Source organism: Physcomitrium patens, chromosome 25 (assembly GCF_059467195.1).
Source record: "Physcomitrium patens ecotype Gransden chromosome 25, ASM5946719v1, whole genome shotgun sequence".
Classification (NCBI taxonomy): domain Eukaryota; kingdom Viridiplantae; phylum Streptophyta; class Bryopsida; order Funariales; family Funariaceae; genus Physcomitrium; species Physcomitrium patens.
In genome coordinates this window covers 7,781,462-7,853,550 of record NC_143434.1, presented here as the reverse complement: position 1 = coordinate 7,853,550, position 72,089 = coordinate 7,781,462, and the positions used below count along the sequence as shown (strand labels likewise).

The 72,089-nt window shown below is 29.7% G+C and overlaps 1 protein-coding gene across 2 annotated transcripts; it reads left to right on the top strand.

Annotated features, from left to right (window-relative positions):
• The first annotated feature begins 55,018 nt into the window (after positions 1–55,018).
• Positions 55,019–57,017, top strand: LOC112277104 (small ribosomal subunit protein eS4x). Of its 2 annotated transcripts, none has more exons than XM_024509067.3 (6): positions 55,019–55,087; positions 55,308–55,385; positions 55,698–55,878; positions 56,069–56,166; positions 56,329–56,411; positions 56,568–57,017. In XM_024509067.3, exons 1-6 carry the CDS (start codon positions 55,085–55,087, stop codon positions 56,914–56,916), a joined length of 792 nt encoding a protein of 263 aa, XP_024364835.1. In that variant the 5' UTR covers positions 55,019–55,084; the 3' UTR covers positions 56,917–57,017. The 2 variants fall into 2 exon arrangements, with proteins under 2 accessions (XP_024364835.1, XP_024364836.1); XM_024509068.3 differs by having other exon boundaries at positions 55,019–55,201.
• The last annotated feature ends 15,072 nt before the right edge of the window (positions 57,018–72,089 follow it).

Sequence of the window (72,089 nt, the reverse complement as noted above, 5' to 3'; positions counted from 1 at the left end):
CCAACACGTGACTCCTCCGTTGGATATCGTTCGGGCTGTAAAACTGTTATCAACCTGATTTGATTGACGAATCCTCGAAACTTGGAACGTGTTCCATCAAACTTATTTGGAAGGCTAACTCGAGGCTCCTTATGTTGTAGAACTAGTGGTTCTTGTCGAACCTGAGGTAAAGTTGTTTCTCCAAGTGCCGAAATTTGAAGCTGGTGTAGTTTAGATTGTGCTATCCCAGATACTCCATCATTATGAAGCCTTGCCACCACTCCTTCAATCTCTGCAGTTCTTTGTGATAACGTAGCGAGGGCATTCATAATAGCATCTAACTTAGACTCCGAACTTTTTGTCATACTAATGTCTTGACCTCCGGCCATTCTAAAAGAAGGACAAAAATGATCCTATAAGAGGCAATATTGGTTTATAGGAGGATAATCCACAACCTATAAAACGCCTTAAGAATTTCAAGAAGAGAGGTAATCCACTCTCTCCAAGAAGAATAAGACTCCAATATTGTAACAGAAGAAGTATCAGTTTAGAAGAGGGTAATCGGCAACCTCTAAAAAATGCTAGTATACCTTCATATAGAGGGATAATCCACACTCTACTAAGAAAGAACTAGCTCTGATATCTCAAGTTAGTGTAGTCTCGACAAACTATCACGGACACAAAATACAAACTTGAAATCTAACAAGAAGTTCAAGAAGAAGTGGCAGAACTAGATTAAACAGATGAGTACAAGAACAACACCAGAAAGGTGAGCTAGAACTCCAAGAGATGTGTTGTCGAGACTGAAGAACTCTTCAGCCTCGATCCCTATATATACTCCTACTTAGGAAGCTTCTCGAGTTACTTCTATTAACTAGGAAGCTTCTAGAAGGTTCCAGAGGCTTCTTTTCTAGAAGGTTCTAGAAACTTCTCGAGCTACTTCTATTAACTAGGAAGCTTCTAGAAAGTTCCAGGGGATTCCTTTCTAGAAGCTTCTAGAAACTTCTCTTCTAGAAGGTTCCAGAGACTTCCTTTCTAGAAGCTTCTAGAAACTTCTCTCTAAAAGGTTCCAGAGGCTTCTCTTCTAGAAGATTCCAGAGGCTTGTTTTCTAGAAGATTCTAGAAACTTCTCTCTAGAAAGTTCTAAGGAATATGTCCCTAACACCAAGACAGATTTCATACTAAGTAAGAGGCCCGTAACATGACCTGGATTGGATGTCCCCGTAATTGGGTCAAATTGGCCTTTTGCATCAGTCTCACCCAAATGCTGAATTGGTCCTTTCTCCTTTTGCTGACTCATCGTAAGAACGGCTTGGACACATTCCACCTGATTTACTAGAGAATCTTAAGGACCTTGATTTATTTCCTCTATTTTTTCTTGGTTTTGGATTTGCTGATCTCAATTATTGAAATTGAATGGAACATTACATTGCTGATAAGTATGCCCCGACTACTTGTAATTTCCACAAACTAGTGCATAATCATCACTAGCTCTTGGATTGGCACATTTACTCACATAATGATCAATTTGTCTGTAACGGAAATAACAAAGTGGTCTTCTTGCACTCCCATCAGGCATATTGGGTGTCTCCATCGGTATATACCTACTAGGCTTGTTCCATGTAGGATTAGAAAATGTTCTTGGTTGTCTCCTTAGAATGGAGGGAACTTGATTTGATGTCGTTGGAGGAGCATATTGTTGATATCTCTGCTGCTCCTTCCCGTAGTACTGGAGGTTTGATGCAGACCCTTGATTAAAATTAGAACTTTGAAAGTTATTGAATGCTTGATTTTGTTGATCAAATCGATTTCCATTCCATTCAAACGTATTTTCTGATTAAACTTGATTAACATCCCAATGAGATGGTGGGATCATGGTCTGATTATTGAATTATTATTGCCTTTGTAAATTCCAACAATTAGTTGTTAAGTGCTTTTCTCTACAAAATGTACATTGATCCATCATTTGTGAGGATGAAGGGCATTCTGTTGCCAAATGACCGTGGCCCTTATAATTATTGCACTAAACATTGGTCCTAATATTGTTAGGCTTTTGCCTCTTCTCCTTATCCTTGGCCATATTGACGGCCATTTCCTCCTTTTTCTTTGTCAAGTTCAACAACAAGGCTTCATTGGAATCTTTTGAGGCTGGTATTATTGATAACTCTACCGTAGTTAACACTTGTTGTTGATACAAAAAATAGGGAGCATACGATGTTGTTACATTCGGTGGTATAGCTTGCAATGGCATGACATTAACTAGCCCGTGAATATTGGCACTGGAATTGACCCTTGTATCTAACATTCATGGATAAGCATCCATTGATCCGTTCCAAGTCGGATTTTGATAACTGCCTTGAATTGGAATCATCATAGCTCCTGTAATTAAAAAGTGATCATAATGGCATTCCTCCCAAACCTTGGCTCTATTAAGGGATGCAGAAATCGTAACAGGTTGAGCTTCCTTTACAAACATTTTTAACTCTAGTGGTTGTAAACCATTGATTAATATGGATAAGATAAATGCCTCCAGCATTTGTTGATTTAGCTATTTATTGAGTATATCAGCCACCTGGCCATAATACGATTCCATTGCCTCCTCTAGGATCATTTTGCGGTTCATTAACCTGTCTCGAAGACAATCCTCAAAACCTATTTGGTTCTTATTGGCAAGCAATTTATGCCATTCTATGGAACTTATTTTTACAGAATCGATAATTTTTACTATTGAAAAGGTATCCAACGAAGTACCCAATTCTTTTGTGTTTTCTCTACTTGCAGTTAACGAGCTCAAGAGATACGCTAAGCTGTTGACAAAATTTCTTGCGAGTGCTCTTGGTAATTTTTTGAATGGTATATATGTCTAAAATATTAGAAATCGATCAGCTTCTAGGTATGCTCGGATATGTCGACAGGTGTGCAACCATGGCTTAATCCAACTTTATTGATGTTTCTTTTTTAACTTACATTCTTACTTATTTTACAATAATTCTCTTGCTTGCACTCTCTCTTGTCTTTCTTTCGACTGAAATGTTCTTTACTGCAATGTTCTCATTTTTAATAACCATAATCTTTCATTATATATTGCTGAATTTGCTTTTTATTTCCCAGCTACTCATCTAGCAGTTAATTCCTAACACTCAATGCTATTATCAATCCCCAGCAGCGGTGCCAAAATGTAATTGTCATTTTACTTATTCTACAAATTCTTTTAAGAATAAACCTGTATAGGAGAATTTGAATACAAGAAAAGACTAAGCGCATGAACTTATTAGTTAGGGTCACACAATTAACTATAATCCGGACCACTAAAACACTAAGAAATACTACAATGCTTCCTTCTAGGAACAATACTCCTTCATCAATTGATAACAACAGTGTGCAACTTTGCACTCTTAAAAGACCGCTCAAAATTCATAAATTCCATCCAACACTAGGAATAACAAACTTCACTCCAAGCAATCTGGATTCACAGAATTTCTGTAATCACAGACTTCTTCTGTCCAAAATACACACAACTCTCAATAAATAACAATCATAAACTTTCAATCATAATCAATCTTCCAGTCATAATCAAACTTCCAATAACTTCTCATATAATTCAATCACATAATACTCCAATTACATAATCAATAACTCATAAATCAATCTTTGATTTATTCCACAGACTCACTTCTCAGTATTCAAAAACTATCCATTACTCTTCAACAACAAAGAAAACAAAGAAAACAAAGAAGTAGCACCAAGCCTAATCCCGACTCATGACTATTACAGTCTAGCACCTCAAGAAACTTCTACAACTTCTATATAATTGCTACTGATTTCGAGATCCTAATCGTAATCCTGTAATAAACCGCTTTTAATAACTGAATCAACCATCCGTACTCTTGAACTGACTATTCTATGGACTATTAATCTATTTTACCAATATCTTACAAAAATAAACTAATATCTATTCTACAGTATGTAATTGTGATTGTCGTTTTACTTATTCTTCAATTCTTTTTGGAATAAATCTATATAAGAGAATTTGAACATAGGAAAAGACTAAGTGCATGAGTTTTACTTATTAGGGTCACAAAATTAACCATATTTCGAACCACTAAAACATCAAGAAATATTACAATGCTTTCTCTTAGTAATAATACTCCTTTATCAATTGATAATAATATTATGTAATCTTGTACTCTCATAAGATCGCTCAAAATATATAATTTCCATCCAAAACTAGAATTAACAGACTTCACTCCAACCAATCTAGATTCACATAATTTCTGTAATTATAGACTGTTTGTCCAAAATACACACAGCTCTCAATAAACAACAATCATAATCTTCCAATAACTCCTCATATAATTCAATCATTCAGTACTCCAATTACATAATCAATAACTTATAAATCAATCTCTGATTTATTCCACAGACTCACTTCTCAGTATTCAGAAACTATCCATTACTCTTCAACAACAAAAAAAAACAAAGAGGTAGCACCAAGCTTAACCCTGGCTCATGACTATCACAGTCTGGCACTTAGACTAACTTCTACAACTCCTATATATTTACTCCCTATTCCCATATTCTAATTATAATCCTATAATTAACTACTTTTAATAACTAAGTTAACCATCTGTCTTCCTGAATTGACTATTCTATGGACTATTAGTTTATTTTATGAATATCTTACAGAAAAAAATTAATAACTATTCTACATCAATATACAATATCAAGATTACACTCTTACTGTATGCTTGTTCTATTTCAAGAAGCAAATTTATATATCCAAAAATACTAAACTCCAAATACACTTACTTTAGGAGGGACATGACATCCCAATATATAGACATTTGAGATGAAAAAAGATCTTAGAATAGATCTTAAGGATATAGTTTTTGGGAAGTTTGGATCTTCATATAAGAAACACTCTTTTTAGTAGCCTTATTCATACATAAACCTCAATTACCTTGTTACTTTCATATTTAAGCAATTTAGATTTTTCTTATAAGCCTCAATCCTAATCAATGAGCTTTGACATGTTGTAACTTCTAATTTGATTGTCTAATTGATGTAAAATTTTGTATGCAATTATCAATGTAAGTTTTCTATATGCTCAAGAATTTTCAGCCCAATCCAACTTACAGATTGTGAAAAAACCTCTAAAAACTATACTAATGTCACTTGGCTACCAACTTGAAAGGTAAAGCAAAAATTCTAGTAGTGATTTTTCCTTCTCCAACTATTAAATTTTACTCAAAATTCGTTTGCAACTTGATCTTTAAGTCTTATAATACCATGCCAAATTTTACCTTGATCTAACTTGTAAATTTGTAGATATCATAGAAATCCAACCCAATCCCAAACTGCCAACTTCCAATATGTACTTGTATCAAAACCCAAATATCTGCCAATTGCATCATTGGATTACCATAAAATTTTACATACACTTAAAAAACCTAATTATCCAAGCACTACCAAAATTTGAACTATAGATGTAACACCAATTTTATAAACTAGCTGAGAATGCTAGCCTTAATTTCATTGCATAAATCCCAAGTTGCCTATACAAACCTTAACTTCCAATAATAATTTTTGACTTTCTCCAAATCCTACCAAAATCAATCTTATGTCTTTGAAACAAGCTTTAACCTAGCTCTCAAACTCTAATCTTTGATCTTTGAATAAAACTAAATTTTATCCTAGGCAATTGTTTTAGTGGCTAGAGGTTTGATTTCGACCTTGTCTCACAAATAGTCGACCTCCAAGTATCAATCTAACCTATCCTAAGGATTTTTTAATCAAATCTTATCTTAAACTTAATTTTAGTATCAACTATACTAATTATTTACTTCTTTTAATCCAATTTTATTAATTTATGGTCTTTCTAAGGAAGTAAAAGAATTTATATATCCTAAAAGATAAAAACATTAATTAACTTTTATCTACTTGCTATTAAGACAAGAGAATAGGCTAAGATGCTTTCATAAAAGTCTTATTAAAATATGTTGAATTTTTATTGAACTAATATAATAGAATATTAATTAAAAAATTATTTATAGTCATATTTTCACCATATAATTGTATCACAATACGATAGCATCTCCTAGACTATTGCACCTAATTCCCCTATTTACGGTACATTAAAAGCATGTGACTATGGATCTCATCACATGATTGCCACAGATACCTCATAATTATATTGCGGTTGCCATCTTTGTAGATCAACAAAGCAACTTCACTTGGCTACAATTGACTTGGATATTGATACTCCAACGCTTAAAGAAGTCTTCTTTGATACTATCTTTTGTCTCTATGGATTACTTCGAGTCATCATTTCAAATTGGATTTTATACTTCATGAGAAGTTTTTGTCAAGCCTTGTTCAAACTACTAGGCACATGACTTGTCATATCTACAGCCTTCTATCTTCAAACAGATGACCACATAGAGTATGTAATTTGAATCTTGGAATAAATACTGTAGGCATTTGTAGCGGTTCATCATAATAATTATAATGAATACTTAACACCCTTGAAATTTGCTTATAATGATAGTATTCAAACGAGTACCGATCATTCATAATTTTTTCTTAATACCAATTAGTATCTAATTATGCCAATAACTTTCTATTCTCTAATCGACACCAACAACCTAATAACGAAGAAATTTATACATTGACTTACAATGACCTTACAAGAGACACGACACTACTTACTTACTGCATAGAATCGATAGAAGCAGTATATGGATGACCATTGACAATACAAGATCTTTTGAGAGGATAATCAGGTGTTACTCTCCAATGCCAACTTGCCACTTGTTACATCAATTCAAATCCGTAAACTAGTACCTTGGTAGCTTGGACCTTTCCGCATTTCTACACTGATATCTAATGTTGTATACTACCTTGAGCTTCCACAATATTTTTGGATCCATTAAGTCTTCTATATTTTGCAAGTGAAGGAATTTTATACTGAGCCAAAGCGCTTTTTGGGTTGACACTAACTACCACCACCAATTGTAGTTGATGACCAACAAGAATATGAAAAGAACAGTATTTTGGAGTATCCTTATCTTTGTCATGGCAGTGGACATCTACAACTTCAGTACAAAGTTCTTTAGAGAGATTATTCTATTCATGATGCAACGTGAGAATTAACTCTAACATGATATAGATAAGATAATTATATAGATAATTAGAATCATGGAAGTTTTCTGAATTGAGATTAAGTTAGTAGATCAAATAAGATCCATCGTAAAACATTCTAGAAAGGATTTAGGGTTGTTAATTAGGTGGGGCCTATCATAGAACCTTCTAAAAAGGTATTTAAAGTAGTTATCCAGATGGAGTCTACCACCTACAAACATTCTAAAAAGTCTAGGGTAGTAGAAGAAGATATAAATAGGACTGCCTAAGGCCTTGTGGGGCATCTAGTCAAGTATGGCTTCGAACCCTTTCTCTTAATAAAGTTTGGTTTTGCATCTTTTTGTTTAGATCTTTTTTGTTTTGTTTCTTTTTGCTTGGTTTTGTCTTTTATGTCTTATTTTGTTTAGTTCTATTCAGTTTTGTTTTAGTCTATTTTATCATGTTTTGTAATGAGGCCTTATTTTATTATGGATTGAAAAGATCTTGGATTTTTGAGATAGTCTGGTTCTCTTTCAATAAGAGGGAATAGTTTTAATATTATAATGAAGTGATCATATCTTATCACCAATATTAAAATCAAGTTGTTTTTTGTAATAAGCATCCGAATTGTTCTTTTGTTGTTGTTAAACTTCTTTTAGTCATGCCTTTATTGTTGTATGTAGCTTAGATAAATGATTTGCTAAATCTTTCATTATAGGATTATCAAATTTTTAAAAGTCAAAAGTATCAAGTTGTGGATGATAATTATTATTAACAAAGAAAGGTGTTTGTTGCATAAAAAAATATATTATTTTATTATAAGAAAACTTTATCAATGACAAAAGAGTTATCCAATCATCTTGTTGGTAATTAATGGTATATCTTAAATAGTACTTCAAAACTTGATTTACATGCTTTAGTTGTCCATCAATTTGAGGATGAAAAGTCAAAGATAGTTTTATATCTATTTTTAGAATCTTAAAAATTATTCTCTAAAATCTTAATACAAACTGAGTTTTTTTATTTGATATAATATCCTTAAAATGTGTGATATTAATGAAACAATCTACTATTACAAATATAGATTCACAAGAACTTGAGATTAAAAGATCCAAAATAAAATCCATAGAAACAGAAGACTATGATTGTTTTGAAATGGTTAATGGTTGGAAAAGTCCATAGAATTGATGACGAGGAGTTTTTGACCTTGAATAAATATCATATGATTAAATAAAGTCTTTCATTGCCTTCTACATTTGTCGCTACTAAAAATCTTTAGATATAAGTTCTAAAGTTTTATTATATCCAAAATGTCTAGTTGTAAGAAAGTTATGATGTGCTTGAAGAACACATAAATATGTTATTCTTTTTAGAATATATAGGCATCTTTTAAAATAAAATAGGTTATTTTTGGATTCAAACTTAGAAGCATTATGAGATTTAAAAAAAAGGTTCTTGATATTATGAATAAAAAGATTAGATGACATACTTGAATGAATTTGTTTGACAAAGATTGAATCAACAATCAATGTTGATAATATTGCTCAAAAGATAAAAATACTCAGGCTTCAAAAAAATTATTCTTTGTTGATAAAAAGATATGTTTCTGCTTTTGATATAAGATAAGAATGTCTAAAAAAGACATCTGACAAACCTTGAAGTCTATTGGATCAATAAATGATCTTAAAATAAAATCTTTACAAAGATATGCTGAAATGGACTTGACAAAGATTCAAAATACGTGCTAACATAAAGTATTTATGATCATTGTAGTTGGTATAAATAGTAACTAGATTAGAAATACTTTCTTGATAATGGTACTATTCTTGAAACAAATCTACAATTGCAAGAAGTTCTTTGTCATGAAACTAGTAGTTGATCTTGGCTATTGAAAATTTTCTTGAATGAAAAGCTATAGGATGAAGTTTATCACCTGTTTCCATTTGTGATAATATTGCATCCAAAACAAAGTTTGATGTGTCTATTTTCATAAAAAATAGCTTAAAAAGTTGTCAAGATACAAGATTGGTATAAAAATAAAGGTTGTCTTCAAAGCTTCGAATATTCCTTCCACTCTTTGATTCTATTGAAGTTTGTCTTTATAAGTCAAATGTTTCAGTGAAACTATAATTTGAGAGAAGTTCTTGATGAAGATTGGATAGTAATTGACAAATTCCAAAAAGCATTGAATATCTTTTATCATTTTTGAGATCTTGTAATCTTTTATAGTTTGAACTTTCTTAGGATCCATTATATGTCCATCATTTAAAATGATGTATTCTAAGAAGTCGACTTGAGTAGTATGGAATACATACTTTTTTTTATCTTAGTATAGAGTCCCACATTTTTTAGTTTTTATAATATACAATGAATATGAAGTTCATATTTTTTTATATTTTTAAAATAGAATAAGATATTAACTATGTAACAGACAATGAAGTCATCTAAAAACTCTCAAAAAATATCATTCATTAGATATTGGAAAGCTGTTGGTGCATTTTTAAGTCTAAAAGATATGATGTTGTATTCAAAATATCCATACTTTATTCAAAGTATAGTCTTCTATTCATCTCTTTCTTTGATACATATCAAATTATATGCTCTTCATATATCTATTTTTGTATAGATCTTAGCTTCATTCAACTGATAAAGAAGTCCAGATATTAAAAGTAGTAGGTATGTATTGTTGATAGTGATTTTTTTGAGTCTTCAATAATCAAGATACATCTGTAATGATCCATCATTTTTCTTCATAAAAAAAATTAGAGCTCTTGTGGAAGATTTGAAATGGCATATCAAATTCTTCGTCAAATTTTCTTCAATATACTCCTTGAATTTAGCAAATTCATTTTATAATAAACTATAAATTGGTCCAAATGGCAATTGAGTTCTTTCTTCAAGGTTAATTGAGCAATCATAGAGACAATATTTTGATAGAGTATCTACATTCTTTATATCAAATATATCTTAAAAATTTTGATATTAGCTTGAAATGCCACTTGAAGTCTTTCTACCATTAGAAACAAATGCAGCATAAATGATATAAGGTAATCTTTCTTTTGTAGCATGCAAAAAAGTTCTTTCATTTACAAATTCAGGTTTAATTATACTAGACATATGTTTTTTTATTTAATCAATTATATTCTTAGTTGTACCTTCAAAAAAATTAAGACTACAAGATATTTAATTTATTTTTGGATTATTTTTTTCTAGCTATGTTAAACCTAAATTGATTGGATTAGAAGAAGATCTAATAATATTAAATATTTTAAAGCTACCATAACCATTAGTTGTTACTTCTATAAGAAGGATTTCATGAGTAATATTTTTTGAAGACAATGGATGACTATCTATGACTTCTATATGAATAGATTTAGTTTTCTTTATTAAAGGTATAGTATGTCTTTCAGCAAATTCTTCATCTAAGAAACATGTTAAGGCTCTTAAATGTAACAAAATAAAGGCTTTGAGATATTTAGGTCCTACAATAATATTTTTTATAAAATAAAAGAAGAGTTCTAAAGAGAGAATAAGACCTTTACTAGGTGTTGTAGAAGATTATAGCCACATAATCCCTATTATAGCTGGATAAATTTATTTTTTGACATACTATCTTCTTTGACGGCCATACTTTTTATTTTGTGGTTGTGTTGCTTCTTTGAATAATATTAAACAGTATATTAAAATTTTCTACAATACAAGCACAATCCTTCTTGATGATGATAAGACTTTTCTTGCTCAATGAGAGGTTCAAAACATACTCCATCAATTTGTATATCTTCTAATTTTGAAAGTATGTGTTGAAAAGAAATTAATTGAAATAGAACTGGTCTATCTCAAGTGTCCAAGTTCCTTCTTATTTACAGCAATATAAAATCTCATCACAAGGTAGAATGAATTGGATTTATATAAAACTCAACAGAATTAAATAGAATGGGATACAAAAGATAAAATTGAGCAATCAAAATTATAATAAAATAGAATAAAATAAGAAAATATAAAATCTAATTATATTAAGAAAAAAGATCTAAAGCTATACCTCATCAAATGATTCAAAAGGCCTTGACTAATCCTTTTTATACTTTATTCTATCACCTTGGACTTTCTAGAATGTTCATAGATGATGGACCTCGCTTAGATAACTGCCATAAACTCCTTTTAGAAGGTTTTATAGTGGGCCTCACTTAAATAATCATCTTAAATTCTTTCTAGCATGTTTCATGGTACATCCTATCTAGATAACCATCCTAAATTCTTTTTAGAATATTCTATGGTAGATCCTATCTAGTCCATTAATCCAACTTCAATTCTAAAAACTTCCATAATTTTTAAAGCATAGTTCTAACTATCGATCACTATGGATCAATAATATAAATATCTTATCTATATCTTTTTATAATTAATCTTCTTCTATTAATACAAAACGTCCTTATTTTATTCCTTATGGTACCTTCAAGTTATTTCTTGGCAATATGTGAGGTTTTGTATAAGTTCTCACGTTATATTATGGATGGAATAATCTTTTTAAAGAACTTTGTACTAAAGTTGTAGACGTCCATTGCCACAATAAAGGTAGGGATGCTCCAAAATATTGTCCACTTCATATTTTTGTTGATCATCAACTACAACTAGTGGTAGTGGTAGTTAGTATTGATTCATAAAACTCTTTGGCTTAGTATGAAATTGTTTCAGTTGTAAAATATGAAAGATTGGATAGATCCAAATATGTGGCCGAAGCTCGAGACAATATGCAACATTAGAAATCATTGTAAAAATGTAGAAATCTTTAAGCCATTGAAATATTAGTTTATGGATTTGGATTAATATAATAAGTAGCTAGATGGCATTGGAGAGTAACACCTCATGACTCTTTCAAAAGATCTTGTATTTCTAGTGGTTATCTGTATACTACTTCTATCAATTTTGTCCAATAAGAAGATAGTATCGTACCTCTGATAAGGTTATTGTAAGCTATTATATAAATTCTTGTATTATTGGATTGTTGGTGTTGATGGCACAATAGAAAGTTGCTAGCATAATTAGATGCTGATCGATATTAAGCAAAAATGGTGAATGGTCAGTACTTGCTTAAATACTATCATTGTAAGCAAATTCTTAAGATTTCAAGTATTCATCTCAATCGTTATGATAAACCATTACAAATATTTATAGTATATCTTCTAAGGTCTAATTTATACACTTTGTTTCTTCATTTGTTTGAAGATAAATGATTGTAGACATAGCAAGTCATGTGCCTAGTAGCTTGAATAAGGCTTGCCAAAAACTTCTTCTAAAATATGGATCTCGATTTAAAACAATGACACAAAATAATCTATGGTGATGAAAGATAATATCAAAGAAGATTTAAGCAAGCACAAGGGATCAATATTTAAGCATAGCATAGCCAAATAGAGTTGCTTTAAGAGTTGATCTACAAAGACAGTAATTGTAATATGATAATGAGGTATCTACGACAAACACATAATGAGATCCATAGTCATCTACTCTTAATGTGTCATAGGTAGTAGAATTGGCTGTAATAGTCTAAAAGATGTTGGATTGTATATTTTATTACATTGATATGACTCACAAGAGTGTACAAAAGCTCAAACATTATGATCCAAATCTACTCAAAATCATATCTTTAAGATCCATTTTAGAGTCTTCTCTTGCTCTAAATTTCCAAATATGGAGATATCATGTCCTTCTTGAAGTATATACATCCGGAGTATAGCATTGTCAAATACATAAATTTACTTCTTAAAATAGAGTAAGCCATCACTAAGATTGTAATCTTGATATTATATATTGATCACCTTTAGCTAATTGTAAATCATCTTAAAATAAGAATTTCAATGTATAGCTTCATTTCATTCTATCTCTTTAATTAGATTTAAAATGATATTATTAATGGTAGTAACTTTTACTTTATCTCCTAATTTTTCCTTTAAGTTTGGTTTTTATGATAAGCTATTAGTCAAAATATATTGTCACCCTTACTTGTACTCAAGCTAGATAATAAAAAGTTGCAACTTTTTTTTTTTTTAACAATGATGCCATAATTTAATGTTTTTTAGATGTAAATTATGTAGCAAGGATTGATGGTCAGTCCAAACAACCACTAGTTTCCTCAATTCATAGAGTCGCCACATCTTTATAGCATGTACAATCACTAATTATTGTCAATTACATACAAAGTAATTGTGCTCTATTCTTTTGAGCTTGTGTGATTCATACACCATAGCTTGAAGGTCCCTAAAAAAGTTTTATTGAAGGTCCACTCCAATAACAAAGCTAGAAGCATTAATGTCAAGCATACAAAGAAGGTTGGGATCATATAGTTGTAATATTGGAGCAGTAATGAATGCCTCTTTTGACCTATCAAAGGTACTTTGCTACTCCAATTTCCATTCAAATGGAATACCGTTCTCCAATAGGTTTCTCAATGAGGAGCAATCTGTGTAAATTACCAAACAAAACAATAATAATATCTAGTAAGGCCTAAAAATGAGCAAACTTTGAAAGCATCTTTGAAGGTTGGCCAATCCTCTACCACTTTCATCTTATCATATTCCATATGCATGCCTTTGGAAGACAACATATGTTCTAAAAAGGTAGCTTCTGACTTCTAAAGTTTATGTTTTGATTGCTTACAATAGAAGCAATTATCTTGTAGTTGGTACAACACTTTTCATAGGTGTTGTATATATTATTCATAGATTTTATTATATATGAGGATATCATTGATGAAGACAACTATATACTTTTTTAAAAGGTCCAAAAATAATTTTTTCATAAAATCCATGAAAGAGGTTGGATGTCATGGACAGATACATGTAAACTAATAATTACCTATATGATTAGATAAAAGTAGATAAAAATAGATTAATTCTATAATATCTTCTATAAAAGCTTTTTAGAAGCTTTATAGATGTTGCTTTGATTTTATAGGTATCTATAAATGATTTTTTAGGTTAAAAATATGATTAATAAGTTGGCAATGTACCACACTGTAGAATAAGTAGTTATTTTCAAAATGTAGATACCTAGTATATAGTGTAAACAGGGATAGATAACTGTTGAAAAGGTGGTTCAGTAGGTAGAATGGATGAATAGTTAGGAAAAGTAGTTATCATCTGTAGTATAGGAGTTGGTATTTCAGGGTAGTATAAGGAGGATGGGAGAGGGGAAGAAAATGCCAGACTGTGAGAGTTGTAAGCCGAGGGCCATCGCTGCGATAGTACTAAGTCGGAAATAAGCTTGGTGCTATCTCTTCTTCTTAGTTTTTTTGTTTCTTTTGTATTAGTATTGATTCTAGTGAAGAGAATTGATTTAATGAATTAATGTTTGATTTACAAAGTTGTTTATGGATCACTGTTTATCAATTGTTGTGAAAGATTGAGGATGTATAGAAGTTTCCAATCACTGTTTATCGCAAGGTTGTAAGTTTAGTGGAGAGGAATTGTAATTGAAGGAATTCTCTTGATTAGATTTTGTGGATTGGAAGTTATTCATTCTAGGGTTTGGAATATGCTTGTGTATTCGTGAATTACACAAGGTACTGAAATCGTTGTCGTGGATGTTATTGTATTGATATGAGAGAATGGACAGTAGGAGAAAAAATTAAGTATTCTTTGGTATGGTAAGCATTCAGCAGTAGCAATTAATTGCGTGACCCTAACAATTGGAACTCATATACATGGTCAATCCCCGTGTTCGAATCTCCCTATATGGATTTATGCTTGGAGGTTTCTTCCAGAATAAGTAAAACAAGCAATCACATTTTGGCACTGCTGTGGGAAAGTGATAATAGCTTTGAGTGTTAGGAATTAATTACCAAACGTGTGAAAAAATTGGCAATGGAAGACGATTTCAATAGTGTTTGAAGCAAGATTATGGTTAATAAGAACGAGAGCATTGCATCGAGAAAAATAAATCAGTTGAGAGAAAGACAGAGAAGAGCGCAAGGAAAGAACTTACTTAGAAGCAAGAATGCAATCTTAAAAGGAAGCATCGACAGAATTGGATTAAACCATGGTTGCAAGCTTGTCGGTGCATCCGAACATATCAAGAACTGGACAAACTGTTAATTCTGCAGTCGTATGTACCATTAGAAAAACTGCCAAGAACACTCACGAAATTTTTTTTTAACATTCCAGTGGAAATCTTGAGGCCGTTAACTGAAAGAAAAGGAGGCGTAGAAGAATTTGGTACTCTATTGGGTATTTTTTCAGTAAAAAGTACCGCTGAAATGAGCAATAGTGGCTCTTTAGATTGGCACAAATTGGTCACCAATAAAGATAATTATATTGTATTTCAAAATCCGACGTTTTCACGTACAATTCAACCAATAAAACTAATTGCAAAAAATAACAGTAAATCAAGGAGTATTGAGAGCTCGAAAATTAGAATAAAGAAAAGCAGAGATTATTTTAAAATGGAGTTTAGCGGAACAAGAAATTCAATGGCGTCAGGAGGACCAGTAATTTCGATTGCAGTACAAATTGGTGCAGTAGGCGATTGTATGACTAGTGTCGCGCTACTACCTACTTTTCGGAGATTTTGGGTGCGAATCCAGATCAACATTTGTTTCAATTCTTGATGGCCTGTGTAGACAATAATGGAAGAACAGAAGCCATTTGGCTGAGATGGCTGCCAGCGACATTGAAAGACACAGCATTTGAGTGGTATAACTGTCAACCTATGGGACAATTCATCAATTGGGAGGCATTGAAAAATACATTTTTAGCCCATTTTTGACCAATTGGTTTTGAAGAACGTCTTAGAGAAAAATTAATGAACAACAGAATGGTACCACGGGAAGCGGTACAGTCATATTATGGTCGTATAGCAGATATACTTCGAAAATGGCCAAATAACCAAATGTTGTAATCATTTGTGTTGTCCATGTTGGTTAATGGACTACACCCACTAAAATTGAAAATGTTTGTAAAAGAGGTCCAATCAGCCACCATTGCATCATCTCTTGAGCAAGCAAAAGTATGAAAGGAACGTCACTATGACCAAAACTTAACAGTTGGAGCCACGATGATTTCATCTCAAGGAGGTTATCAAATGAAAAATTGGAATGACGCATCCGAAAGTTATCTGGGAAGGAATTATTATGGTACAATTCCACAGGGAATAGTGGATGTCGTTCCATTGCAAGCTGTACCACTATCATCATCACATTCGTATGCGCCTTATTCCGCATATCAAAAATCAATACCTACAAAGGAATTGTCAAATACATTGGTAACAAGGGATCCCAATGAGTCATTGTTGTTAACATTGACAAAAAAAATGAATGAATTGGCTGTGAATCTGGCCAAAGATAAAGAAAAAAGGCATAAATCAAGCAATATGCATCCAAATGTCTACTGCAGTAATTGTAAGGGACAAGGTCATTTAGTAACAGAATATCTTTCACCACCCCAAATGACTATACAATGTACCTTTTGCAGGGGCAAGTATATTACCACCAACTATTGGAATTTACAGAAGCAACAACAACTCAGTAACCAGATAATGACCTAACCAACTTCGTGGGATGTCAATCAAGTATAGACGAATAATAAGTTTGGTTGGAATAGAAATCGAGCGAATAAGCAAAATAGGAATTATTCTAATTTCATCAACTCTGAATTTCACTAAAAAGGTATATCCAATACTCACGGATTGGCAATGAATCAACCAGGATACCATCAATATCTACCCATGATGAAGCCAATGCTAGACTCTACAGTAACAATGGGTCAACCAGGATCCTTTACTCATCCGACATGGAACAGACCTAGCCGTTATATACCAGTAGAGACACCCATTATCCCTGAAGGAGTTGGCAGGAGACCACTTTGTTGCTATCACTGCAGACAAATCAGACATTATGCGAGTGAATGTCCTAATCCAAGGGCTAGTAATGACTATGCTCCAATATGTGGAAATTGTAAGCAGTCTGGTCACACTTATCAGCAGTGCAATACGCCCTTTAATTATAATAACCGAGACCAGCAAATGCAAACAAGCCAACCGACGGAGGACAAAGGCCCTGTTCAACAAGACTCACCAATACATCGTATCGAGGTGGTAAATGCAATACTTACCAGAGGCCAACAAAAAGATAAGAATCTATTTCAGAACATGGATGAACCAATCACAAGAGAGCAAGTAGCACCGTCCATGAGACTAAACGAACCAATATCAGTATTGAGACGTATCCCAATATTGACACTTCAACAGATTGAGAAACCCAATTCGGTTCCACGGACCAATTTGCTGGGACCATCCAATCCAGGTCCTGTTATGGACTTTGTACCCAGTATGAGACCCGAATCGGTGGCACAACCCAATGAGGTCCCAATTATGGAGGCTTCAGTTCTGTTCCAAGTAGTTTCGATCTCTACGCAGTTCCAAGAAACGTCCTATCCATTGAAAGATCCTCTTGGGGGTGGGAATTTCAAGGAAGCCCCAGCTACTATTCTAATTTCGAGTCCAAAGTAGAAGAATATCTTACATCATGGTGTCGTATTACGTGCTTTCCTACTCGAGAACGCGTCGGGCGTCTAATTGTAGAAGGTAGTATGGAGATTCGCCAGTAGTCAAGCAATCTATCAGTTTTTGACTGTTAGAATATAAACGACTGCAAGAATACACCGTAAATCTATACGGATGTCCCTTCGACTGCTCACTGAAGTCCTTTTTGTCCCGGCCGGTAGGTCTCTAAACGTTACAGAGAACCCCAAACAACCCAAACTGTTAATCTTCGATACCACTTTGTACTCACGATCTTGTATCCACTGACTGTCTCGTTAGATTAACCCAACAAATTTCATTCACTCCACATACTCAATCCTATAGACACCCTTTTAATCCTTCAATCACAGACGTAACTCGATTTCACAAAACAGTCAAGAGTAATCAAATCCACTTCATTAAAAAATCCCGATTCACCATTACAACACAGACTTCAGCAACGATTGCCTCAGTCTTTTCAAAACTCTATGAAGAAGAAAAATCCAATTCTCCGTCTTTTCTTCCCCGACCCGAAGCATGAAGCTCCTCTCCAATCCCCTTGACCTTCAAAAAACCTCCAATGAAAACCGAACTAGTAACCTTGCAAAAAGCTTGAAGCTAGCTCTTCGATCCAAAAAACCCCCCCCCCCTCTCTTTCCCTAACCTTATCCTCTAAATTTCTTCAATCTTCCGTCTTGGATCCGAAATTGGCTCCCATCGTCAGAGCTTAGATCCGAAATTGGCTCCTACCGTCAGAGCTTCCTCCTCCATTTTTACCTTTAAGAGATCCATTTACCGAAAATAACATTCTCTGAAACGGCACAGAGAATAGGACAGCCTGAAACAGAATCGAAACCCCGTACTCGGATCTACATTGAGTCGCCCCACCAATCCAGGTCTCATATTGAGTAAGATGCCGGTAGTAACCTGGATGTTCCCGTAATTAGACTGCATTGGGTTGCCCGACCAATGCAGGTCTCATATTAGGTAAGATGCCCGTAGTAACCTGGATGTTCCCGTAATTAGTCTACATTGGGTTGCCCGACCAATTCAGGTCTCATATTGGGTAAGAGGACCCGGATTGGATTCTCGAAATTGGATCCAATTGGCTCTTCAAACCAGGCTCTTCCGTCGCATGAATTGGTCCTTTCCCTTCCTGCTGACTCCCGTTATTGGAAATGAACGCAGCATTTCAGTATGCCCTGGCTGACTGTAACGGGGTGACTGAACCTGGCCACTCAATATTTGCACTGGAGTTGGTCGTTGCTCCCAATATTCGAGGTAACTGACTATTAATAAAAGTCCCTTTTCTTTATATTTTCACAGTATACTCGTGTTACAACACGACAACGGAGTTAAACTCAAACCAATGAAAAGAAAGAGGGCATTGGAAATTACCCTAAATATGGAACCCTATGATATTTTGAAGGATTTGGACGCTATTCGGCCTTCTATTTCTATGAAGCAACTTCTAGCGGTCGCACCAGAGTACCGTTCTATATTGAATTCATCGTTAATACGACATAGGCACCGTAATAAAGAAGTTTGTGAAGTCAGTTTGAACCCTGACTCAGGTGCACCAACCATCGATGTTTTGATTGACAGTATTATGATCTTGGGTGTTCAAGTCGATGGTGGCTCCAGTGTGAATTTAATGAATACGGATACAATGGAGGACTTGGATCTAAAGCAATTGCTACCTATGACATTGGTCTTGCGAATGGCAGATCATAGTCGGGTAAAGCCAATGGAAATCTTATGCAATATTGCCTTTGTAATCGTGGGATTGATATACAAAATTGATTATAATGTATTCCAATTACAGAGTTCTATGTTATCATATCCCATTTTATTGGGTAGACCTTGGCTTTATCAAGCAAAAGCTAAGAACGATTGGGGCCGAGGCACATTGACAATTAAAAAAGGTCGGGACCAGATTATTTTACAGATGTACCCGATACAATATCATGGAGAATCTCAATTGTTAGAATCAAAATTTACATCGGACAATAAGAGTCAATCGATTGAGATAGGTGACGATACTATAGGTTCACCACAATTTGGGGTAGGACAAAATACTTCAAAAGGAAAGGCAGGAGTCTACCAATGTGGAAGTCCCAGCAAATATTTACTGCATCAGGAGGATGCGACTAACTCGGATCATGCTATTGCCGAATGGATGAACAATTTCGCAGTCAATAGAGTCAGCACATTGGAACCAGATTTGGGTGGTTCTCATATGTTCGATAATATAAGAAATTCAGATCAGGAGAAGACAATTAAATCAAAGGTTGTTAAAGACCCTGTGTGTCAATCTATTAACCTGGGCACCAACGAAATGCCACACCTAATTAAAATATATGCCGATATTATCAGTACAGAATTGGATGCTTAGAAATAGTTATTTGTCCATTACAAATCTGCCTTTGCATGGTCATATGTGGATTTGAAAGGGATTCCAGCCGACGTGTGTGAGCACCAGATTATTTTGGAAGAGGGTATTACGCCAATTCGTCAAAGACAACATCGCCTTAATCCTAAATATTCCCTCATGATGAAGGAGGAATTGGACAAGCTTCTTCCAGTTGGTTTTATTTATCCTATACCAAATAGTGAGTGGGTTTCTCCAATCGTGATGGTATCAAAGAAGAATGGAAAAATCAGTATATGTCAAGTTTTTTGAAAGTTAAATGCGGCCACTAAGAAAGATTACTTCTCATTACCTTTTACGGACAGTAGGGATAACATGTTGTCATTATCACCACTAAGTAAAAGAATAAGAATGGGGCACCAGTTGAAGTCATTCTGTGGTGTTGTTTTGGGTTGGTTGGAGTGCAATTTTCTTGTATTTCTTGTATTTTTGAGAGTAGTAGTTCCAGTTAAGAGTTAATAGTGAAGAGCCAGTCACAAGAAAGAGAGCGTATAGTAGAGATCCATAGGCAAGAACTATTCCGGGCTCGTAGTCATTCAATTTTGGAATTAGAAAAAGCGAAGGATCAGTTGGTAATGGAACGAGATAAGACCGAATTATTGACACAAGAAAAATTGGTATTGAGTGACCAATACAGATGTGAAACGGAGCAGTTAAGGGCTGAAATTGAAGCCTTGAACATCGAGGTGACAAGATTGGCAAAGGATTTAGTCAATATTGGTCAAGCACAAGTATCGACATTGCTAGTTTTCAAAATTCCAGAAGAAAGGAGTCACTTTTAGCGCCAGTTGGAATTGAGAGATGCCCAGATCCTGAAATTGGAAGCTCAAGTCCATGAACTGGGCAAGTACAATGAAGACCTTTTAGCTCAGTTGAAGCAGGAGCCAATGGAAGGATTGGAGGAGGACGAAGATTTGCAATTGGAACCGGAATTGGTGGAACTAATAACAGATACTGTGGCATTTGATTAAATAGATAGGCTAGAGGGATCGCAATTTTTGTAGAGTTTTCTTAGATAATTTTTAGATAGGTATCAATTGAGTGTTTGCGAGGAGGCTGCATAGTTAGGAGTGGAGTTATGTAGAATAAGTAGTTATTTTAAGAATGTAGATACCTAGTGTGTAGTATAAACAGGGATAGATAACTGCTGAAAAGGTGGTTCAGCAAGTAGAATGGATGAATAGTCAGGAAAAGTAGATATCATCTGTAGTATAGGAATTGGTATTTCAAGGTAGTATAAGGAGGATGGGAGAGGGGAAGAAAATACCAGACTGTGAGAGTTGTAAGCTGAGGGCCAGACTGTGAGAGTTGTAAGCCGAAGACCATCGCTACAATAGTACTGAGCCGGGGATAAGCTTGGTGCTATCTCTTCTTCTTAGTTTTTTTGTTTCTTTTGTGTTAGTATTGATTCTAGTAAAGAGAATCAATTTAATGAATTAATGTTTGATTTATGAAGTTGTTTATGGATCATTGTTTATCAATTGTTGTGAAAGATTGAGGATGTATAGAAGTTTCCAATCACTGTTTATCGCAAGGTTGTAAGTTTAGTGGAGAGGAATTGTAATTGAAAGAATTATCTTGATTAGATTCTATGGATTGGAAGTTGTTCATTCCAGGATTTGAGATATACTTGTGTGTTCGTGAATTACACAAGGTACTGAAATCATTGTCATGGATGTTATTGTATTGATATGAGAGAGTGGACAGTAGAAGAAAAAGTTAAGTGTTCTTTGGTATGGTAAGCATTCAGCAGTAGCGGTTAATTGCGTGACCTAACAATTGGAGCTCATATACATGGTTATTTTCCGTGTTCGAATCTCCCTATATGGATTTATGCTGAGAGGTTTCTTCCGGAATAAGTAAAATGAGCAATCACACATACATATTAGTAGCTTGAAGAATAAACTAATTATATGGCCTATACGTAAGAAATTTATCTTGTAAATTAAGGCATATGCCCTATAAAGTCAATACATATTAGAGGTCCTATAAAATATTACAGTGTAGCTTTTAGTTAGATAATATATATAGACATAAGAGTGAAGCTCTCTTCACTCTTATCAATTCTTATCTTACTTCTAGTCTAGATTTAAGAGTCTTTACTTTTCTTGTCTTTTGGCAATAGCCATTTTAGTTTTTCTTTTAATATACATGCTATTTTATTACTATTTTGTCACTTTTCTTTTAACATAGATTTTTCAAATTTATGCATCTCCTTTTAGTCCATATCTTTGACAGATTGACAAGAGTATACTTATAATATTAGAACTTTTTCTTCTCTTGGTTAAGATTGGATTACCTTTTTTCTCAATAATATATAAGCATATTAAAAATTATTGATTACCTTCTTTTAAATTAATATTATTTTTAATATCTTCTTTGTTCTCAAGTCTCTTTTTTTGCTTATCTTGAGTAATATTAGATATTTATTTTTTAAATATTATTATAATAGAGCTTGTTGAAATAAAGAATACAATGGTGTAAATACCAGAGCAATTGAGAGAATTAATACTTGCAATACATCAACTCAGTTTACCACCAAAAAGAGCAACAAGAATGGTAAGAAGTGAAGATATAGATATGATTAAAGCTGCTTCAATATTTGTACCAAATCACGTTCTTTTTCCTATGGTGGAACATCCTTCCAGTATTAAAAAATAAAGAATAATCTTAATTTAGAAGTTTGATGGCACAAGATCCAAGTTTCAAGGATTTAGCAGCCAAAAAAAACTTTTGATTGAACTTCAATGCCAAAGCTATCTAGCTCTAGGATCACAAGTTAGATTCATTGATACACTTCTTTTACGTTTAGTAATATCATGATTTTCATCTTTTTTTTAAAATGAGATTCAATATTTGATAATTTGGAGGCTTTTTTAGTAGATTTTTAATTCATGTATAAAAAACATGATGTAACTTATTTTACAACCAAAAAGATCTATATTTTACAACAAGGCAATTGATCTGTAACCTTATATGCTTTACAATTTTGATAACTTGCAACTGATATCAAGTGGAATGATGCTATATTTATTAGCCAATTTTTTTATAGATTATAATATAAGATAAAGAAATTGATGCTCAACTTATCTAATCCTCAAATATTGAATCAAACATTTGATTTTGCTATGAAGTGAGACAATCAATTTTTTGAATTTTAATTTGAGAATCAAACAAATGGGCCTTAACATTATTATAATTCAATGGCAATACCAATGCCTCTTCAACACATACGTTCAAAAGTAGAGGATATGCAAATTGATGCGGTATGTTTCAAATTTCTTATTGAATAAGAAAAGACTTGTTGCCATCAGGAAGGATTAAGCTTATATTATAGAGAACCTAAGTACATTGCTCAACATTATCCAAAGAATCAACACAATTATAAAATGAAGAGTATGAATGTCAAAGAAGATAATATATTGGAAAATGAGTTTATTCAGCTACAATAAAGTCTATGCAGCTAAAACCTTGTACAATACCTAATGAAGGTCCTATTCTTTCTTCAAAACCTTCTCTTTGTTTTATATTAAATATTATTTTAGGATCTATATATTACAAAGCCTCTATATTATTAGATTTAAGAGCCTCAGTATGTCTCTTTCATGAAGAATTTCTTAAAAGACTTATCATATCTTTAGTAAGAAAAACTAAACATGTTCATATAGAAGTCAAAGATAGTCATCCATTGTTTTTTAGAGATGTCACTCACAAAATCCTTCCTAACGAAGTAATAATTAATGGTCATAATAGCTTTGTAGTATTTAATATCATTAAATCTCCTTATAATCTAATTGTTTTAGATTTATCATGCTTAGAAAAATATAATTCTTAAGTAGATTGGATTTCTTGTATTCTTAATTTTTTTAAAAATATAACTAAGAGTGTAATTAATGAAGTAGAAAATCACAAGTCTAGTACAATTAAATCTATATTTGTAGGTTCAAGAGCTTTTTGTATGCTGCAAGAAAAAAAGATTGTCTTATGCGATTTATACCACATCTGCTTTTAATAATGTAAAGACTTCAAGTAGCATTCTAAGCCAATATCAAGAATTTTAAGATATATTTGAGAAATAGAATGTAGATATTTTTTCAGAACATCGTCCTTATGATTGCTCAATTGACCTTCAAAAAAGATCACCTGCCATTTGGATCAATCTATAATTTATGATAAAATAAATTGGCTAAATTTAAGGAGTATATTGAAGAGAATCTAGCTAAGAACTTCATACGCCATTCCAAATCTTGAGCAAGAGCCTCAATTTTATTTGTAAAGAAAAAAAATGGATCATTGTAGATGTATGTTGATTATCGAAGACTCAACAAGTTCACCATCAAGAATAGGTACTCACTATCTTAAATATCTAGACTTCTTAATTAGAAGAATCAAGCTAAAATCTATACAAAAATAGATCTATAAGGAGCATATAATCTGATATGCATCAAAGAAGGAGATGAATAAAAGACTAGATTTCAAATTAAGTATGGATATTTTGAATATAATATCATGCCTTTTGGACTTACAAATGCACCAACAGCTTTTTAACATATTATAAATGATGTTTTTTGAGATTTTTTGAATAATTTTTTTATTTTTTATCTAGATGATATCTTGATCTATTCTAAGAATATAAAAAAAATATGAACTTCATATTTGTTGTGTGTTACAAAAATTAAGAGATGTGGGAATCTATGCTAAGATAGAAAAGTATATATTCCATAATACTTAAGTTGACTTCTTAGATTATATCATTTCAAACAATAGACTTATGATAGATCTTAAGAAAGTTCAAACTATTATGGATTAGAAGATTTCAAAAATGGTCTGAGATATTCAATACGTTTTGAGATTTGCTAATTACTATTAGATCTTTATCAAGGACTTCTCTCAAATTGCAACCTCATTAATATATTTTACTTACAAAGATAAACTTCAATGGAATTAAGAAATAGAAGCAATATTTGAAGCTTTAAAGATAGTCTTTGTTTCTGCAATAATTTTGTATTGCGTTGACTTCTCTAAGGCATACTTTAAAGAAACAGATGCATCAAACTTTGTTTTGAATGTTATATTATGACAAATAGGAATATATAATAAACTTCACCTAATAACATTTCATTTAAAGAAATTTTTAGTAATCGAGATTAACTATGAGATTCACAATAAAGAGCTTCTTGCAATTATGGATTCTTTTCAAGAATGGCATCATTATCTACAAGGTACTTCCAATCCAGATACTATATATACGAATCACAAAAACTTCAAGTATTCTATGTCAGCTTATATTTTGAATTGTCACCAAGCTTGTTGGAGCATGTCTTGCTGAAGAATTGAGTTCAAAATCTCTTATCAGCCAGAAAAACAATAAGGTTTGTTCAATGCCCTTTTTAGACGTTCTTATCTTACACCTAAAAGAAGAGATGCACCTTTTAATCAATAAAGGACAATTTTATTGAAGCCAAAATAATTTCATCTTTGAATAGTAAAATCAACATTGATTGTTGATTTAAGTCTTCTCAAACTAATTTAGTCAAGTATGTCTTCTAATCTTCTTGTTTATGTTATCAAGAATACTTCCTCTAATTCTTGTGATATCCTAAGTTTGAGTTTAAGAACAACCTACTTTATTTGTAAAGATGCCTATATGTACTAAAAAAAAAAATACGTTTAAGTATTCTTTAAGCACGTCATGATTTTTCAGTAGCAAGATATTTTAGATACAACAAGAATTTGAAGCTAATATCCAGAGATTTTAGGTGGCCGCAAATGTAAAAGGCTGTAAAAGACTTTGTTTAATTGTATTACATTTGTTCAAGATCAAAAACTCCTCAGCATCGATCTTATGGACTTCTTCAATCATTACTTGTTCCAAAACAACTATAGTCTTCTATTTCTATAGACTTTATTACAGCTCTTGTAATCTCAAGATCATGTGATTCTATATTTGTGATAATAGATCATTTTATCAAAATAAAATATTTTTTATTTTATAAAAAAACTATTTTTAAATAAAAAAATTACCAAGCTTTTCTTTGATAATTTCTATTAATATCATAAATTTTTAAAAAATATTATATCAAATAAGAGAATTCAATTTATATCAAGATTTTGAAGAACTCTTTTTAAGATTTTAAAGGTAGATATAAAGCTTTCTTTGGCATTTCATCCTCAAACTAATGAATAAATAAAGTACATAAATTAAGTTTTGAAGCAATACTTAAAATATACCATCAATTATCAACAAAATAATTACAGAACCTTCTTTCCATTAGCAAAGTTTGCTTATATTAATACAATGCATTCTTCTAAGTAATAATTTTTTTTTTTTACCAATTATGGTTACTATCTACAACTTAATACTTTAGACTTTTCAAAAGTTGATAATCCTCTGATAGAAGATTTGGCAAATCATTTTTCAGAGCTACATGCAATAATGAAGGTACAATTAAAGGAAGCTCAAGAACAACAAAAGTTCAACATGGATGCCTATCAAAAGGAATAACTACAAATTAATGTAGGTGATAAGGTATGGTTGCTTCATCATAATATCAAGACTATTTACCCTTATGATAAGTTGGATTACCGCAAGCTTAGACCTTTTTTATTTATAGATAAATCAATTGAGTTTCTTATCAATTACATCTTTTCAACTCAATGAAGATCTATTATATCTTCTATGTGTCTCTTTTTGAACCATAAAAGACTATGAACATATTAAGAAAAAAAATAAGCTCCACTTCCTCCTAAAAAAGTCCACAATAATGAAGAGTTTGAAGTGAAAGAAGTTCTAGACTCAAGGCAGTGCCAAAGTAAATTAGAATATTTTATCCATTAGCATGGATATGGTATTAGTGAATGCACATGGGAACTAGTAAAGAATCTTGCAAATGCAACAAAGGCTATGGAGGCTTTTCATTAGGGACATCCATCTTAACTAAGATGAAGGATAATAAGAAATCTATCTTTTAGCATCTCATTAGTAGCTTACAAAAAGAGCTCTGATTTCTTTACTTCTAAAAGGTACTTCTCAAATAATAGGAGTTGTCCAAATTTCTTCTCAAATTCCCTCAGAAACTCGTTTAGTCCTTTATGTTTACCTAGTTGTTCCTCTATCCTATTAAAAAAACTTCTCTTAGTCATCCTTCCATTGTCCTTATCAAAGTATTTATTTTATAATCTCTCGTCAAATCTAATCCATATTTTTATATCAATACTTCCAAATAGTTGTTTCATCTTTTTTTTTTATCTTTGAAACAACTACTAAATCAAAGATCTCAATCATCTTATCTTTTGGAACTTGATGGATTTCCATTTTATAAGTATAGACCTTCAAAAACTTAGAAATATTCTTCCCATCAAACCTCCTTACTTTGCCAATAACATCCCTTAATACTTTGGTAGTCCCTTGTAAAGTTGTATTAGTAACTTATTAATCGATGAACATTTGCATGGCCCTTAAAAATTCATCAGTAAGATTTAGACCACCTCCATCATTTAAGCCTCCTTCCTTTGTATCTCCTATCTTGACTTATTAAAAAATTTAGTGCTTCAAAGCTCTTTTAGTAGAAGCACTAATATGTCGAGATATAGAAAATTTACTTTAGAATTGTGATGGGCTTCTAGCTGTCAGTAAATGCTCAACTAAGCCTTAAGATAAAAAAAAAAAACACCAAGTCTATATATAAAATTATCCATATAGAAAAAATTATATCAATATATAAGCATTAAGTACCAAATATCACCAAAAATGTGATAAAAATATTATAAAAACTTATATAACTTTAAGGTGAATTTTTTCCAAACTTCAAAAATTCATATTTCACAATCAAACCATCCAAACAAACCAAAATTTAACATAAAATATTGATGTAAAATTATATTGGTACCTCTACATCAATACTTCATATAAAATTTATGTTACAGATCTTGAGTTATTACCAAAACTCTAATTATAGCTTTTTAACTTAATAATATATATTTTTAAAAAAATTTAGCCAAAAATTCATGTGAAAATTCAAGATATGGCTCCAACCATTATTATTAATAAAATGACTCATTTATTACCTTTGAATTACATATGCTATCTTCAATATTCTATAATTTTTTCATACAAATTCCAAAGGCAAAGATTTCTTCACAAAAAATCTAGATTTTAAAATCATCTTTGTGGTTCTATCTCTTGATCTCCAAAATCTATCATAAAACTCCTCGTATCTTCAAAATAGTAATAGTATGTATTAAAAGATACTTTAACTTCAAACAACTATAACTTCATCACTTTAACTCCAAATCCTCTAAAATTTGTACACAAATTGTAGTTCATATTGTAAACCTTACAATTCTGACTTTTGATTCTTAAATGCCTCTTTTGAAGTCAACAAAATCCTTGTTATGGTCTCAGACAACCCGCCCAATACCCATTGGGTATGGCCTTCGATCAATAGGGATAAAAATCTTTATCTTTTACCTTTATCCGACCATGCCTTGATTTCATCCCTCTCCATAAGCCTTCTAGTAGTTTAAATTTTCATCTTTAGGCTTCCTTTATCATGTTGTGGTTTGGCTACTATATGAAAATAATGTAATTATGTTCTTAATATATAATTTATTAAGTAACATGGTGAGAGCTATGTTAGTAGATTTTAGTTGGTTTTAGAATATAATTTGATTATTACCTTGAGAAGAAGTTGTTTAAAAAGATTACTATAGAATTTGTATAACTTTAATTTCTTTTGATAGTCACTTTTAAGATTGGTTTTGGTTGATAGTAACTTCTAAATATTTTGAGTCACCTTTTTTAGACATTGGTGACCTTTGAAAACTTATTTTGGTTCTTTTATTTGATGTTTAGAGCATAAATTATGTAAATATTATAAGAAAAAGGATTGAAGAAGGGTTTTGGTAGCAAAAAGAGTAATTAGGGCACCAATATAGATGAATGGAGATGGATGATGAAAATCTCCATTCCTATTGATCAAAAATCATGACCAATGGGCTTTGAGGAGGCTACCCGAGGCCATATTAGGGATTAGGGTTAGTTTTTTGGAGCCATTCGAGCTTTAAAGGCTAAGGTAAGCAAGTTTAGGTTTTTGGCTATGGTTTTGGTACAAATTTTGTATGGTTTGGAGTTTATATGAAGGAGATACAAGTGCTCAAAGTTAAGGTGTTGATTTGGGAGCTATTGTCACTCTTTTTGGCATAACGCATGCATACAGATAGCAATTGAGGATCGGCAATGGCGACTGGAGAGAAAACTTTTGCAGCTATATTTTTTGTATATTGCTTACTAGATTTCAAGTTGAAGTGAAGGAGTTATTAGATTTTGAATTCAGTACATGCAATCTAAGGGTAGTAAGTGATCCGATTTACTAGTGGTTGTATCTTGAGCTATATCTTGAGAAATTTGACAAGGTTTTTGCTCAAAATTTCAAAGAATGTGTAATTTCATGTTAGTAAACTTTAAACATAATTTTGATGACATTTGAGTATTGGATTCTTGAGATATTAAGAAAATAGTGCTTGGATGCTTGTAAATTAGGATTTAGAGTATCTACTAGAATTTCTTAGATGTCAAAAGATCGGAAGTGAATGTATGGTTGATTTTTTTTTAAATAAAATTTAAGAGTGGATTCTACCTATTCTGTAAATTTAAGACAAACTAAACGGTTAGATCAAGTGTTATGAATTTCTAAAGTTTAAAAAGAGAAAACCCTATGCAGGAAAAATATGTTTTGAAGAGATTTTGTTATATTTTGAGTTTTATGCAAAATAAAGGAGTTTTGGAAGCTAAGAAAAGATTCATATAAAGGTTTAAGCTACACTCTCTACAGCTACATACCCAATGTATTTTCAGATAGCAAATCATACCATACGACACCACCTTCTCTTAAAGCTCTATATTAATCATCTAAATCTTATATAATTTAGATACTACAATAAAAATAGATAAAATTCAAAATAAATTTTTTTATATCTACTTTTTTTAAATTATTTTATTAATCATTGTAACACACATCAAGATTTATGAATATAAAATATATCTTAACTAATTTTTACATATTATAGGTATTTACAATATGACATTGTTTCAAATCTATATGCACAAAGTTGAGAAAAAACTTATCTTATCTCTTAGTCTTCTTCTTTGATTAAATAGAAGTGTAATACCTTCACTATAATTGCCTCCACTATCATTTGCCTCTTCTTCTTGATGACGTTGATGATAAGCTCATAGAAGTCCTTTGCAATGCCAAGTGTTTATTTTAAGGTGAACTCAATTTTTGCATTAAAAATCTTCTCATTTAAAATTCCTTTTATATTGATATAACTTTCAATATGTGATTGAAGCTTGTAGGAAGGGCCCTTATCTTTAGGCTTATTTGAACCTTTGTTCTTATTATCTTTTCTTCAAGTTTCTTGAGCTTCAACTCCATTTCTTGGTTGAGATGAAGGTATTGCTTAAGCTTATGGATAAGAAGGCCATTTTTCTCTTTGAGTAGTTTTCTTAATTTTTGGTAGCTTCTTCTTATTGAAAAGTTCTACTACATCTTCTTGAAAGGATTTAGTATTTTTTTCTTTGATAATGGCATCTTGATTCTCTAAATCTTTATTATTATTTAAGAAGGTTTTGATGCTAATAGTATCAACTGGGTCATTCCAATCTATTACCTTTCTAATAACTTTTGTCCTCTAATTTTAGCTTCTCTTGATGGTTTTTAGGTAGCCAATATGCTCCTAATCTCTATATAACAAGGTATAAATAAAAAAAATTGTATAGATAGTTAGAACCATGGAAGTTTTTAGAATTTGAAGTTAGATTAGTGGACCAAGTAGGACCCATGGTGGAACATTTTAGAAAGAATTTAAGGCAGTTATTTAGATAAGGTCTACCATAGAACCTTCTAGAAAAGACTTAAGGTGGTTATCTAGATAGAGTCCACCACCTAAAAATATTTTAGAAAGTCTAAGGTGGTAGGATAAGATATAAATAAGACTAACTATGGCCTTTTGGAGCATCTGGTCATGTATGGCTTCAAGTCCTTTCTCCTAGTAAATTTTAGTTTTGCATATTTTTTTTCAATTCAGTTTTTTTTTATTTTCGTTTGCTTGGTTTTTCTTTCATGTCCTATTCTGTTTAGTTTCATTCAATTCTGTTCTGGTCTGTTTTTTCCTAATATGTAATGAGGTTTTATGTTGTTAAAGAATAGAAGGATCTTGGATTCTTGAGGTAGTCTGGTCTTATTTCACTCTACCTCAATTACATAAGATTTAACCTTTCTCTTATGCAATCTTTTTGTTCTTCCTATATAATCTTTTATAAACTTCATCATACATATTCTTTTAAAATTAAGCTCTAAAGATTGTCTTGTAGTAGAGAGCGTCATTCTATCTTTTTTGTAGAAAATAACTCCCTTTTTCAAGTCTTTACCGTAATCAAAATAATCTTTTTTTCTCATACTCAAGACTATCATAATACATGCACCTTTTAATAAATTCTTTTGATTCCTTTGATGCATGCAAAGAGATAGCTCTTTGACTTTTTTTTAACTCACTCATCTTTATGCTGAATTCTTTCATGCATTCAATCAACTTTTCAAGGATGTCTTTGGAGAGAATCTTATATGTTTTTCATATTGGAATAGATATTATCAAACTTCATGGAATAATTGGCATCATAGGTGGTAGAGCTTTATGCCTCAAAGTCCCTCCTCTTATCTTTATCTCCTATTGTTTGGTCACTAATAGCACTTCATCTTCTACTCTCTTCCAATTATTAGTTAAATCTCACTCAATAGACTTATCAACCAAGAGTATAAAGAATATATCTTTTAATACTTCATCTGATGTTTATAAAAAGAGCTTGGTCTTTCTTACATCCAATAAAAGTTTCTTAAAATATGAAAGTTGAGAGAACTTTTTTCTCAAATTTCCTAAGCAATTTATTGGAAGCCATAGACCTCTCTGATTATTGCTCAACCTACTCCAAAAATGACCTCTTGATGACTTTATCAGAATCTCCATTATAAAATTTATCTTTCAATTTCTCTTCAAAGTCACTCTAAGCCTTTGAATTATTTCTATGCAAATTTTTCATCCTCTTTTTAATTTTAAAAATATATTTCAACTCAAAATTAAGAATATAATAAGATTTAAGGACTTAATATATCTATATTTTTTTTACATATGTTTAAAAAAACTTGGTGATATTCTTCCTATCAAACCTCTCATAGTTGTTGACTATGCCTTATAATGCCTTAGTCACCTCCTTTTTACTTTCTTGTACATTTTGTTGTCTCTCCATGAACATACTCAAAGCCAAGAGAAAATCATTGATACTTGCTCTCTTAATGCTACTTATACTGACCCCTCTAAATTCATCCATCATCTTTAAATGTCAAAGATCTCTTAATTCTCTCTTTAAACTCTTAAACTCGTCTTCATATTCCAAACTTACACCTTAGCTCTATGATTCTATTATATTGTACTTGTATTTCGAATTTTCTCAAGGATGCTCTCTTTAGAAGCGCTAAATTTATGTCAAAGAGGTGAGCTTCTTAAAGAAAATATAGAGTCTTGATTATAAGTAGATTGTAAGAAGCACTATATTATCTAAGTAAATTCAAATATAAAAAAGATAATCCAAATGTTAAATACAAATTTTAAATTAACTTCTTTCATATATTAAGATGCATCTAACTTTTAGCTCTAATCTCAAATTCAAACCTCTCTTTACTAAAATATCTATAATTTATTTAATACTAATCTAATCTAGATAAAATTTAACTCATTGAGTTAATTCAAGTTACAAACTTTAAATTGTCAAAGTCAATAAATAAAATTTTAAAAAAATAAAAACCAAACTAAAAAAAAAAATTGGCTGCTTATTGCAATCATAGCCATTAAAATCTTCTTTCTCAAATTAGCTTGGTTCTCCTTTATTACAACTTTGTTTTCTTGTATGCTAAGTCTTGTTTGAAAGTTAATGATGAGATTCAATTTTTCTCAAAATCTCAAATCAAAAATAAATAAATAAATAAATAAATAAAAATCATTAAGTAGCATTAAAAATTCCATATTAGTCTTAAAACTTATTGCTTCAAAATTCTAACAATTCCCTTTTTTTATACTCTTATCCAAGTAAAAAAAAAAAAAAAAAAAAAAAAAAAAAAAAAAAAAAATCCACTTAATGTCAAAACTCCTATTCTAATTTTTTCTTAATATCTAGCTTATTCCATTATAGAGTGTGATATCTATCCTAAAAGATAATACCTTCAATATTTGAATAAACCACTCAAGTTAATAATCTCTTATTCTAAATTTTATTCAAATTTATAAATAAATTAGCATTATATTCTTCTCATTTCACAAGTAAAGTTGATTATCCTCTAAATATCTTTGATGCATTTAAATTAAATACATATTGACACCAATGCCTATTATAGGAAATAAATACTATTCAATATAATTGATAAGATATGATTACTTTTTTATAATTTCAAGACTATTTGTCCTTGTAACAAGTTGGATTATCGTAGGCTTGAACCTTTTTTTTATTTTTAAACAAATCAATTTAATTGCTTATTAATTATATCCATTAGAATCAATAAATATTTATTCTATATTTCATATATCTTTTTTTGAGCCATACAAGATAGTAAATATTTCAAAAAAGACAAATGGTGGTACCTCTTATAGAAGTAGATAATTATCAAGAGTTTGAAGTAGAAGAAATCTTATATTCAAGGTGGCACCAAAATAGATTGAAATAACTTATTCATTTAGTAAAAATATAATATTAATATATATACATAGGAGCTAGTTAAGAATCTTATAAATATAATAGAGAAAGTTAAAACTTTTTATCAATGAAATCCATCAAAATTAAGATAAAAAATCAAGTAATTTCCTACTATAAAAGATAAGTTTATCAATAAATATTGCATCTTATCTTTTATCTTTTATTAAGAATTCTTTATATTTTAGAAAGGCCAATGAGATGAAGAATCTACAACCAACAAGTTTAATTTAAGAGCCATTGTTTATTGACTTATTAAATGAGACATTGTAATTGTTACAATATTTAAGTCAATGTAATGAAGATAAAGATCTTCAAGAATGATATATTCTTCTTCAAATAGATGGCAAGATATAATATGTTTGATATCAAATTTTGGAAGAAACATCCAATATTTGATGATTATATTGATAGTAGGAATGACTCTTAATAGTGTAATCAATTTTTTTTTTGAAAGAAGTTATAAAGGTCTCAATAATAATCAAATGATAAGTTGATTTTCTTGCCTTAGAATGAGACATTATCAATGGTTGAAAAGACCTATTAACTACTTTAGAAGGAAATAACAATCAAAAAATGTAGCAAATATAATTTGTTGTATCTTAGACTTTATTAACATATAATCACCAATCCTTATAGAACTTGTTTCTAGAAGAGGGAGTAATGTCATAGACATATTTAATTTAATTATTAACTTGATAATATGAATAGGTAGAAAAAGATAAAAATAGATTAATTTGATAATATCTTATAAAGTAGCTTTTTAAAAGATTTATAGATATATTTTTATCTTTATACATATCTATAGATATTTGATAGGTTAAAAACTTGGCAAACAAGTTAACTATATGTTGCACATATTAGTAGTTTGTAGAATAAGTTAATTTGGCGTACAAATAGAAAACTTATATCATAAGTTAGACATATGTCTTGTAAATTATAAATGTCTTAGAGGTCCTATAAAATGTTATTATGTAGCTCTTAGATAGATAATATATATAGAGACAAGAGTGAAGCCTTCTTTATTCTTGTCAATTCATTTATTGCTTTTAGTCTAATTTCAAGAGTCTTTAATTTTCAAGATTTTAGCAATAGCCATTCTAATTTTTTAATAATTATATTTATTTTTTATTTTAATTTTTTCAACTTTCTTTGATTTATTTTTCACTTATTTATGTATCTTCTTTAAATTCTTGTTCTTGAAAATAGAAGAAAAAACTTTCATACATGTTGCAAAAGAAAAATAAGCTTTTACTATATATGCTACACTTATTTTTAATAGAGAATAGATTTCAAGTAGCATTCTAAGTTAGTATCAAGATTACTAAGATATTTTTGAAAAAAAAAATGTAGATATTCTTCTAAGGCATTGTTCTTATGACTATTCTATTGATCTTCAAGAAAGAACTGAACCACCATTTGGACCAATCTATAGCTTATCACAGAACTAGTGGACTATATTGAAAGAATACATTGATGAAAATTTGGCTAAGAAATTCATACATTGTTGTATAGTAATATGACCATAAGATGAAAGAAGAAAGAAAATATTTTATTATAGATAAGCCTAGTAAAAAGATATAATAAAAAAATAAAAATAATAAAATAATAAAATAATAAAAATTTTAATTTTAATATTATCTTTTTATAGAAAAGACTTCTATTTATTTTGTAAGAACTTAAATGAGTTAAATCAAAGTAAATGAGATAAGTAATTGATATAGGAATTTAGAAAAAAATAAAACCTTTAGTAAATAATATATAAGATTTTAACCAAAAATTCCTATTATAGTTGGATAAACTTATTTTTTGATATATTTTTTTCTTTAAAAACTATGTTCTTTATTTTTTGGTTGTGTCACTTTTTTAAATAATGTTAAATAGTATGCTTACATTTTCTACAATACAAGCACAATCCTTCTTGACAAAGACAAATCTTTTCTTGTTTAATAAGAGGTTTAAAAAATATCATATTAATTTTCATATTTTAATTTAATAGAAATAAAATTTTTCTTAATATATATATTTAAAAGAAAAAAAATTATTTCTATTAAATTATAAAAATATTAAGGTTGATTTGTACAACTTTTGTATCAAAATTCAAAAAATTAATCACTATATTTTATAGCAAATTCAATTAAATGACTCAATTTTTGAGAATCAAGTAAGTTTAATATAAATATATTTATTTCATATTATAATTTATAGAAAATTTGATTTATAAGTACAATTTTTATTTTATTTAATATCAATTGAAATTATAAAAAATTTAAAGCATATAGTATTATTGATCAATTACTTTGATATAAAATATAAATCTTATTAATTATAATACAAATTATATTATGTTTTTTAAATTTAGATCAAAATTTTATCAAAAAAGTTTATGAATTATCTAATACTAGGACATATTATTCAAAAGAAGATGAAAATCATAATAAAGCATAACATAAATATAGTATTTTAATAAACTTGACATATGATTTTAGGATTAGATAACTTTAAGATTGAAGTTCAATTATTAGTTGAACTTGATTGATAAATCTTCAAACAATTGATCTTATACCATCAAACTTCTCAAGTAAGGCAATTCTTGATTCTTTGATGCTTTAAGAATGAACATCATAGAAAAAATAATATAATTTGGTGTAGATATTAAAGTAATTTTAATCATTTTTATATTTTTACTTTCAACCAATATTATTACTTTTTATAGTAATGAATTTAATTAATGCATTGTAAGTATTAATTTCTTTATTTGTTCTTATGTTTATGCTATTGCATTATTTATTTCAATAAAAAAATTTATCTTAACATAATAAAAAAATAATAATTAATATTACATGAAATAAATAGCTAAAAAGACTTAAGAACAAAGAAACTTCTAAAAAAAATATTAGCTAGAGGGTATATAATCTATAAATTTTAATATAATTATGTCTTATTAACAAAAAATATAATTAATTCTTATTTTAGAAGAGAAAAAGTATTAATATTATAAATATATTTTTATCAATTTATCAAAAAAAATTAAATAATGATAATTCAATTGAAAATAATTTATCATCTATAAATAAAATTTTATTTATTTATATCAATTCATCAAAATAATTTCATCCATAATAATTCATCTATGATAAAATTTCATCTTTAGTTAAATATTCATTCAAATTTTTTTTATTGAATCTTAACTTCTTACCTTTAAACCTTATTGTTTAGGAGAAAATTATTATATAATGTGAATTCTTACTTGAAAATGCATCAAGTACCCATTTTAAAAACCACATATTAGAACAAAGGAGAATTTGACGATCTTTGCTGAGTATTCCAATGAATTGTAAGACTACCATCAAACTATCACTCTATATTATGAACTTAAGTCTTAGTGCACCACTACTAATAATGATCACTACATCAATTATCTTAGAACCTTAAGAACTTTGGGTCAAGAATTCAACTATAATAAAAATTCAATATAAAATAAAGTAAAATCTAACTATAATTGCACCACAACTTCAATCATTGTTATCATCTAAAGAAGACACATTTACAATGATGTAGTAATCTATATTATAGAGACTAGGTTGCAGAAAGGAAAAAAAAACAAACAAACAAACAAACAAACAAACAAACAAACAAAATAAAACAAAACAAAAGAAGAATTTAACCAATCCACTACAATGTTGTTGATAATAAATAATAGCCTCAACTACTAAGACACTATGTGAAGACCACCAACCTAAAGTAGCTACTATAGACATTGCAATCAAGTTGCAACCAAAGAGCTGTTGTAGCTAAGACACAAGAAAAATCCAAAAAAAATAATTTTGACGATGGAAAAAAAATTAAGCATTAGAATGACTAGCATCTCTTGATTGAAGTAGCTTCACATCTAAAATCCTCAATAAGATCCAAAACATATCCCACAGCTATACACATAGAAAAAAAAAAAAAAAAAAAAAAAAAAAAAAAATTACACATAAGAAGAAATTTACATGAATCAAAGTTTAAAATTCATCACACAAAAAATAGAGAAAGAAAGAAAAGGGATCTAAGGCGGCCTAGATCCCTATCAACAAAGAGGCCACTAGAATTTAGGAACAACTTCTTGTCTTTTTCTTAATCTTCTCTTTTCTTTGTTTTTATTTTTTATTTTTATTTTTTATTTTTTGATTTTTCTTCTTTTATTATATTTTTTTATCCTATTTTTTATTTTTAATTTATTATTATTATTATATATTTTTAATGACTACTAATATATATATATATATATAATTGGTTTGAACCAAAAATTCTTTCTTAGCTTCCTATTTTAATTAAAAATCAACAATATCAAATGCTACTTTCATAAGAACATTATCTAATATTTATCTAACTTAAAAATATATATATATATATATATATATATATATATTCATCATGAAAATTTATCTTGATAAATTCTACCATAGATTGCATGTCTACTATTAGCAATCTATTTTCTATTTATTCAAGAATTCTACTACTAACTTTCAAAACTTGTGATTTTAAGTACAATAATTATATTTTTTGTGCTAAATATGTAAGTAAGTCAATTCAGTGACTTACAAAAGACCTCACTTTTATCTCTATTTATATTATCTAACTAGGAGCTATGTAGTGATGTTATACAAGATCTCCTATACATTTTTAACTTGCAAGTTAAGTTTATTATATGTACCCCACATTTCCAACTTATTAGCCATCTGTTTTCATCTATAAATATATATAAATTTAAATATACATATATAAAGCTTCTATGAAACTTTTCTATAATATATTATCAAATTGACCTATTTTTACTTATTTCTATCTAACTATTTTTATCTAGTGTTAGTTATGTCTATGACTTATATAATTATTTTATTCTATTTTTCTAAGAAGCATGTAAAGTAGTTGAGGTTTTTAATAGAAATATTTAGTAATTTTTTTATAACTTCTAAGCTTATAATTTGTCATAATCTTTGAAGATGAAGATATTAAAATTTTCGATGCCAAAAAATGCAAATGGAACAAATAGAAGTAAGAGATTTCAAAGAATTGCAAGATTTAAATTATTGCATGCATATTCTTGGCAAGAATTATATCTTACAAAAGAATTTAAATTGATAAATATTATAGAAAAAAATAGCCTATAATAAAAACTTTTAAAATTATTAATTGACTAAAAATATGTCTACTACAAGCACTTGTGTGACAAGATTTTAAAATAAGTGGTATATTTTTATATGTAAGATAATGTCTTAATATATCATCAATTTTCTAATAATATAATTTCTTGGCAATAAAAAATTATGGATACTATTCATTATAATCTTCAATTATTTATTTTTTATAAGATATTGGATAATTATTAAGTACTTAAAAATTTGGCAATATATTCTTAGTATATAGGTACTACCATATTATAGAATAAATGGATATCAAGTAGTTCATTTTTTATATCTTGGATACCTATGATTACAAATAGTTATATTTCTAAATTACCAAACTCTAGATTGATAATTTATTTTACTAAATTTTAGATTAGAAGCTAAAAAAAAATACCTAATCTTAGATTTAAAAATGTAAGTTTGTTTTATTCTCACTTCTTCTTAATTTTGAATATTCTAATTTAGATGATTCTTTTAAAATTATTTTCTTTTTTATTAATATAATATTTGATAATAAAATGAATTTAAACTTTTTTTAAAATATTTTTTATTATATATTAATTAAAATTTTATTTTTTAATTAATATAAAATTTTCTAATTTATATTAAATTTTAATTTTAAAAAATAAATATTTTTTGTAGTATTAATATAAAATTTATCTTATAAGTAGATCCTATATAAGATATTTATATAATAAATACAGTATTTATTATAAAATATATATATTTAATTTGATTACAATTTAAAATCTAAATTCTAACTTGTTTTAATATATTTAAATATTAACATGTTTTTTGATAAAATAATTTTGGATGCAAATTTGTTTTAAAAATATTTTTGAAAATTTTATTTTATTATTAATATTCAATAAAAATTTAAAAATCACTCTTTTATATAATATTATATCTTATAACTTTTTAGAATATGATAATTTTACTTAAAAGACGTTTATAATATTATTTTAAAAATATTTTAATATACATAAATTATAAATATTTTTTATATTTTATTTATTTATATATAAATTTAAAAGAGTATTCTATAATAATCTATTTTGTATAAGTGTTTTAAAAAATATTATTAAATATTTGACATATAAGGACATAAAAATAGATATATAATTTGCTATATTTTTTTTGGACTTTGAACATATACTAGTATTGCTTCAAGAATATAGGAGTTAATACCTAGCCAATTTAAAATTCTTAATTATTATGCTTATTTGCTACAAATATTCTACACTTGTATCAATAAAATAGTGTAATTTGGTTTTGTATTAGATGTATACTTGCATAATTTAAGTACTTTAACTAAGTCATTTAACCTTCTCATATTTTATGATATGAAATTTAATTATATAAATTTAGATTTTTATTTATTATAAAACCTATGATTTTTTATGTTTTTATTTGAAGGATTTAATTCTTTTTATTTTTTATATAAAGATCTAATCATCTTCTCTAAAAATGTAGATATCAAATAATTAGAAGTATAAATTTTTCTTTATTTTTGGTAGGAATCTATTAGCATTTTAATATTTATTTCCAAAACTAAATATTTGACTATATTAAATAATGTACTTCAGTAATTTAATTTAAATATGAAATAAATACAAAAAAAGAGAAGAAATAGAAGTATAAATAAAGAAGTTGAAATAGAAAAGAATTGAATTGTAACTCTTATTGATATGGTTGTCTTGACCAATCTTACTTTAGGATGTCTATTTACATAATTCTTTATACTCATTCCACTTCCTAAAATTTTGTTGCAATTTTTGTGACACCCAATAAGACATTTTGGAGACATTTTGGAGCAATTTAAATGTTGTCTATTACTATTTTTATTTTATTTTATTTTTTGCTTAAGACCATTGGATTCTTATGTATTGACTTAAAGAATTCATGTGCTACCTTATATAAGGTGTTTATAGTAGATAGAAATAAGGTTCTCATCTTGTCTACATAAAAAACCTTTGCTTAGTAATTTCAAAAGAGAAAAAATATTATTCGCAGACCACAACTTGTATTAGATGTTGTAGTAGTAAAGAAGAACATTTGCAATAAATTTGAACTAAATTAAATGTTGAATTTTTCCAGATCTTACCACTGTGGACACACAAGAAGTAGTCGATGCCCTTGAGGGTCATATAGCTAATTGTGATCGATGCGCTGAACCACTTGAAGCAGCAAGACCTCCTGGTGGTGACTTCAAAACGAACCTCTAGTCAGAGACCAAAGGTGTCGACGTTGTCAACACCGTGAGATTGGCTCTTTGAACTGAGCCCTTCTCGAGAGTTCAAACCAAAAACTTGGTCATGAACTCGCTTGCACTGTCAAACTCGATCAGGTTTATATTTTTGTTATCCAAGTTTTAGTTTCTTGGGCTACTTTCGAGTTTTAAGCTTTGCTTTAGTACCACTAGCAGTTTGGTTTTAATTTTGTTGAATGTTCGTTAGAAGTGTTTCTCTGCAAAATTATGTGAAAACGAGTAAACATTCTGGAATTTTGATGCAAGCTCTTCACATTCTGTTTTCATCTTTGACACTCCTGCACAATATTGAACTGTGATAATATAGATCCTTGTATCCTGCGCCTATATGATTGGAATTGTGGCAGGTGTGCATTGGACAAGTCTCAGACACTAAGACTGATCACTACGAACTGGTTTCAGGGAACAGTGTCATGACTTCAAAAAAGTTGCGCAATGGAATTTTTTTCATTTTCAGGAAGGAACTTCCTGCGTCGCACTAAGCTTCACTTGGTCCAAACATTTCTTGCTTTTGTTGGGTTGTTGTGTTGCTGGTGTTGGGCTTTTCAACCACTGCATTAATCCAAGTTGCTAAGCGGTGGCTGTTTTGATTTTGTTGGCTGTCTAAGGAGAAAACCCTCCAATCTCTGTTGTTGCAAATTGCCCCGCCGGACAATGATAATGTGGATTGCTTGCTCACAGCAATATCTTCTCCGTTTGAGGAAGAAGCTGCAATAATGGAAGCAGATGCTGGAGAAAACAACTTCGGCTCATCCTCGGATAATGGCGCTGAAGCATTCGTTTCACCTTCCGGGAGTTTGCTACCCTCGTGCATGACTTCACAAAGATTGTAATCCTGTATGTTGCGTGTGAGAAAAACATCTGAATGATTGCTCAGATGCAGCCTCACTCAATCAGCGACAGAACTGAACATGGCCGTAAGGTGCAACGGATTCTGGTGACTCAAATTCGAAGAGTATCCTATCCTTCCAAGGACAATCTAAGCGGTGGAGACGACGACGTGCAGTTAGGTGTTGTCAGTTACGTGCGACGTCGAGAGAATCTGGTGGCCTTCTGCATGGCAATCTGCTGTCTTTCCCGTCACGATTTTGCTTCAGCTGTCGTGGGATTTCAGCGCACCCATCGGCTCGCTTCCGCAGATGGCGTATTTCGTTGCGTTGCTTCCAGCTCGCGATAGTAAGCTGAAATTTTATGACGATTTCGACAAAAAGTTTCCTACAGATCACAACGTAGCTCCACGTAATTCACAAGCCTCACTGCTCGATGGGACTGGCGCTCACAAATTTTACTAGACATATAAACTGAGAGCTCCGATTTGAGAAGGAATCTATTCTCGCGAGAGCACTTCCTCGCTGCCTTTGGGTTGTGTATTGGAATGAAATGACGTAAATACGCTAGGCAGGGGACTACGTGTAGTTCAGGTTCAGCTTGTCATGGGCGTTGATGGATTGCTTCACAGTTAGAGGGACGGCAATCGAGAAGTAGATCATTATCGAATGCACTTTTGAAAATGGATCTGTTGTGAAAATGTTATGGTTAACACGACACTTCAGTGCGTATTGGGAAAATAGAAATCGGACTAATTGTTGCAGGCATGCATGCAAATGTTTTAGTCAAGGAAGAAGCCATGAGGTTCTTTGCAGCGTACCTTGCTGAAATTAGAACCATCAATTTGACATTTGAAACACTGGAAATCGGATTGTGATTTTGAAGTGTTTAGTAATCTTATTTTTTTCTTCAATTCTCTTCTAGGTTGATTAGTATCAATTGATTAGTATCAATTTTATTCTCATCAAAACTAATAGGAACTCTTTATAAGAGAATCCTTGATTTTTGTAAGATTTTTTGAAAGGCCATAAATGATATGGGGTTTTTTCCACCCCAATCAAATTTTGCTTTAGTCACCCTTAGCCAAGGTCTATCTAATAGTAATGGATAAGAATTCTTACTTAGATACATATGAATAATATGGAAAGTGAGAAAATACTCTTCACCACCCATTATTACCCTACGTCCACTAATTTGGCCCAAGTAGATGTCTTGGCTTTGATTAGCCATATTAATTATATTGGGAGAAGGGCCAGTGATACTAAGACCCAACTTCTCCATCATTTATACAGGCATTATATTTAATCCATTACCTCCATCTTTAATCGTATAGGAGATAATCTTATCAATTATTGATATCTTCAATTCAATTGCCTTGACTTCTTCTGCCCCTTGAAATGTTCCTACATGGGCTTGGATTTTGCCTTAGACTTTTGACATCTTTTAATAGGCAAGCTTGTTTTAAACACTCTTTTCATTATTGGACAAACCTCCAATAATTGAGCAATAATTATATCAACCTTGATTTTGTTCAAGTCTTCCTATAAGTCATAAGACTCTCTTCGATCATCTTTTTTTTGAAGAAATGAGATACCACCTTCTGATTTAGGAATCCTATGACATTTTTACTCTTCTATAGAGGGAAATTCTTCCACAAGGATTTATTCTTTTCTTATCTTAGTTTTTTGAGTGGTGATGGAATCTAAATTATGGGACATTTTTCTTGATTTCTTTACATTATCCATTGCCTCTCTTGTAGTTTCATTTAAATCGGAAAAGTAAAGAGAGTCCTCTGAACTATTTTCACTATCTATTGAGGTAGGAAGAAGAGGGCTAGTATATCTAGACTTAGTCATAACTACCAATTCTGGCATATTATGAAGTTTTTTAATCTTATTAGGAACTTCTTCATAAAAGATGTAATGTCTTTGAGAAGATAAAGGCTACTTTCTTATGGATTGAGTACCTTATTTTTCTACTGGTATTTCTAAATACCTTACATCTTGAGAATTTTGTCTTTTATTTTGTTGGCTATATTGAGGTTGGCCACTGCTTCATGGAATAAATCCTTGTTGAGTATTTAAACTTGAGGGAGAATGTTGGATTTAATGATTATTATCATAATCATAAAATAGATTAAGAGGTCTTAAACTAGTATCCAAATTTGAGGTTCTTATCCTCTTCAACTAGTCTTGGGCCTGTTATTGATAATTTCCTCATAAAAATTTTAAGAAAACTACCTTGTCAGGTTGCCTATACACATCCATAGAATGGTTTCTCCCGCAATTTCTACATACTATCCTATTTTCTATTCAACAACTATGTGTTGTGTATCTTTTTCCATAAAGGTAGTACACCTTGTATTATCGTCTTTGTAGGGTCTTAAAGCCTTAGGTAGAATTTTCTTGAAATTAGAATTGAAAATTAAAACTTATCATATCTTGATTCTTAGGAGATAAAAGATATAATTTTTGCCTATCTTAGTTTTGTTGGTATTTTTGCTGGTTTAAATAAAATTGACTTATATGTCTTGATTGACCACACTCAATGCACCAAAGTCCTAAAGTATGCTACAAGATTCTATAAGAGGTAGGACTTCATTTGAATTTTGGCTCTTAATTAAAAGAATCATCTGCTCTTGCATAGCCTTCATTTGTTGAATAAATTCATTTTGGAATCCTTGTTGGCTTTGAAGGACTTCATTTTTAAGTTATCCTTTTATTTATTATTATCTTTTGGATATATCAATTCAGAGAGGTTGGGAGGAAGTCTAACCTCTAAAAGTACTGAATAGTGATTTATAGATCAAAATTGATTTTCTACAGCTACATACAAATGCCCTTCAAAATTTCCTATATTTTGGGCATGGATAGGAATAAAATTAGGTATTCTATGGTCTTCCTTCATCCACATTTGTTCTTGTTGTTAATTGATGTCTTCAATCAATTAAGTCATTCTTTTGGCCTCTTCTAAATTATTTGGCCTTCCCTTGAGGATTTTCTGAATTCTTCCCTCATTATTAAATCCTTGAATGAAAAAATGGATGAGGATATCATCTGTGAAAAGAATTCTCACAAATTGGGTTATTACAAGCTCAAATCACCAAATGTATTCAATGATTTCTTCTGTTTTTTCTTATCTCAAAGAAAAAAGGGCCATGAGGGTGTTACTTTGCCCCACTTATAGTCTAAAATTTTCTAAAAATGCTCTCATGAGCATATTCCAGTTCTTAAAGGTTTGAGGAGGGAGGGTAGTTTCTATACCATTCATAAGCTCCATCTTTTAAGGTACTTCAAAACCATATAAGATAATAATCTAAATTGGTTATTAAACACGTCATAAGAAGTTCTATGAATCTTTTCACATGTACCGATGGATCATCATCTCTAATTCCTTCAAATATATGGAAGTTTGAGCCATAGGAGTTGCTTGTAAATCCTTAGGAATTACTATTGGCAAGTTTCTTGGTTGAACCAAGGGATTAATGGATATAAGAGTGCGTGTAAATTTTCTTTCATGTTCCATTGGAAGAGAAGGAGGTATTGACCTTTCTCTCTTTTGATTTACTTCTACAATCAAGTTATAAGAATAAAGATCCAAACTTTTCTCTTGTACTCATTCATCCAAAATTAATTCAATTAGATTTAAAACAAACATGTCTTTTAATGTGGGAGGTAAGAATTGCTTGTCCAATGATTGAATCTATATTTGTTTGACCTTTGGTTTTTTTTTTTTTTTCCAATAAATTTAGGATTTTTTATGGGTGAAGATAGATTGGGTTGATTAGATCTAGTGAAACAATGCATCTATGTGACTATAGACATATCATTCAACTTGGTGCACTTTTTAATCTATCCAATTGTCTAACAAATTTAAATGTTTGACTCCTCCACCTAAAACCTACTTAAGTACCTTTTAACATGGAAGAGAAAAAAAATAAAATAAAATAAAATAAAATATTTTCTTAAGTATCATCCCAAGCAAGACAATTCCTAATTTTAATTGTTATACGGAATTACTATTATATAGGAGTGATCCTAAGCAATCTTTGTTGTAAAAAAGAATTCTATAGTGGGCTAGCAAAGAGCCTAAGCTCTCTTTTTTTCTTATTTTTTTCACAATGAGCCAATTAGTAAATTATCTACTATAACAATTAATAATAATTGTTACATTACAAAAATAATTCTTTGCAAACAATTCATACCATATTGAAGAGGAATTCACTTAGTTGCAATTCCAACCAATGTGACACTTGTCAACGAACTTCCAAAATACGTGACTTTCCTCATTATCAATTCCAAATTAAACATTCTAAGTAGGAATTTAAGGTTTAAGAATACTGGATTAACGGTTCTATCTACCTCCTTCCATCCACATCTATAAGAGAGATTGGAGACTTATCTCTCTTGCATCTTCCTTTTAGATTCTACCTTCCAATTTCTAACTCCTATTCCTTGCATTCAAGCAGTTAGCTAAAATTTCAAAGAAGGAAATAATTGGCAAAAGTTCAGGGACTTATTTGATTGCAAGCTATCAGTGCTACTCTCTTCTTCTTCTTCTTATGCTCCTCCGCCTCAAACCACAATCTGTATTACTAAAATAAAGTAGAACTCAATGAATTTTGTCAAAAAAATACTCACTTTGGATTGAGATTTGAACTTATTGGTCTTTTTTTTTTTGTTTTGTTTTGTTTTTTTTGTTTTTGTTTTTTTTTTTTTTTTTAGATTCCTTCTATTTAGTTTTTTTTATCTATTTCTTCTTCTTAAATTTTCTTCATCTTCCCTTATTGATGAAGAATTCTCTTGAGGTTTCTTGTTAAGCTCCTTCTATACTACTTCTTTGAATAGAGAGGATATGAAAGGTAGAGGAAGTGATTAAATCTCTCTACCACTAGAGAAATATCCTCAATAGGAAAAATTACAAAGAGGGGGAGTGATGAAACCTTGAAGATGAGCTCCACCTCTTATGCTTTTGGAATTGACAACCAACTTAAGAAAACCATCAAATAATGCTAAAACTAACAATAAACTAATCAAATATTACTTAAGGTTAGGAATAATAATATTGCCTTAAAAAAATCAATTAGTGAGAAAAACAATTATTGAATTTATCTCAATATATAAAACTTATCATGTATAATAATATTAATAAATAAAATTAAGAATAAAAATTAAAAATAAATAAATAAATAAATAAATAAATTAAAATTATTAATTAAATTTATTTTTTTAATTAATTAAATAAATATTTTTAATATTATAATTATTTTTATTTTATTTTTATTTTTTATTAGTATTAATTTAATATTGATTCTCTTTATTTTTATTTTATTTTATTTTTATTTTTATATATAATTATAATTTTATATAATTAAGAAGAACATTTTTATTAAAAAAATTTAAAATATAACATAAAATCCAAAATATAAATGATAGAAGAGATAGAAAACACTAACTTCAATTGTATTCCGATTATGGCAGCAACCTCTATCCACTCCAAAAATCGCCACAAATTCGATTTTGATTCAACAGCATTGAATTTTTTACCACTACAAACTTAACTTTAAGACGCTTGTCCTCAAAAATTTCCACAGTAGAATAGTCACCAAGCACTAAGAAATGCTTTTCCAAACAAGGGATACATGAAACTGCCTAGGCAGTGAACCTCTTCCTAATCTAAAATTCACTAAAAATTCAAATCAACTCCAATTTAAATGTGTGATATCTTTTTGGAAAGCTAACATCAAAATACACAACCTCAAGAAGTTTCAACTTAAAAAATGAAACATATAAAAACTAATTGATAAAAACCCGAGAGCAATCCACATTCAATTCAATATTGAAATTCTTGACTATCTTATAAAGTGAAAATTTGAAATGCTTTTTTTTCACACATAAGGAAGAGATGTAAAATACTTATCAATGATGAAGGCCTATTTGAATTGCATACTCAATAAAACCAAGCAAGATCAATCACAACAAGCAACTTCACATTCACACACACCATTAGAAGCACCATCTTCCGACAAATGCACCAAAATGTGAGTGTAAAATTCACTCCTTAATTCAATTATTAGATGGCTTCAATTAAGAGTTGCTTGTAATGGGTGGTGTGAAGTGAAAGTAACAAGAACAAAAACAAAAGAAGCAAAACACAAAACAAGTGGAACAAGTACAATCAAGCAATTGTTCACTATAAAACTAGTCACAATCTATTCACTGAGTTTTTACTCATTAAAAAGTAAAAGTAAAAGTAAAAAATATTTTTAAATAGATAATTTTTTTTATCTTTCCAATAGTATAAGAAACATGTAAATCCGATTTATTATGAGTAAGTTATGAAGGCTTGAAAAATAACAAGTAAATAAATAAAAAGTCAAGTAAATAATTTTTAGCTCAAGGATAACTTGCTTAAGAGATCAGGAGTTCGAGCCTCACCAAGGTTCACAAGTGGTGTAAATTGGTTCCTGGGAGAGGCCATGAGGCCTTAGTCTTATCTTTCTAACTACCTTCAAAGTGCTACAATCCATATAAAACTTGTACATCTTCCTTCTTTCAAGGACTACACTAGCTGCTAGTCCTCCTATTTTCTACTAGTAAAATCCATAATTTTACATTTTTGACTTCACCATAGTCTTTAAAAACATCTAATTATCCTAAATAATCTTTTGTGGCCTTCAATTCTTGTTCCATTTCTTCATAATGGATCTCAAAGTAGTAAAACTCATTTTTACCAAAGTCTTCGAAATTACTCTAAAAATTCCTAAAAAATTCTAAATAAATTTTATATAATTCCTAAAATGGTTCTATAATAATAATATCATTTTAAGGCTATAATTACTTGCTTTGATGATTTTTATAATAATAAAATCAATTTAAATCTATTATAAATCTTACTTTCTATATAACTAACTAAAAAGACATGAAGTTCTTTCTCATGCTTCTTCTAACTACTAACTAACATTTATAGTTTTTTTTATAAGTAATATGTATAGATAGAAGGCCAATAGAAATATTGACCTTAGTAAATGTTCTTTAATACTCAATAATAAATAATAAATATTAAATCAACTAAGTTAATTACCTCCAAGACTTACTAAGACTCCATTTCTTCTCCACTAATACTATTCTCTTTCATTTAACATCCTCTAAGCACATCTTTACCTAAAAATTGTAATTGGCACTTTACATGCATTCTTTTGTCTTAAAACAACTAGTGAGTCAATTTGATGATTCACATTAGCAATGTTAATAGACCATGATTATAACTTCTATTTCAAATTTGTGATTTTGATGATAGATAAATCAAATTAACAATTGATAGGATTAATTCAATATTCTCCTAAATAAATGCATTAAATAATGTTTTGATTTAAAATTAAAATATCAACAAAATTTTCAAATTAGCTATATGACAATAAGAGATATTAGCCATGTTATGGCATTTGATGGAAATAAATATATATACACAACAAGTAAATAAATATCTACATTATTTTATATTTATTTATTAATAGTTTTTAATATATTGATCTATTATAAATAATGATAGTTTATTAAGTTTAATATTAAATAATAGTTTCATAAAAAAAATCTAAATATCTTAAATATTTTTTAAAAAATATTTATACAACATTAATTGATGTTTTTTTATTTTAGTTTATAATTTTTTGTAACATTTCCAAAAAAAAGTTGTAATTGAATTAAGTTATTATCAACCTTAAAAAAATATCATATACTTCATAGATGTCATATATTATATTATTCATAGAAAAATAAAAAAATAAAAAGTTACAAATTTTATCATTTATATTTGATGTTTTATTATTTTATTTCAAATGATACACAATTATAATTTCAAAGTTGAAACTACAGTGACAAACAAAACCGAGTACAAAATCTAAACACTCATAGTTCATTGATCCTTCCAACTGACACATAAGTCAATTGATAGAATTACTTTTTTATTGTGTGTATTCATCCAGTCTTCTACATGGATGAAAAATCTCATTATCATTTGAGGTAGGGTTTATGAGAAAAGTGTTGTAGAAGCACACAGACGTGCGTACTCAGTTTTGGTTGCTTCTTCTTGCTGAATTTCGAAATTTCAATGTACACTCCTTGTTGCAAGATTTGAGGGCATTTTTTGTTTGTTGTGTTGCTCTTGTTGTGTACTATCTATAGTGAAAGTTGATTTGTCAATTGTATCTCTATGCCTCGGTTGTGTGAATCATTGAAGCACCAAGCATTGGTGCAACTTAGGAGTGGTGTTTCTACAAGAAAAGTTGCAGACTCACTTGGAATGAGTCAGTCTTCAGTAGCTCATCTCAGGAGGGAGATTAATGGTGAAATAGAAAAGCAAAGAGAAGGACGTCCAAAGGTTTTAGGAGAGCAAGAGAAGCGACTTGGTGTGCACCTTCTCACTGCTGGTTGTCTCAAAACGACAAGTGCAGCTGCAAAACAACTTCGAGAAAAAACAGGTAAACACTTCTGAAACATCACCTTGAGGCGTGGTTTGAGAGAAGTTGGTTTGGGTGCTTGTGTGCAACAAAAGAAGCCTCTACTTGCCAAAAGACATGTTCTTGCAAGGTTGAGTTTTGCTCATAAATACAAAAATTGGACTGTTGATGATTGGAGACGGGTTATTTTCAGTGATGAGACAAAGATTAACCTAATCAACTCAGATGGTAGGTCTTGGTGTTGGTTGAGAGAAGGAGAACGACCTGGACCTAAACATGTTAGTCAAACTGTCAAACATGGTGGTGGTTCAATTATGATTTGGGGTTGTATGACTGCTTTTGGGCCGGGTGCTTGGTATCAAATTGAAGGTAGAATGGAGCAACACTTGTACAAAAAAAAATTAGAAACCTACTTGCAAAGTACCACACAGAATTACAACTTAGATCCTACTAAGGTAGTTTTTCAACATGATAATGAACCCAAACATACAGCAAAAAGTGTTCAGTTTTGGCTCTCTTCACAGCCATTTCAGCTCCTTCGATGGCCAGCTCAATCTCTAGATTTGAATCCAATGGAACATTTTTGGGTCCTTCTCAAACAACGTTTAAGCCAAGTCACTCCAAGGCCAAGAGGTGTTCAAGAATTGTGGGAGAATGTTTGTAGTATTTACCCTAGTTTTGATGCAAAAGATTGTGAGAAACTATACAAAAGTATGCCAAGAAGGATTTCAGCTGTTTTGGAAGCAAAAGGTTATTGGACTAAATATTGAAGTTTGAAGATTTTCTTTGAACAATACTGAGTACAAGACATAGTTGTTGATTTGACTTTGTAGAAGGATGTTTAGTTATCAATTTGATGTGCAACTTTGTACATGTGTACAAGACTATGTGTATTATTCCATGTAACTTTCAGATTTATAAAGCAATCATTGAAATTTCTGTAATTGCTCTTGAAAGTTGGCACTTCAGATTTTGTACTCGGTTTTGTTTGTCACTATATGTCAAAGTTAATAAAATTGATAATTTATGAATTTTTAAAGAATAAACAAAGATTAATCATTTTTATTATTTTTATTATATACTATTTTATGTTATTTTTATAAATTGGTAGATTTATATTAGTTGAAATAATTTTTCTAAAGAAATATTTTTTTATTAATATTAATAATAATATTTTATTTTAAAACTTTTCTATATTTCTCTCTCTCTCTCTCTCTCTCTCTCTCTCTCTATATATATATATATATATATATATATATTAAAGTCATCAAAGTTTTTTTTTTTTTTTTTTTTTTTTTTTTTGGTATAAGCAATATAATTGTGGTTGTAATTTTGTTGGTAATTGTCATTTATTTATGTTGTAATTTAAAATTTTGATTTAATATCAAGATCCAAAAATAATAAAATAAAATTTTATTTGAAGAATATAATATAAGATATCAGATTATAACAAGATTAAAAGATATAATTATATTAAAATTTTATATAATTATTTTTTATTCTTTATAACATAAGATTGTATACATTATATATATATATATATATATAGTACTATAAATATATATGTATATATATAGTACTATAAATATATATGTATTATAATATATATATATTAAATATTATAATACGTATATATATCGTATACATATATATGGATATATATATTGTATTATAATATATATACGGTATATATCGGATATTATCATACATATATATATATATATATATATATATATATGTATAATACATTATATACATTTTAATAAAATTTTAAACCTCAATATTTCTGTGTAACTAATTATAACCCTATCTTGCTGCATGTCTCAAAGATGCATTAAATTATACATTATATAATACATATATATATATATACGATTATATACATTATATACACATTATATAATACATACATATATATCCGATATATACGATTATATATACATTATATATTACAATACGATATATATATATATATATATAATATATAATATAATATATATTATTATATTATATATTACACACGAGGCACAAACGTTTGGACTTACTAACCCTAAACCTAAACATCTCTGATTCCCAGACTTTACGTCGCGGATGACTCGCATTGTTTGTCGATGTTTGGCATCGTTCAACAGTGTGACTTCTGAGCTTGTGTACCGTGCTTTTAGCATTCTGGTCGAACCGGATTCTGAAGGTGTGTTCCAAACGGCCGCAACATGAGGTTAATGTGTGATTTCTTGTTGATTGTGTCGGAATTTTGTTTTTGCCTTGAATCTGAACCTGGTCATTGTATTTCGTTCGTTGTCCGGCTTACGGCGTTCTGCTAAAATGTTCTATCTTTATCCTTCTTACCCTGTTTGGGTGGTAAATCTACTTTTGTTTGCATTCGGACCCTTCCCAACCCGTTAATGCACCTATGAAGCAAGATATGTCAAGCTGCGTGGATTGTTAAGGATGTGAGGACATTGCAGTAGTGAGTAAATCCTTTCGCATTTGTTGTTGAGTTGCCGACTCTCGACACCCTCGTGCCTTCCTAACTGTGTCTAGCCGTCTGTGAGTATGGTGCAGTGCAGGTGAATCGTTTTGCCGGGGCTTAAGTGCGATGTGAAGAAAAGGCTCAATCATGCTTTCCAAATCTCACAGTTCATCATGTGGCTCCCCAGAGCAATTTTGAAGCCTAGCAACTGTTCAAGGGAAGGGATTTCTTGTTCTCTTCCTTCCCGTGGCAGTCTATGGCATACAACTTCCTTCTTCTGTTTGTACCCACATGGTTTTCTTTTTTATTCTATGGCAACTTGCACTAAACCTTGTTGTAGGGCCAACGTCGTGCTTGTGTCTACCCAGAAGCGTCATTGCGGTTATAAAGATTTATGAACTTGAAACCCTAAACGTGGTCCTGTTTTTTCTTTTCCGGGGCATGAATGGAGACAACATACATCTGTAGGAAAAAATAAAAAATAAAAATGCAAATCATTTTTGAACCACTTAGTTTTTATATTTTATATATCTATATTATTTTAGGAGGGTTTTAGAAATTATTTTAATGGTAAGATTACCGTTTGGATGAAGTTTAATGCATCTTTGAGACATGCAGCAAGATAGGGTTATAATTAGTTACACAGAAATATTGAGGTTTAAAATTTTATTAAAATTTATTTTTAATACGATTGTTATTAGAAATGTATGTTGTTGGAAGTTGAAGTGAAATTTTTATGATGATTAATACAATTACTAATTTTAGATTGTATAAGTAAAAATCATTACAAAGGCCTCGATATTAGGTTATATTTTCTCAACCGCATCTAATTTCGAGTTCCAAATTTGACAGACATTTTACTAGGCTTTAATGTGTTAAGATATACCAATAGATACACGCTCTTACTATCTGCTCTACTATCTATTTATAACTATAATTGCATAAGAATAAGCATTAAGGTTTTTTTACAACGTTTTAAAAGGTGTCGACAGCTGAGCCTAATCGTCACAACTGCCGAAATTCTCGCGGTGCATCATGGTATATGTGATTTCCTCGAAACCATCATTGGAATTCAAAGAAAACTTGTTGCAGATTATCAGCTGCGAGGAGTCTAAGCCAAAACTTGCATGTCCTGTTACGTGTATCCAACCAACCGCACCCTTCGTTTGAGACTTGTGTGAGGTTGCTAGACGATTCCTTTGAATTTTTCAGGAAAAATGGGGCTCAAGAGAGAAGTAGTTGTCAGATTGTGATGTGCATTCTTGCGTTTGGTGGCCGTAGGCAGAGGTTACTTTTAGATGTGGTGATGTCAGCAACTGCGCTAGGGATGTTCATTGCTTCACAAGAAGAATGATCCAAGTCCGCCTCTGACTAACCTTCACAAGCCGTTTTGGAATCACGATTGATCACGTCATTTTGTGAGACCCTGTGTTTTACTGTTGACCGCGGTGGACGCTTCGTTGCAAGCATCCCGCGTACACAACTAGAAGGTTGAGGTAGCCAAATGTGCGCTGCTTGGAGAAGGATCAGCGGGTCGGTAAAATTGTTTCATGCTACGCACCGAGGCTGCCGCAGCAGGGTTGATTGCGACTGCCACAATCCACTGTCACAAAAGACAAACCAACAAGGATTTCCTGGAAGATAATTCGCTTTCGTGAGATTGGAATTTGAAATTTTCTATGCGATCTGATTGTTTTGGTGCGGTTCTAGTTAAAAATTATCCATGAGAGATACTCACCAATTGCAAGGGAATGATACAACATTTATACGGCAGTCTGATTTTGAGATGAAGCCATTCTGAAGTGCTAAATGTTAAGGGAAAAGGTTAAACGCGGCAGTGGATTTTCTGCATGGAAATCCAACGAACAGATGAGAATGAAATTAAAAATTAAGAACGATAGTTTGCTAGTGATGAATGAATTTTGCAGTTGTGGGGCTATAGGGGGAGACGAATTGCATTAGGGGTTTCTCTTTCAGTCTTGTTGGTGCAAGGCCTTGATTGCTCTGCCGTGCCGTTGCTGTGCTGTGCCAGCCTCTCCGATCGCCATGGTACTCTTGGCCCTCCTTCAGCCTCTGAAAGCGTTGATTTAATTCTTCTAACCCTATTTTCTAGCTCCTTGTGCGTACTGGTTTTTCCTCCATTTCTTCACCTCGTGAGCCATGGTGAGGCCTGCAAGCTTAAAATGGGGGTGGTTTAGGGTTTTGAAGTTGGTTGATGATGAGGAAGTTTGAGTCGTGTTCTGAGTTCTGTTTCTCTTGTGCGTTTTAGGCTCGTGGTTTGAAGAAGCATCTGAAGAGGCTCAATGCGCCCAAGCATTGGATGCTTGACAAGTTGGGTGGTGCCTTCGTGAGTTCCTAGCCCTTGACTTCCCACCTATCTCTGCATCCTCATTTTTTAAAATCCTTTTATAGGTGGCATTCTGTGGAATGAATCGCCCACCTACCTTCTGGTGTTCAAATAGCAACTGATTTACGTGGGGAGCAAGCTACATTATTTTTGCAATTAGCTGAACTTGTAGATCAGTCATACGTAATCCGTTGTGAAAATACGATTTTTTTGGGTCATCCCTGTTTTCAGAATCAATCTAATTTCAATTAGCACTGCCTTGTCAAACTTCTCGTGGTTGAGAAGGCACTAATGATATTGATTTTACTTTAGGCCCCCAAGCCCTCTCCTGGACCCCACAAGGAGCGGGAATGTCTGCCATTGGTGGTTATGTTGAGGAACAGGCTGAAGTATGCATTGACCTACCGAGAAGTAGTAGCCATTGTCATGCAGCGCCTCATCTCTATTGATGGCAAGGTCCGCACTGACAAATGCTACCCTGCAGGTTTCATGGGTAAGTTTTTTTGCAGTCTTATTGAAAGTTTCTTTTTAGATATATGCTTTTTGGAATCATGAATGTTTGTTTTTATGAATTTATGTATGGGGATAAACTTGGGTCATGCAGACTGATCGTCTTTTACTCATACACGATTTGAAGCGTAGTCTCGTAGCACTGGATAACCCGTTTCATGCTCTCAATACAGATGTCATCTCTATTGCCAAGACCAACGAGAATTTCCGTCTGTTGTATGATAATAAGGGTCGTTTTACCCTTCACCACATCAGTGCTGAAGAAGCCAAGGTAATATTTGTGTTTTAATAACTTCGAACTGGTTTCGGCATTCCAATTCTATGGTTTTGAGTGTTTGCAGTCCATTTCTTCTGCTTCATTTTTATTCTATTCATGTAGTAGGGCTGGGATCTGAGTTCTCATCTTACGTTCCATCGATTAATTTGAGCGCAGTACAAGCTTTGCAAAGTGAGGGCTGCTCAGTTCGGAGACAAGGGTGTTCCCCATGTCACCACCTTCGATGGTCGCACCATCAGGTATTGTTTCATTATTGCGAGAGCGTATACGATATTTTGCAAATTGTTTTCGTCGTTTTAACATTAAATATTATCGTCTTGTGTTAGTACTGTGTTTACCGTTGACTTGCATTGTGTAGTCAGTTATGCTAATATAACACATGTATTCTATGGCAGGTACCCAGACCCTCTCATCAAGGCTAACGACACAGTGAAGATCAACCTTGAGACAGGAAAGGTTGTTGAGTTCATTAAGTTCGACATTGGTAATATTGTGATGGTTACCGGTGGGCGAAACAGAGGGCGTATTGGTGTCATCCATCATCGTGAGAAGCACAAAGGTAGTTTCGACATCATTCATGTGACAGATGCCATAGGAAACCAGTTTGCCACACGGATGGGTAATGTGTTCACCATTGGACAGGGCACAAAGCCTTGGATCACTCTTCCCCGTGGAAAGGGTATCAAGCTCAGCATTGTGGAGGAGGCCAAGAAGCGCAAGGCTACCGAAAAGCAAGCTGCTTAGATTGTATCAGTTGGCTTTTCTTGCAATTTTGGTAATTGCTTGTGTAGGTCGCTTTCTTTATGCCTTGGAAGAAGTAAAAAATTTATGCTTTTTATTTATAATTCAATTGTTCATTATGCTTGCACTGTCGCCGTAGGTGTACCTGCAAATAAGGATGCAGATATACACATAAGGAAATTCAAGCATTCTTTTCATTCACGACTTGAAGTGGGCCCAAGATTCTAAGTGTTGAATTGTTTTTGCACACTTCGTTTAATTTAAAATAATTTCCTTGAAAATGGTCTGTGGTTCTATGAAAAAGAATGACATAACACCAATTTCTTCGGATACTGTAACTTTTAATTGAGATTATGAGTGGATATGAAGGAATGTGACATCTACGACAAACTCAATTTAGGCCTATTTTTAATAGAAAAGTAACTGAGTCACCAAGTCAAAGCGAAGTTTACGACGATGGTTTCAGCCGCTACTACATCGTCGTCTCCATGATGGTCCCATGGTCTCACAAGTCTTTGTACAGTACTGACATATCTAGACATAATTGTACGGACGGATGGTCGTTGAAGGCAGACGGTTAAATTTGTAATCGTCGTAATGTTACGAGCCATATTTGGCTCCAAATAGGTTATGACCAGCTACAACACTTCTGATGCTACGAGTTTCTTAGGCTTAGGATTCCGGATGCAATGAACCGGCCTGCTGAGAGTCGTTTGTGTTCTTCGGCCATGTAGCCCTACTCAGGTGAGCTGGACCAGAGTGTGGAGCTAGTGAGTTCAAAGCCTACCGAATCCTTTTGAGAGAACACTTGGTGTGCCATGCTCTTGGAAGATTAAGAGATCCTGAGTGTACTTGGTGAGTAGTACTCACAATGTAAGATAATTGTTGATAAAGGAGTAAAAACTATCTCTAGCCAATTACTTCAGACTTGTAAGAACTTAACATGGTTACTGAAAGTTAGAATGTGTTTTCAGGAGAAGGGAACAAGTTGGAAGGAGGAGCAAAATACAATACATGGAGATTAAATGTGAAGGTCTTGCTTAGGTACAAGAATATGTGAGAAATAGTTGAAACCAAGACCCTACTTATAGCCTTTTTAATTCAATTGGAAGAATATAGTACATCAAGTATACTTTTATCAACTAAAAAAAAAAAACATTTGAAGATACAAATTTTGTCAATAAATAACAATGTTGAGGATATAGTAATTGAGCATGATGATCCAACCAATGCTTGAGTAGTATTGCAAAACAAATTTTAGTCAAGTAATGTATCCTAATTTTTATTGCTATCTATCAAATTATATATCATGAGACTAAGAGAGGGAGGATTAGTAGAAGAATACTCGAGAAATGCTTGAGATATTAAGAAAAGATTGATTGTTCTTGGACAACTAATATTTGATAATACTTTAGCTTAGCTTATACTCAATGGACTCTCTTGAAGCTTCGAAGGTATGGTACAATCAATTTTTGCATCAAACATTTTGCCAAATTTTTCATTAGTATTATCTAATCTCTTCACAAAGGCATACCAAATAGAACTATAAAACAAACAATTTAGAGATGAAGAAGCTCTATTTACTGAATTTAATTCACTCCAAACACAAGGAAGAAGAAGAAGAAGAAAAGCTTACAAAAGATGACCTAATAATTTTAAAAAGAGGTTGTATAGAAGTCAAGAGAGTTTCACTAGATAAGCACAACCAAATGCATTACAATACCAATGACCTACTCCTTCTATTCCATTTTGATGCTAGAAATGCAAAGACTATAATCACATAGTTTGTTATTGCTGCTAATAATTTAAAAATCAGCTTGTATAACATAAAGACATGCACAATATCAAATTTTCATTTTATATTAATTCAAAAGTCAATATAATTGAAGGAAGAGAGAAGATTGAGATTTTAATGAGTAATAATAAAAGAAAATATTGAAGTTGCTTTCACTAAAATTTATAAGTTATTTCAACAACAACTACAAGACGAAAGATTCATATAACAAGAAGAAAAGTTCATAAAATAGTAGATATTGGTACTACCACCCTATACACATGTTTACATGGTGGAATGAACCTTTTAAAAACCTTCTATGTTCCAATCCTAAAATAGAAGCTTAATTTGTTTAGTTGTTTCATTAATTTAAGATATATAATTAAATTTTGTGATAAGAATTATTGGATCTTAAACAATGATGTTGAAAAAAAAAACTTTAATCATTGATAAATGTAATCCAAGCAATGGATTGTATATGATTCTTAATTTGAATCCGTTTCTAAATTCAAATGAAAGTAAAGAATCAATAAAATTGTAGTACCAATGTTTTAGATATTTAAATGATATTAGTCTTTGTCAGTTGTCAAAAAAAGATAAAATATAAAGATAACCGAGATTAGAATTTTTGAAAGATATTTGTAAGGATTGTTTAATTAAGAAGCAATACAAAGAAAGATTTTTAAAAAGTACTACTTATACATCATCTAAATTATCTATATTACATCTAAAATTATTATATGTCAATTTAGTTAGATCTTTATCTACACCATCATTGTAAGGATTAAAATATATTTTTGTATTTATTAATGATTATTTTAAAAAATCTTACATATCTTTCATTCAATTAAAATCTAAGACATTTGAGAAATTTAAACATTTGAAAGAAATCATGAAATAAGAAATTAGATAAAAAATAAGAAAATTCATATTACATTGAAAAGAATAATTTATGTTAAGAGAAATCAAGACCTATTTTGACATTCATAGAATTCAAAGATAAGAAATTTAAGTACTTACATTAGAATAAAACAAAATATCTAAAATTAAAAATTAAAGAATATTAGAATAAATAAAAAATACCATTTTTGAATGAAAACTATAAAGATACTTGTAGAGTGAGACTTTTAATATTTCCAATTTCTTTATTAATCAAAGTCCAACTATAAAAAATTTTAGATAGTCACCTAAAAAATAAATAGTAGCAAAAAACTAGATGTAAGTTTATTAAAAATCTTTGGCTATTTTTTTTCTATATATTTTTTTAAAAAAAAGAAATAAATTAAAAAAAAAAGACAATTACATGTTTGTTGATAGAATATGACTATAGTAGAAAAATCTTTAGATTATTTGATTATCATAAAAAAATTATGTATAAAGATATAGTTTGTTTGTTTAGTCTAAAACATGTACTTTTAAAAATCTCATATCAAAAACCTAAATGAGCCAAAAATAAAAAAAAATAAAAATTCAATTTAAAAACTACTATGCAATGATTATTAAAATTGATGAAGAATCATTGAGTTAAGACATAACATTGCAAGATTCAAAGTAGAATGTAATTATTTAATCCAAAAATTAAATTGAAGAAAAATTGAACATGAATATTATTGCAAACATACATATTTATCTATAGTACAAAGTTAGATAGAAGTAAGTAAAAGTAAGTAAATTTGGAAACATGTAGAAATATTTTTAGAAGCTTTACAAATGTGGATTTGACTTTATACATGTTTGTAGGTAATTGATAGATTGAAAATTAGGCTAACAAATTTTCCATATGATATATATGTAAGACACTTGTCTTGCAAGTTCGATACATGTTGAAGGTCCTATAAAATGATATCATGTAGCTTTTAGTTAGATAGTATATATTGAAATGATATCATGTAGCTTTTAATTAGATAGTATATATTTGTAACTTATAAATAATTCTAAATTCTAATAAATAATTAAATAGTCAAAAAGACTTTTTAACATCAATATATTTATAGTAAAATAACTTAAATCTATGTTTTTGATCAATCCACCAATTAAGATATATTGATAGGATTCATATGGCTTTAAATGAAAAAGCCAATTAAAAAATTTGTACAACCATGTAATATTTGTTCAAGATCGTAAATTTGTTTCTATCAATCTTATTGATTTTTTATCTATTATTTATATTAAAATAACTATAATCTTTTGTTTCTATGGATTTATTATAGATTTTAAGCTCAAATGGCTTTGTATTTGTGATAGTAGATTGTATTAAAAAAATGGCATATTTTGTATTATGTACAAAAACTATCACATATAAAAGAATAATTATTATTATTTTTATAATATTTATTACTATCATGGATCACCAAAGAATATTTTTTTAGATAGAAGGATTCAATTTATATCAAGATTTTAGAGAAATTATTTTAAGATATTGAAGGCCGATATAAAACTATCTTTGACTTTCTATCTTCAAACTAATGGAAAAAAAAAATTTATGAATTAAGTTTTAGATTAGTATTTGAAATGTGCTATTAATTAGTATTAAAATGATTGAACAATTATTTTACTATAGTTAAAATGATTGGATAATTTTTTTAATATAGTTTGCTTATAATAATATAATATATTTATTATTCAACAAATACCTTTCTATGTTAATTATGATTATCATTTATAATTTGATATTTTTAATTTTTTAAAAATAGATAATTCTATAGTAGAAGATTTCATAAAATGCTTCTTAGAGCTACATGTAACAATGAAGGAACAATATAATAAAGCTCAAGAATAATAAAAAAAATCAATAAAAATACTTACTTCAAAGAATAACCTTCATTCTATGTTGGTGATAAGGTATGATTACTTTGTCATAGTATCAAGATTATTTGTTCTTGTGATAAGTTATATTACCTTAGACTTAGATAATTTTTTATTTGTAAACAAATCAATTCAGTTGCTTATTAATTACATCTACCTAAGTCTATGAAGATCCATTATATATTCTATGTATATCTTTTTGAGCCATATAAGATAGTGGATATACCAAAAAGAAGACAAATGCCATCGCTCCATGTAGAAGTACATAATAATAAAGAATTTCAAGTTGAAGAAATTGAAGACTTAAGATAGTACAAAAATAGATTGAAATATCGTATACATTGGTATAGATATGATATTAATAAATATATATAGAAGCTAAGAATCTTATAAATGTAGCAAAGATAATATTTTTTTATAAAAATCTATTAAAACTAAGATAATAGATGTTTATAGTGAGAGACAAGTAATTTTGGCTACAAAAAAATACAAGGTTCAGTGAAATTGTGTTCTATCTTCTATCTTTATTTGTGATCTTTTTGTACTTGTGATACTTAAGAGATAAAAGATCAAAAACCAATTATCAAATACATGAATCTTAAAGAAAAAAAATCTCAATATAGTCTTATGTTACTAAAAAAATACTAAAAAATTACTCAAAGATGGTAATATATTGAATTAAAATGGCTATTACCAAAGACAAAAAGATTAGAAAGTCTTGAAATAAGACTAAAGATTAAAAAGACATTAATAAGAGTGAAGAAGACTTCACTCTTGCTTCCATATATTCTTTCTAATTAGGGGATATATGGTGATATTCTATAGGACCTCCAACACATGTTGACTTTGCTAGATACATGATTTAATTTGCAAGGTAAGTTATCTATATATCCACCATATAATTAGTTTGTTCTTTAAGCTATTAATATATTTTTATATAGTATGATTTTCTATCTAAAAATATATTAGATATTTAACTATAAAAAGTTTATCTTTAACATATTAATCAAGCTTTAATAAGTGATTTATTATAAATCATTTAGTATCTTAGAAATCCTAACAGATGCTCTAAATCCCAATTTATAAGCACTCAAGTACTATTTTCTTCATATCTCAAAAAATCTAAATTTAAAATACTAATAAATTTGATATATAGCTCTAAAACATAATAATGTATATATATTTGAAAAATTTCAGGTAAAGATTTATTCCAATACTTCAAATATGGCTAAAATCAAATCCCTCATGAAATTGATTTACTAACAAACTTAAATTTAAAAACACTATCTTCAAGAAATTAATGCTCTTCTAAATAAATTCTAAATACTTTTTTTTATATATAAAATGTAGGTTTTTAAACCAACTTTCTAACTATATAATCCAATCCTCAAAAACTTTTTATTTACATGCACTATGCTCCAAAGAGTGACAATAGGTACAAAATCAATACCTTGACTTTAAGCACCTATATTTGTCATGGATATATACATTTATCTCAATAATTACTTTTATGATTAAGTAGAAGTAAATAAATATAGATTAATTTTATAAAATCTTTTAGAAAAACTTTCTAAAAGCTTCTTAGATATGGCTTTGACTTTGGATGTATTTGTAGGTTAGAAACTTGGTCAACAAGCTAATGACATGTGGATAGCTTATAGAACAATTCAACTCTATATAATAGCTTGTGAAACAAGCTAACCATGTGGCACATATATAGATAATTTGCCTTGTATGTTAAGACATGTGGCTAACAAAGTCAACACATATTGGAGGTCCTATAGAATATTTCCATATAGCTCTTAGTTAGAGAGTATATATAGAGGCAAGAGTGAAGCCTTCTTCACTCTTCTCAACGCCTTTCTAGTCCTTAGTCTTATTTCAAGACTTTCTAATTTTCTTATTTTTGGCAATAGCCATTCTAATTCAATATTATATCATCTTTGAGTGACTTTCTATTTTCTTTTAGTGATACAAGAGTGTATTGAAGATTTTCTTTCTTCAAGATTTATGTCCTTGATAATTTGATAAGAGTTTCAACATATTATTTTGGCCTTGTTTAAGAAGTGAGTGGATTATTCCACTTCTATTGTTGTATTTTGAAGGTTGCAAACTATCCATCTTTAAACAAAACATCTCATTTTCTAACACTGATATTTTTCTTAAAGAAAGTAGAGTACCCTTCTTTGTAAATTTTTTTATTAGAGGTTGTAGATTATCCTCCTATAATTTAACTTTTTAAATTTATTTGATTTGTTTATAGAAAGAAAGGTTATGGATGTCACTCTTTAGGAAAGTAAAAATAGATTTGCAACTATTACAGATCTTTATGAGCTTGTCAACATTCTAAGAATAAAAATCTCATATATTTTCAACATGAATCATGGAAGTATTATGCCTATGCCTATGAAAGAAATTTAGAGTTTACAATAAAAAGTTGAACAATTGAAGGAAGTAAGTAGATCAATGTCATAGCTAAATTTAGCAAATTTTGCTTCTACAAATATGACACACAGAAGGATTAGTATGTCTGAGAAGTTTGATGGAATAAAATCAAGATTTTGAAGATTTTTGCAACAAGTCAAGCTCTATCTAAGATTGTATCTTTTCCAATACCATGATGGATTTATTCGAGTCAGATTCTATCAAGAAGTATTTTCTCTTGATTTGTACCTTTAATAGAAAAAGATTTGTGACTCTTTTATGAGTTGAATTCATTCCTAGAAGTGTTTACGGCCACATTTGGAAAAAGTAACCAACAAAGAATAGCAAAAAATAATCTTTTATTTTTACGACAAGGAACACAATCAACTACCATATATGTTGCTAAATTCCAAAATCTTGCTTATAATATGGACTAAAATGACAAAGCCCTTAAAATCAATTTTAATATGGGTTGAAGGATAATGTCAAGGACATATTATTAACAATACCAAAGATAGAATCTTTGAAATAATTTATTGTTCAAGCTATTGCATGTAACAATCGATTATTTGAAAGAAGTCAAGCACAAAGATAAGGCTAGAGAGGAACAAATCAAATAATGATGACAGTTCCTAAGTTCTTAAAAACTTATTTATCAAAGCCAAAATCAATTCAAATTGATATGATATGTTTTAAATCCTTCTTAGAGCAGAAAAAAAGTTGATGATATTAAGAGGACTTATGCTTATATTATGGAGAATCTAAATATATTATTCAAAATTTTTCAAAGAAATAATGAAATCACAAAATGAGAAGAACAATTGCCAAAGAAAACAATGTATCAAAAATGAGTTGCTCTAACTACAAGAGAGTCCGTACAACTAGAATTATGTGCAACATCTAGTAAAGGTCCTATTCTTTCCTCTGACCTTTTACCTTGTTTTACAATAGAAGTCTATTTAGCACCAAAAAATCTCAAAGTCTTAGCTTTTTTGGATTTAATAGCCTTAGCTTGTTTTATAGATAAAGACTTTGTCAAAAAATAAGATATATCCTTACTTAAGAAAATCAAACTTGTACATGTAGAAGTAATAGATAGGCATTCATTATCTTTTGGTAATGTAATACATAAAACTATTCTTATAGAAGTAACAACTAGTGGTTACAATAGTTTAATAATATTTAATGTGATTAAATCTCCTAATTTAATTAATTTAGGATTATTGTAGTTAGAAAGATATAACCCTCAGATAGATTAGATTTCTTACAATTTTGATTTCTTCCATAGTTTAACCCAAGATCTTCCTAAGCAAGTAAAAATCCGTAAGTCTAATACATCCAAATCTTTATTGGTAGGTGTAAAAGCTTTCATGTATGTTACAAATAAAGGGCCATCTTTTGCTACATATGCTATACCCATTGCTAATGGCAAGAAGATATCAAGTAGTATTCTTAGCCAATATCAAGATTTCTAGGATGTTTTTGAAAAGAAGAATGAATATATTCTTTTGCGGCATCATCCTTATGATTGTACCATTGATCTTCAAGAAAGAACTCAACTACTATTTGGACCAATCTATAGCCTATCACAAAATGAGTTGGCTGCACTCAAAGAATACATTGATGAAAACTTGGCTAAGAACTTTATATACTATTTTAAAACCCCAATCAGCGCTCCTTTCTTATTTGTGAAGAAAAAAATAGATCTCTATGGATGTATGTGGATTATCGAGGACTTAATAAGATCACCATCAAGAATAGGTATCTTTTACCTTTGATTTTAAGACTTCTTAATCAATTAAATTAAGCAAAGATCTATACAAAAATAGATCTACAAGGAGCATATAATCTGGTGTGCATAAAAAAAAGAGTTGAATAGAAGACTACTTTTCAAACTAAGTATGGATATTTAAATATAATATCATAATTTTTGGACTCATGAAGGCACCAACTGCTTTTCAACATTTAATAAATGATGTCTTTTGTGAGTTTTTTGATGATTTTTTTCATTTATTATTTAGAAAATATTTTAATCTATTCTAAAAAAATAGAAGAGTATAAAATTTATATTCATCATGTATTATAAAAAAATAAGAGATGTAGGATTATATGAAAAGATGAAAAAGTGTGTATTCCATACTACTCAAGTTGAATTTTTGGAATACATAATTTCTAATGAAGGCCTTATAATAGATCTAAAGTAGGTCCAAACTATCATAGATTGGAAGATTCCAAGAACAATAAGAGATGTACAATACTTTTTGAGCTTTGCTAAATATTACCAAATCTTTATCAAGAACTATTTTAAAGTTTGTAGCTTTAGTTATATGCTTGATTTATAAAGACAAACTTCAGTGGAATAAAGAAGTTGAAGTATCGTTTATTCTTTTAAAGAAAGAATTTACTTCTGCACCAATTTTGTATTGTGTTGACTTTTTTAAAGCATTCTTTATGGAAATAGATGCATCAAACTTTCTCTTGGATATAGCATTGTTACAAATCGGAATAGATGGTAAATTCTATCTAATAGCTTTCTATTCTAAAAAAATTTTAGTAGTCAAGATTAACTATGAGATCCACAGCAAAGAACTTCTTGTAATTGTGAATCCAATCATTGTATATACATATCATAAGAACCTCAAGTATTCATGCCAACACGTCTTTTAAATTTTTGCCAAGCTCGTTGACGCATGTCATTATGAAGATTTAATTTCAAAATCACATATTGACCTGAAAAATATAAGGTTTATTAGATGCTCTTTGTAGACGCTCTTATCTTGTACCAAAAGAAGTAGATGTATCTTTTGTTCAATAAAGAACAAACTTCTTGAAGCCAAAGCATTTTCATCTTCAAACGATGAAATCAACATGGACTATTGATTCAACTTTTATCAAAAAAATTCAACCAAGTATGTCCTCTGGTCCTCTTATTCATGATATCAAGAATCTTTCTTCTAAGTCTCATGATGTTTCAAAGTTTGAGTTCAAGAACAATCTATTTTACTTTGAAAGATGCCTATATGTTTCAAAAAGAGAAACATATTTATATATTCTTCAAGCACATCATGACTTTCCAGTAGCAGGATATTTTAGATACAATAAGACTTTAAAGCTTATATCTAGAGATTTTTGGTGGCCGGAAATGTGAAAGGTAGTAAAAGACTTTTTTTCGTCATGTGATATTTGTTCAAAATCAAAAACTCGTTTTCATTGACCTTATGGACTTCTCCAATCATTGCCTATACTTGAACAATCATAGTCTTTTATTTCTATGGATTTTATTATAGATCTTTTAAATTCAAGTTCATATGATTCTATATTTATAATCATAGATTAGTTCACTAAAATAATACATTTTGTACTATGTATAAAATCTATTTCAAGTAAAGAAATAGTTAAGCTTTTTATTGATAATATCTATCACTATTATAGATTGTCAAAGGATATTATATCAGGTAAGGAGACTCAATTTGTATCAAGATTTTAGAAAATCCTATTAAAGATTTTAAAGTTGGATATAAAGCTCTTTTCAATTTTTTATCTTGAAATTAATAGATAAACCAAATGGATGAATCAAGTTTTGGAGTAGTATTTGAGGTGTACCATCAATTATCATCAAGATGATTGGATAATTCTTTTTCCATTGGCACAATTTACATACAATAATATGGTACATTCTTCTATTCAATAAATATCTTTTTTTACTAATTATGGTTATCATCCACGACTTGATACTTTTGACTTTTCAAAAGTTGATAATCTTATAATTGAAGATTTAGCAAATTACTTGTCAGAGCTACATTTAATAATGAAGATACAATTAAAAGAAGCTCAAGAATGGCAAAAGAGCAACATAGATACCTATCACAAAGAGCAATCACAATTCAACATAGGTGACAAGATATGTTTACTTCGTTGCAATATCAAGGCTACTCATTTTTGTGATAAGTTAGACTATCATAGGTTAGAATCTTTTTCTATTTGTGGATAAATCAATCTTGTTGCTTATCAATTATACCTATCGAAGTCTATGAAGATCCACCATGTCTTTCATGTGTCTTTTTTTGAGCCATATAAGATAGTGAATATCTCAAGAAAAAGACAAATGCCACTTCTTCCTATAGAAGTAGATAATAATCAAGAGTTCAAGTTAGAAGAAGTCTTAGATTCAAGGCGATGCCAAAATAGGTTAGAATATCTTATTCATTGGTATAGATTTGATATTAGCCAATGCACATAGGAGCCAACAAAGAATCTTACAAATGCAGCTAAGAGAATTAAAGCTTTTCATCAATGACATCCATCAAAACGAAGTTCAAGAATTGCAAGATCTATGAAAGATAATAACCACTCCTCATCGAACTCATCTCTAGAAGGGAAGATAATATCACGGATATATACATTTCTCTCAATAGTTACTTATATAATTAAGTAAAAATAGATAAATATAGATTAATTTTATAAAGACTTTAAAAAAAAGCTTCTAAGAAGCTTTATAGATACGATTTTGACTTTTGATGTGTTTGTAGGTTAGAAACTTGGTCAATCACATGTAGGTAGTTTATAGAATAATATAATTTCATATAGTAGCTTATGAAAAAAACTAACTATGTAGTACATATATAGATAATTTGTCCTACATGTTAAGACATGTGGCTAATAAAGTCAACACATGTTAGAGGTCCTATAGAATATTACCATGTAGCTCCTAGTTAAAGAATATATATGGAGGCAAGAGTAAAGCCTTCTTCATTCTCGTCAATGCCTTTCTAGTTTTTAGTCTTTTTTCAAGACTTTTTTATCTTCTTTTTTTTGGCAATAGCCATTCTAGTTTAATATTATATCATCTTTGAGTGACTTTCTATTTTCTTTTAGTGATACAAGAATATATTGAAGATTTTTTTTTTTTTTTTGAGATTCATGACCTTGACAATATCTTCTTCACAAAAATTCTAAATCACACAAAATTTGCATCAAAATTATATCCAAAATTCTAAGCTTCACAATATTAACCTTTAATGTTCAAATGTTCTCAAAAGAGTAACCATAATCTCTAATATGACCTCCAGCAACCTCCTTCAAGTTTATTAGGTATGACTTTTGGCCAATAGGAATGGATATTCTCATCATCCACCTTTGTTCATCCATATGGATGGCTTAACTATCTTTTTTATACAAAAATTTCTTCTCTAATTTTTTTAAAAATAAATTTTACATAATATGTGTCCTAAAAATCAAATAAAATAAAAAAATAAGATTTTAAGAATCACCAATATCTAATAATAGTAAATTTAAATATATAAAAATATTATTAATATAAAAATAAACTTTAATAATAGCCTTTTTAAACTAACTACTTTAAAGTAGAAATTTAATCATATTTTGTAACCAATTAAAATCTAATAATATAACTTTCATTACATTGTATAATAAATTTTATATTAAATATATATGTGTATTTTTTTCATATAGTAGTCAATTCATAATACAACAATGTGTGTCACATGACTAACTTGTTGACAAAGTTTTTAATTTATTAGTTAATAATAAATACTTATAAAGTCAAAGCAACATATATAGAACTTTTAAAAAGCTTCTCTAGAAGATATTATGAAATTAATCTATTTTTATCTACTTCTACTTAATTATATAGATAATTATTAAAATAAATATATATGTCTATAATACCAATAGATTCAATTTAAAAACTATTATTTACAAAGTTACTTAATGAGGTATTAAAATTGTTACAAGTATAAAGACAATATAAAAGAAATAAAGATCTTTAAGAATAGTATTTTTTTTTAAATATATGGTAAAATATAACATTTTTGGTATCACAATGTCATAATACGTGAAGTCTTGCTTGAAAATGCTCCACGCACCTGGTTGTGGAAGATAGAATCGAAATTGCAACAACAAAATCCTAATTCTAATAGAACACTAACAATACTAAACAAGTTTTAATCAAATTCAGAGAAACTTCAAAAGAATTCTAAAGAAACAATAAGAAATCTTAAAGAAATATTAGAATGATTACAAACATATCTCAAATATATCTCAATTCAATCTTAATTTAATCCTAGTTGAAATCTTATTTCATTCAAACTTTAGGCCAAAAACTAATTAAATCTTATATCCTAAATAAACTCAAATAAAACCCTAAATCCTAAATCAAACCCTAATCAAATCCTAAATCCTAAACCAAATCTTAACCAAATCCTCAACCCTAACTCTAAATCAAATCGTAATCAAATCTTAATCCTAAATCCTAAACGAAATTCTAAATCCTAATCCTAAATCAAATCCTAATCAAACCTTAATCCTAATCCTAAATCCTAAATTAAATCCTAACCAAATCCTAAACCTTAAATCAAACCCTAACCAAATCCTAGTAATTCCCATAACAGATTTAAACCTCAATAACTAATGAATGAGCCATTGATCTTAACTCAAATGTTGCACACTTCTTGAAAACTAAGTTGAAAACAAGCACAAAAAATTTGAAAAGGATCGGAATTAAGAAACAGACGATAACCTCAAAAACATGCTTGAGTATTGGTCGGCCTCTTTCTCCAACCTTGATGCCAATCTTTTAGAGCCAATATATTTCCTTTTTAGTTTTTCTATTATTCTACTTTTTTTTTAAATTGGCTCTTCTATAATAAGATCCATATTATTATCTTTCACCAAATGGTCGTGTTACAACACGACACGACCTTCAAAAAAACTTCCATTTTTTGGTGATATTATTGGAGGTAAAAACTACTCTTAATGGTGTTTTAAGTGTATTATTAGAAAGAAGTTACAAAAGCTTCAACAATAATCAAATAATAAGTTGATCTTTTAGTTCTAGTATGAGACACAATTAATATCTAAGAAGATCTATTAACTATCTTTAAAAAGAATAAAGCTCAAAGTATATAATAAATAAAAAATTGTGTACTTTAGACTTTTTCAATATATAATCACCACTTATTATAGAGCTTATTTTTAAAAAGAAAGAAGAGAAAGGAGTAATAACTTGGACATACATATTTATTTAGATTAAAGAAATTAGATAGAAATAAGAAAAAATGAATAGATTTAGTAATATCTTATAATAAAACTTCTTAAAAGCTTTATAGAAGCTTTATAGATACAAATTTGACTTTATAGAAATTATAGATAATTGTTAGATTGAAAATTTGGCCAACAAATTTGCCATATATTGCTTATATTGATGATTTGTGGATTAAGTTGGCTATATGGTGGACATATAAGAAACTTATCTTATATGTTGGATATAAATTAAAGGTCCTATAGAACATTGTCACATAACTCATAATTAGATAGTATTTATAGATGCAAGAATAAAGCCTTCTTTAATCTTGTCAATGCCTTATTTGTCCTAATGCCAAGGACATGAACTCAAAGAAGATGCATATACTTGAGAAATTTGTATCAAAAGAAAAGTAAAAAAATAGAAATAAAGAAGTATATAAATTAAAAAGAAACTAGAATAACTATTGCCAAAAGACAAGGAAACTAGAAACTCTTGAATCTAGACTAAAAGCAAGAAAAGAGTAGACAAGAATGAAGAAGGCTTTATTCTTGTCTTTATTATGAAATTAATTTACTTTTACCTAATTCTACCTATTCATATTACCTAAATAAAAACTATAGTAGATATATATCAGTGACACCTTAGTCTTATTTTAAGAATCTCTAGTCTTCTTGTCTTTAGAAATAGCTATTCTAGTTTTAATATAATACCATCTTTAAGTGAACATCTACGTTTTGTTTTAATGATATAAGAATATAGTGACGTTTTGGTATTCAATTTTAACTTATGTTATTTGATTATAAAATATATATTATAGATTTTTTTATATATATAATTTTTTGATAATTAGAAATAATAAAAATAAAGTAAATTACATCATTAAGCATTTATTGAATACCTTTGAAATGACAAAACATATTAATGCAAAATTATACCTTAAAAGTGAAATCAAATATTCAGATCACAATTTATAGTTGCAACAAAGAAGATATATCTTATTATTGTTGCAAAGCTTTGAAATAAAAAAATTATAAACCTACATCAATTCTAATGTACTCATGTAAAAAATTTAGAACAAATATGAAAGAAAAATTAGTCAATAAGCAACTATGTTAATTTTTGGTTAGC

Bases quoted from the DNA above. Each gene is read 5' to 3' on its own strand.
- LOC112277104 (XM_024509067.3), top strand. The intron at 55,879-56,068 runs GTAAGTTTTTTT...CTCTCAATACAG, and splicing joins CTACCCTGCAGGTTTCATGG to ATGTCATCTCTATTGCCAAG. The intron at 56,412-56,567 runs GTATTGTTTCAT...ATTCTATGGCAG, and splicing joins TTCGATGGTCGCACCATCAG to GTACCCAGACCCTCTCATCA.